At 39.3% G+C, this 72,089-nt stretch overlaps 1 protein-coding gene across 1 annotated transcript; it reads left to right on the top strand.

Annotated features, from left to right (window-relative positions):
- The first annotated feature begins 28,918 nt into the window (after positions 1-28,918).
- On the top strand, positions 28,919-43,119 carry BET1 (Bet1 golgi vesicular membrane trafficking protein). Its single transcript, XM_004007725.4, has 4 exons — positions 28,919-29,070; positions 33,807-33,931; positions 40,466-40,522; positions 41,935-43,119. Exons 1-4 carry the CDS (start codon positions 29,052-29,054, stop codon positions 42,088-42,090), a joined length of 357 nt encoding a protein of 118 aa, XP_004007774.1. The 5' UTR covers positions 28,919-29,051; the 3' UTR covers positions 42,091-43,119.
- The last annotated feature ends 28,970 nt before the right edge of the window (positions 43,120-72,089 follow it).

Genomic DNA, 72,089 nt, shown 5'->3' with positions numbered 1-72,089 from the left:
TAAAAAGTACAACAGGAAATCTATTTTCTGGTATATGGTTAACTTTGTAACCACAGTTCCAAAAAGTATGTTTTATTTTTCTTTTCTCTTTAGGGAGAACTGAAACAAACAAAAAAAACAAACAAGTCAGCCCATGTGGAAAAATCAAATCAGTCAACTCCACCTGTTCCCACGTAATTATACAAGTGATACCAAATCTGATCCTCAGATCAAACTTATGAGAAACTTTATACAGACACATTCAGGAGGGCCTGTTAATATGAGTCATGGAAGAGGGGTTGGCGATGTGGCGCTGCACCATTTTAGAAGTGTCATTTATTTCCTGTTTGGGCACAAAGTAAGAGTGTTTCCTCTATTTTTCCACTGATGCCCTTCTGAATTCATTTTTAACCATCTTTTAGAAATTGGAAAATGTATTTGCCAAGTTTACAATTTAATCATTTTCATGGGTTGTAAGTTTAAATCAGAACTGTCTTCTCTACATGATATTATTCTAATCCTAGCGCATAGTTGAAAGGAAATTGTTAGACTTACCTATCCCCAGTATTCATGGAATATTAATGCATTGGATTTGTCCTCTGTGGTTTTTCTTAAGTTTGTAGGAAAAGCAATGTGAATTTTAATTGGATCACATCATGTAGGAGATATGAAAAATTTTTAACATTTCATGCTATTCGGTAGAGTTTATTCTTGTTTTGCTGGTGATAATATCTAAAATTGCTTTTAGAAGCACAAATACAAAATAAAAATCTCTCACTTAATTTTTAAAAGTCACCCTACAAAAGACTACAGTTTATCTTCTGGAATCTGAAGATGAGAAAAAAATGTCCCCCCAAATTGAAGGTAAACCATAACACATAAAACTTGATTTTGTAGTCCAGATATACCTTCTCCCCCTTGCCACACACATATCCCTAATTGTATTAGCTGAGGATCTCCAAAAAACAAGTAATAATATATATATATATATATATATATCATACTCTAAGTCGTTTTAGTCGTGTCTGACTCTTTGTGACCGTCTGGACTGCAGCCCCTCAGGCTCTTCTGTCCATGGGATTCTCCAGGCAAGAATACTGGAATGGGTTGCCGTGCCCTCCTCCAGGGGATCTTCTGGACCCAGAGATTGAACCTGCATCTCTTATGTCTCTTGCATTGGCAGGCAGGTTCTTTACCACTAGTAGCCAGCTGGGAAGCCTTTATATACATTACACATATACATAGAGGGTAGGGCGGTGCTCATGGGATTATGGAGTCTAAGAAGTCCCAAGATCTGCAGTTGGCAGTCTGGAGACCTAGGAGATCCAATGGACCCAGCAGCACTGAAGGCTGAAGGAGATGTCCCAGCTGAAAGACAGTCAAGCAGAGAGAATGAAATTTTTCTTATTCTGCTTTTTGTTCTATTCCAGCCTTCAACAGATTGGATGAGGCCCACTGACATTGGGGAGGGCAATCTGCTTTCATTCAGTGAATACGTTTAGGCCAATATCTATGCACCCTATGGCCCAGTCAAGTTGACATTTAAAATTAACCATTCTACTGATCCAATCATGGCAGGATATTGTTGTCAGAGAGTTGTCAGAGAGCTTGCAAGCTACCTTGACAGCTAGTCTCAGAAGAGCTCTAATGAGAGACAACTCATGCAAAAAACTACAGCATCTATCAGTTCTATTGTTTAGCATACTTACCTCCTCCTGTCCTCTGATTCCTTGGAAAATACTTCCTGCACTCTATCTGCTTCTGATGGGTTATCAGTTATGCTTTAGTAATGGTCAGTCCCAGTACTCCATTCCCCTGGGCACACTGAGGATAAACATAAGCCTATTTTGCAAACAGGACCAAGGAGAGTCTTGCCTGGGATTGGCATACACCTATAGAGAAAAATGTTGCTTTCTTTCTACTGGCTCGAAAACCAGGATGGTGTGAAGCTACGGTTCCAAGTGGCCATCTTCTCTGGTCACGTGGAAGAAACTGTAACAAAAAGTAAAGAGACTCTCATGCAGAGATAAGAAGAGACAAACAGAAACACAACCTGGAGGCGAAGACAAACTATTCCGTCTGTCGTCCCCTCTTCTTCAAAGAGAAGATTTGAAACTCTGGGTACACTTGGGCCTGAAGGCAACATTCCTGGACTTTTTTGTTAAGTGAGCTAATAATTTTTTTGTTTAAGTTCATTTGAATTGTGATCAAGAGAACCCTGATGAATACAAACTCTGCTTCTAAGCTTCTATAAAAAATTCTTTATATTGATGCTGATACCCACATCCTGAGGATCGTCTGTCATTTGGTAGATTGCCCTTGTTGACCCAGCATACAGCTCTGGGTAGTGAGAACTGAGAGCCACAGGAGAGGATTATGAGACTTGATCTTCCAGCGGAACTGGTCTTGGAGAACAGCGGAATGGCAGTGCCACAGCCCAGTTACCCCTCCCAATAATAAGTCAATGAGCAACAAGGCCATAGGAAGTTTGCCTACAACTAACACAATTTGAACTGCAGACATTTAAAGGCTGTATGCCAATGGATACGCACCATTCATACTTCAGGAGGAATGATACTGAATCATTCCATACAAGGTAGCAGTTTTAGGACACAAATACTAACTAGATTTCCAGTAAGACTCCTCCCTACAAGAGGTCTAAAAGAGCATCACAGAGCCCCTGCAAAGTGTGATGAAAGATAAAATGCAAAAGGTGATTACAGGCAAACAAACTTGAAGACACTGTTGAGATCCTTTATGAACTCAGACCTCCACTAACATCTGAGAAATAAATCAACATCTGATTTCACAGCTATACACTATCTGAGGGCTGAGACTACATGTTTTGTAAGCAAAGCTGTTACAATAGTTCTTTTGCTAATTAAAAGTATTTTGCTAAAAAGAGGTTTCAAAAGGCACAGGATGTTATCTGGGTCCCACAGATGGGTCATCGCCTCCTGCCTTCTGTCCCCTACCCCACATATCCTGCAACACAGCATAGCCTTTCATTAGAGCACACATTTCTCACTGTCCCAGTTATAACATCAGCCACACAGTACAGTGTCCTGAAAATGGTGGGCTGGTTGGATTGTGTTGTCAGCAATTTAATATGATAAGAAAAGACATAGAAATGGCTGTATAATCTGGAGGAAGGAGTTATTCTCTTTTGTTATAGTATAAAAACTGAAAAAATATTCTCAAGATAGATATTAAAAATAAAGGAAAATGAGGAACCTCACTTCTTGGCATGACCACCTTCCCATTACAAATTTTGCTCTCTTATACTTTTTAAGCTTATTCCATATCTTTGCCCAAAAGGTCCCTGTGTAGCCAGACTAAGGAAGTCAAAGCTTTTCCATCTTCTAGAGAATCCCAGTCAGTATAAAATATTGACATTAAAAAAAAAGACATCGTTGAAAGTCAGATTTGGGTCAACATTTTTCTTTCCATGACTCACGTGTTTTCTCGGATGCTCCGGATCCACAGAATAACCCCAAATACTACACCTCTCAGTCATGTCGTTTGAATGGTACTAGCACAATGAGCAATCATCAACCCACGCTTGATTCATTCATTACAGCTGAACCCCCGTTTACAGACAGACGTCATGCTGAACAATGGCTTCGTGTATTCCATCAGCTCTTCCACAGCACAGAGCTCTGGCAATTCACTCCCTCCAATGAGGTCCTCAGTGCAACCCAGATAGTCTACCAGACTAGGACTCTGGAGCAATGCTTCCTCACGGATTCACTGCAAGTGATTTTAGAAGAGGTTCCTTCTGAAAATGGAAAAATACAGCTCCAAAAGCGTTCAATTCCGTTTCTATAAACCTCGGGATTTTCATGTGGAAATAATCCATACAGATTTAATGTCCTCAGCATTTATTCATGTCTGTGGATTTCCTTCCAACTCCCACACACATTTCCCACATCCTGCTTCTCTGGAAGAGCAGAATATTCCAGGTCTGCTCAGAGTGGAACATAATGGAATAATTGTTTCACGGTTGCCATCAGTTCAGTTCAGTTCAATAGTTCAGTCATGTCCGACTCTTTGCGATCCCATGAACTCCAGGCCTCCCTGTCCATCATCAACTCCCGGAGTTTACCCAAACTCATGTCCATCAAGTCAGTGATGCCATCCAACCATCTAATCCTCTGTTTTCCCCTTCTCCTCCTGCCCTTAATCTTTCCCAGCATCAGAGTCTTTTCAAATGAGTCAGTTCTTCGCATCAGGTGGCCAAAGTATTGGCGTTTCAGCTTCAACATCAGTCCTTCCAATGAACATGCAGGACTGATCTCCTTTAGGATGGACTGTTTGGATCTCCTTGCAGTCCAAGGGACTCTCAAGAGTCTTCTCCAACATTGCAGTTCAACAGCATTAATTCTTTGGTGTTCAGCTTTCTTTATAGTCCAACTCTCACATCCATACACAACTACTGGAAAAACCATAGCCTTGACTAGACGGACCTTTTTTGGCAAAGTAATATCTCTGCTTTTTAATATGCTATCTAGGTTGGTCATAACTTTCCTTCCAGGAAGGAAGCGTCTTTTAATTTCATGGCTGCAGTCACCATCTGCAGCCATCTGCACCATTTTGGAGCCTAGGAAAAATAAAGTCAGCCATTGTTTCCCCATCTATTTCCCATGAAGTGATGGGATTGGGTGCCATGATCTTCATTTTCTGAATGTTGAGCTTTAAGCCAACTTTTTCACTCTCCTCTTTCACTTTCATCAAGAGGCTCTTTAGTTCTTCTTCACTTTCTGCCAAAAGGGTGGGGTCATCTGCATATCTTAGGTTATTGATATTTCTACTGGCAATCTTGATTCCAGCTTGTGCTTCCTCCAGCCCAGCATTTCTCATGATGTACTCTGCATAGAAGTTAAATAAGCAGGGTGATAATATATAGCTTTGACGTACTCCTTTTCCTATTTGGAACCAGTCTGTTGTTCCATGTCCAGTTCTAACTGTTGCTTCCTGATCTGCATATAGGTTTCTCAAGAGGAAGGTTAGGTGGTCTGGTATTCCCATCTCTTGAAGAATTTTCCACAGTTTTTTTGTGATCCACACAGTCAAAGGTTTTGGCATAGTCAAGAAAGAAGAAATAGTGTTTTTCTGGAACTCTCTTGCTTTTTCGACAATTCAGCAGATGTTGACAATTTGATCCCTTGTTCCTCTGCCTTTTCTAAAACTACCTTGAACATCTGGAAGTTCATGGTTCACGTATTGCTGAAGCCTGGCTTGGAGAATTTTAAGCATTACTTTACTAGTGTGTGAGATGAGTGCAATTGTGTGGTAGTTTGAGCATTCTTTGGCATTGCTTTTCTTTGGGATTGGAATGAAAACTGACCTTTTCCAGTCCTGTGGACACTGCTGAGTTTTCCAAATTTGCTGGCATATTGAGAGCAGCACTTTCACAGCATCGTCTTTCAGGATTTGAAATAGCTCAACTGGAATTCCATCACCTCCACTAGCTTTGTTTGTGGTGATGCTTCCTAAGGCCCACTTGACTTCACATTCCAGGATGTCTGGCACTAGGTGAGTGATTACACCATTGTGATTATCCGGATCATGAAGATCTTTTTTGTACTGTTCTTATGTGTATTCTTGCCACGTCTTCTTAATATCTTCTGCTTCTGTTAGGTCCATACCATTTCTGTCCTTTATTGAGCCCATTTTTGCATGAAATGTTCCCTTCGTATCTCTAATTTTCTTGAGGAGATCTCTAGTCTTTTCCATTCTATTGTTTTCTCTACTTCTTTGCATTCATCACTGAGGAAGGCTTTCTTATATCTCCTTGCTATCCTTTGGAACTCTGCATTCAAATGGGTATATCTTTCCTTTTTTCCTTTGCTTTTTGGTTTTCTTCTTTTCACAGCTCCTCAGACAGCCATTTTGCTTTTTTGCATTTCTTTTTCTTGGGGATGGTCTTGCTCCCTGTACCCTTACAATGTCATGAACCTCTGTCTATAGTTCTTCAGGCACTCTGTCTATCAGATCTAGTCCCTTAAGTCTATTTCTCACTTCCACTGTATAGTCATAAAGGATTTGATTTATCTCATACCTGAATGGTCTAGTGGTTTTCTTCACTTTCTTCAATTTCAGTCTGAACTTGGCAATAAGGAGTTCTTGATCTGAGCCACAGTCAGCTCCCGGTCTTCTTTTTGCTGACTGTATAGAGCTTCTCCATCCTTGGCTGCAAAGAATATAATCAATCTGATTTTGGTGTCAACCATCTGGTGGTGATGTCCGGTTCCTATAGACTCTGCTTTCCAGTGGGCCCTCCAGCCCACTCTGCCCTTCCACCAAGCGGTGCCTCGCACTCTCCTGTAGTCCAGCTGGACTCAGGTTCCTCCTCCCTTCCTCTCATATGGCTGGGTGCCTAGACCCTGACCCCGGCCGCTTCCGGTTCCTCTTTCCCTTTTCTTATTTGAACACTCTCCCATTGCTGCTTATGCTGATGTCCTTTTAAATTTGTATTTACTGTGTTTTGGCTGTGCTGGGCATCGTTGCCGCATGGGCTCTTCTCCAGCTGCAGTGAGTGGGGACTGCTCCCTAGTTGCAGTGTGTGGGCTATGTTGCTGTAGCTTCTCTTGTCGTGGGACACGGACTCTAGGGCACACAGGCTTCAGCAGTTGTGGCTCCCAGGCCCTAGAGTACGGGGCTCAGCAGTTGTGGCACACAAGCTTAGTTGCTCCTCGGCATGTGGAATCTTCCAGAACCAGGAATCGAACCCATGACTCCTATATTGGCAGGCAGATTGTTTACCACTGAGCCACCAGGGAAGCCCCTGTTTTGATCACCTGCCAGTTCATCACACATGGTTGAATTCTAATCCTCTCCAGAGTTAAACTAAGGAATGTGTTCTTTTACCACAGAAGATTGCCTTGACATCAAATGCCTTCAATAGCTACTTCAGAAACCCAAAGGGATAAAAGTAAGAACGTAAGCCAAGAAAACCCACCAAAACCACTCCCCACCAAAACAACCCAGAAACACTGTTACAAATAGCAATGCAAGGGTCAAAATGTTGTCTCTCTCCTACTGAAACATATTTTTCTATTTTCTCATATATTTGAGTCTGATTTTTTTCCCCTCAAGAGGTGGACGAGCTTTCCACACTTGGAATTTACTTCTAAAGTATTAAAGTCAACATTACCAAACATTTAAAGCTTGCTTTATAGTTTATAAACATTACTGGATTTAGTATATACATATGATTCAAAAGTACTTAAGTAGACCCCAGATAAATATGCATTTATTCAACAAAATATGTCCTTATACCAGAGGAAGGGATAGCGACAGAAGGCCAAAAATTTTTGAATATCTATGGAAAATGGATGCTATGGTGCAAGAAGGGACATGCATAGAACAGAAACCTGGAATGGTATAAGTATGGAGTGGCATGGTCTAGATGGTAATGGTGGTAGAGGACAAGGGGAGAGGGATTTGAGAGTGGGTATAAAATCAACAGCCTATGTTGATGGACAGGATCTTGGGTTTGGGCAGGATATAATTTCCAAAGTGTGAGGTGTCAAGGAACTGGAAGTTTCTGGATGTGCTAACTGGATGGTGAAAGTACTGTTCCTGAAATTAGGAAAGGGTGGAAGAGGGCATTTAGGGGAAATAGGTTAGCAGTTTGGTTTCAGACAGGTTGAGTTTGAGATACGCCTGAATTCATCCCAAAGGAGATATCAGACAGGCAGTTGGATGGATGAACATGTCTGAAAGTCAGATGAGTGGTCTGTGCTGGAAATACAAACGTGGAAGTTGCCACTGTGTGATTGTTAACCCCATGAAAATAGATGTGGCCGTCTGGCGTGAAGCTGTAGAATGATAAGAGTCCCTGGGAAAGTGCTTCTGGAGGAGAAACTATCAAAAGGGATGAAGAAGCTAGGGCCATACAGCTAAAAGGCACCGGGGGGATTGCAGTCAAACAGATAATAAAACAGATGCTCTAAATATAAAAGCAATGAAAATATGGCTAATGAAACTACAAAGTCACATAAAAGCTCTTTGTACTTACGGACATGGACTTAAAAGCTGTTTCTGTGCCTAGGTGATTGAAGGTACAGGAAACTGGAAGGGCGGTATGGAGAGCAGAGTGGTTGACACCATCCCAGTACTTTACAGGCCTCACTGTATTTAACCCTCACAGTAACTCTAACGAATGAGGATGCTAACATTCAGGGAGGTAGACAAGAGGACTCGCCCAAGTTCACACAGTGCTGGGAGGCAGCAAGAGCTAGAACTCAACACCCAAGGTTAAAGAGAACTGACTGAATTTTGTTGTTGATAATCTTTTTCTTAAAAACGAATGACCAAAACACTCTTTCTAAAAGTGACCTCAGGATAAATTTGCAAGTCACCTCCGAAATAATCAAAATAAAGAAATAACACATGATAGTCTTCAATTAAAGACATATTTTATTGATGTATGAGCTATTTTTGAAGGGTTGTTACAACAACACCTATACCCTGCCATGATTTTATAGAAAATCATGCTATATATGAGCATAACTTAGTATTTACTGTTCATTAGAGACAGATGTAACATATTTATATTTTCTCTTCAGTTAATAACTGCCTCATTTAACTTGCCTGCTTTTTAAGAAACCAGTTCCTTTTTTAAGTCTTTATTGGATTTGTTACAGTATTGCTTCTGTCTTTACGTTTTGGTGTTTTGGCCCCAAGGCACGAGGGATCTTAGTTCCCAGACTAGGGATTAAACTTGCACCCCCTGAATTGGAAGGCAAGCTCTCAACCACTGGACCATCAGGGAAGTCCCTTAATACACCCATGCTTAATTTCCCAACCTAATTACCTCCCTAGTGTTGTTGTAAGCCAATGATTCGTTGTTTCAAAATACTGAAGCTTTTCAGCTAAGTCCTGTTCCCCAGCACTTTCATGCCTAGTTATGTTTTTATTCTCCTCTCTTCACTTTCTGCCTCTCAGGTTTTCCTGGAGGAGTGCTCTTCTCTTAGGCTCTCACTGCATCCTCTTTCAAATGAATCTATTATCAGAGGATGGAAAGCAATCTGATACCTGTCCAGAGTCATTGACACTTTGAGCACTGGTTCCCTCAGCTGTGAAATGTAAGCCTTGTTTCCTGCAGCAGGCAGGTGAATAAAGGACAGAGAGATCCTATTTGCACCTTGAAATCAGTCTAAGAGGCCATCGTGTGTCACCGTGGGTGTTGGAGTGTTGCCTTGTCACTTTCATAAGCACAGGCATGTTGATTTAAGACAATAATTTAACTTTCCATAAGGACCTTCCCTCCAAAAGATGGGCACCACAGTCATTACTAGTTACCAAAATATTCAACTGAAAACCGACTTCAAAACCATCTGTAAACTCTATATATTATTAATCTTTCATTAAACCAAATCATTCCTTAAAATGTAATTTGTGTTCAGTAAGTTGTTTTTCCTAGTTGTTTAAAGCACATTATTAAATATTTTATAAGTGATTGCTGTCACTATGTCAGAAATATAACATCAGGGGATTTTACATTCATCCTTAGGAAAATCATTACGCAGTAAGTTTTAGAGCCAAGCAAACTGGTTTACAGTCACTATTCATTCATCTTTGAAAGGACTATTGTGACTTTAGAAAAATCAAGCAATTTTAACTATGTACAACTGAAAAGATATGTTTAGACTGGATTTCAATTGGATTGTTCAATCTAATTGTCAATCACTCTAATAGAGATCAAGGCTGGACTTTATAAGGGATCACATTATCTTGATCTAAAGACAGTGAACAGTCTCTCGCTAAGGATGGCACACAGACCACAGAGCAGTAGGTGGATAAAGACTAAGTTGTCAGACCTCTTGTGATCAAATTCTACTGACAGAAGTTCCCTGGCCTACCCATAGGCTTGGTTAGTTATTCTCACACTGAGGTCCCAGCCCCGGCAGCATCAGAATCTCTTAAGAATTTGGCGGGAAAGTTCTGAGGCCCCACTGGAGACCTCCTAAATCAGAAATTCTGTGAGCAGGGCCCAGAGCCTTCATTCTCACATTTTGGACATGGCATCATCTGGACACCCATTGCAGGGACCGACCCTAATGCAGTAGTTCCAAGGCGACACTGGAGCTGCTGGGTCTGGGGACCACACTTTTTGAGCTGATGTCCTAGACAAAAGAAATACCATACGAATTAAATGGGTTACTAAATGCAAGGTGACTCTCCTTGTCCCATGAGTTTGTCAGGGGAACTTATCTGATTTCCTTTGGATGTGTACACACTTAGGGAAGAAAAGGGGAGTCAATCCTGGAACACACACTTATATGACCCCTACTTTGTGGCAAGCACGAGAAAGACAAGGACCACATCCTGGAGTTCACACACCAGCAGGGGACAATGACTATATATGTATATATACACACACACATACAAACAATACAACAATACATTTTTTTAACTTTTTATTTTATACTGGAGTATAGCTGATTAACGATATTGTGACAGTTTCAGGTGTACAGTGAAGGGACTCAGTCATACATATACTTGGATCCATTCTCCCCCAAACTCCCCTCTCATCCAGGCTGCCATTAACATTGAGCAGGGTTCCCTGTGCTATATAGCAGGTCCTTGTTGGTTATCCAGTGAAAATACAGCCATGTGTACATGGCCATCCCAAACTCCCTAACTATCCCTTCTCCCCATTCTTTCACCCATGGCAACCATAAGTTTGTAAAACAATACATTTTAGTTATGGCTATTTTACAAGCTTTAAGGTGTCAAAATGAATAGTGTCTAAGAGGGGAACCTGACTATCTGGAGTAACAGATTTATAAACATGACTGTGGTGGGGAGGAAGGAGAGGGTGGGAAGTATGGAGAGAGCAAAATGGAAACATACATTATCATATGTAAAACAGATAGCAAATGGGAATTTGCTGTATGACTCAGGAAACTCAAACAGGGGCTCAGTAGCAACATAGAGGGGTGAGATGGGGAGGAAGGTGGGAGAGTAAACTATGACTGATTCATGTTGATGTTTGGTAGAAACCATCACATAATGTTTATCGTACAGTTCCTTAGGATAGAATTCCCACATGAACCTCACGAGATAAAAATCAAAGCGTTAGCAGAACTCTACTCTTTCCTGGAGGCTCTAAGAGAATCTGCGCCCTCACCCTTCTCAGCTCCCAGAGCTGCGCTCATCCTTGACTCATGGCTCCCTCCCTCTGCAGTCAACACCAACAACACTGTATCTCTATGCATGCGCCTTTCTTTAGGGTCCCATTGTCCTCTGACTCTCCTCCTTCTCTTCCTTCATCCATTGTCAAGGATCCTTCCGATTATACCAGGCCCACATGGATAATCCAGGCTAATAAAGGTCAGTTGATTAGCAACTGTATTCTATCTGCACTTATACCCCTAAGTGCACACAAGTGCACACACACACACACACACGTGCGCGCACACACACACAGGTTCTGGAGGTTAAGAATGTTGTCCTTCAGTTGCTAAGTCATGTCGGACTCTTGCAGCTCCATGGACTGTAGCCTGCCAGGCTCCTCTGTCCCTGGGATTCTCCAGGCAAGAACACTGGAGTGGGTTGCCATTCCCTTCTCCAGGGGCTCTTCCTAACCCAGGGATCGAACCTGTGTCTCCTGCATCATCAGGTAGATTGTTTAACGGGGAAGCCTGGAAGTTAGGATACTGTCATTTTTAAAGAATGACATTTTGCTTACTACAGATGGCATAAACTTAGCAGAGGTAAAAGAACAGAAAGAACACTCTAAACACACGTTGTTCCATAAACAACATATGCAGGTGGAGACCCAGGGTGTGACAGGAGCATGACATTTAAAAAGGTGAGCAAACTACAGTGGGATCTGAGTAAGAAAGTGAAGGAGAATATAGTGAAAGAGGAGGATGGCATTCATGAGACAGGGTCTCCAGAAGACACACATTTGTAACCAAATGAATTAAAATGGTAATTTTGACAGACGAGATGAATGAAAACAAAAATAAGCCACCAACATATGCTGGGATCATATTAAAACGGACATCCTCCAAAACTTTTACATAGGTAATGGGCAGACATACCCAACTCTCAAAGTGCCCATTTCACTTCCTAATAATGATTTATCTATTGCTGGGAATACTTAAAGTTAGACTGAGGTTTCCAAGATTTCTGCCAGAAATATCAATAGAAGAAAGGTCACTATGCTTGAAAGCTACATGATACATGAAGAGCTTTTAATAGGAGAAAAGAAAGTTTACGTGTTATTTTTCTTACCCAGGAAAACTACTTTTTTATCTATTTGATATGATAATAATTTTTAAAGGATAATTTATCATTATGAGCAAACATTACACAGAAATTGCAATGCAGAAATATTTCCTCTCTGGCATCTAAAATGTTCTGAAAGACACCCAGGAAGATGACTGGTACATAAGATAACTTGCCTAGTTTGCCCTTGGGAAGACTCTAGAAGGGACTACTATTTGGGGTTTAAATGCATTTCTCGGAGCTAGAGCAGAGGTTCTTAGGCAGCCTGAAATTCTGACATTACCTGAAAAGTTAATGGCCACGTAAGTCCATTTTCCAGGTCCATTGTTTTGAAAGAAGGAGACTGTGGATTTAATCAAAGAATTCTCACTTTAAAAAGCATAAGCTTCTTCAGGCAGTAAAACTGTATGAGAGTGAGTTAATTCCTAGGCAGATTGATAAGAAGTCTGGGGTCCCTGAGGAGGAGAAAGGGGTCTGGGGTCCCTGAAGTGGAGATAGTGGTCTGGGGTTCTCAAGGAGAAGGAAAGGACAAAATCCTTTTTTTTTCCCCCTCTACATTCCTTAGTCTTAGTCACATAAAATGTTTTTTTCTTTAAACCCAGAACCGATGATTACACAACAAACAACTCAGTTTAAACTCTGTACTAGGTATTATATAAAAACAATGCATCCTGCTAGAGGACAGTTTCTCCTTCCTGAAAACCTTCTGACTAATCCTGACATTTTAAAATGTATATTACGGGAGTGGGTCTGATAAAATTTTCACAAACTTGAGACTTTCTTTTGATTTCTTGTAATAAATAATCACAAACTATATGACTCCTTGGCTAACACTAGCGAGGGGGGCACTCTCCATTCCCCTTCTGATATCTGTGTCAGAAGCTTTCTCTGTCCCCTTTTATACCTTAATAAAACTCTGCTACACAAAAGCTCTTAAGTGATCAAGCCTGGTCCTTGGTCCCGAGGCTAAATCTTCTTTGGAGATCAACAAACCAACATTGTACACCATAAGCATCAATGGTCTAGTAGCGGATCCATGTCATTATACATGTGTCCAAGCCTACAGACTGCACAGCGCCGACAGTGAACTCTAACGTGTGTCATAGGCTTTGGGTGATGATGATGCGTTGCTGGAAGTTCCAAGAGGTACAAGCATGAGAGCAGGAACACCATCACAACTGAGAATCACCATACACGTTTTGGTAAATATCTTTCATTCTTACATCTCTCTATCTCTATTCACACTCACGTGTACACACACACACACAGAGGTGGTTGTTGTTCAGTTGCTCTGTCATGTCTGACTCTTTCCGACCCCACGGACTGCAGCACACCAGGCTTCCCTGTCCTTTACCATTTCCTGGAGCTTGCTCAAACTCACGTCCATTGAGTTGGTGATGCCATCCACCCATCTCATCCTCTGTTGCCCCCTCTTCTCCTCCTGCCTTCAATCTTTTCCAGCATCGGGGTCTTTTCCAATGAGTTGGCTCTTCGCATCACATGGCCAGAGTATTGGAGCTTCAGCTTCAGCATCAGTCCTTCCAATGAATATTCAGGGTTGATTTCCTTTAGGATTGACTGGTTTGATCTCTTTGCAGTCCAAGGGACTCTCAAGAGTCTTCTCCAGCACTGATTCAAAAGCATAAATTCTTTGGTGCTCAGCCTTCTTTATGGTCCAACTTTCACATCCATACAGGTTAAATGTATATATTTACATAAGAATAACTTTTCATAGAAAGAATACTCAAAATATGTTATAAATAAAATTTTATCATACTGGCATGATTTATATATGGTTGGTCTCATTAATGTTATTTTCTGTTGACTTTTTTTTTTTTTTTAAATGATAAAGTGAACATTATAGTGGCTACATCATTTTACAGTCATTTTCTCCTTTGGAAAAAAATGTCAGGATGTTATTTCTGCTTCAATGTATAAAATCAAAGGGACTTTTTTGGTTGTCCAGCGGTTAAGACTCCTCTCTCCCAATGCAGGGGGACCAGGTTCGATCCTTAGTCAGGGAACTATATCCCCTATGTCATAACTAAGAGCCCAAATAATGCAACTAAGACCTGGTGCAGACAAATTTAAAAAAAATAGAAGTATAAAATCATTAATCAGCATCATATATCAATATCAATAGCATATTTCTGCTGGACATTTAACCACGGGACACTTACATTAAATTTTTTTTTGCTAATCTCATAGGTTATATACCAGACCCTGTTGTTAATACATGATATTAATCTCAGTAGTTAGTTGGAACATCACTATTAACTTAAAAATACCTTCTTTTGATAAGTGCCTCTGCTGCTGCTGCTGCTAAGTCACATCAGTCGTGTCCAACTCTGTGCGACCCCATAGACGGCAGCCCACCAGGGTGCCCCCCACCCCACGTCCCTGGGATTCTCCAGGCAAGAACACTGGAGTGGGTTGCCATTTCCTTCTCCAGTGCATGAAAGTGAAAAGTGAAAGTGAAGTCCCTCAGTCATGTCTGACTCAGCGACCCCATGGACTGCAGCCTACCAGGCTCCTCTGTCCCTGGGATTTCCAATCTTTATTGAAATATTTCTTTTATTAATTTAATTTCAAGGCTCATTTCAAATGATAGCAAGTTATATATTCTGACAACATATATTTTCTATTTATAACTTTAACCTTACATTTTAGCTAGTATAGACTAAATCATCATAGCAACTAGATCTCTAAATTTATAATGGCTCTTCAATGAAGTGATTTTGGGACCTAGAGGCTTGGATCCTGTGACTTTACTGTCAGAAAAAGACCCAAGCATCTGTGACATCCGCCTTACCATCATCTACCTCCAGCGGAGGTGGAAAGAGAGCATGGGGGAAGTCCACTGGCCTTTCATGGTTCTTGGCCCAGAAATCAGCATGCATTGCTTTCACTTATATTTCACTGACCACACTTAGTGGCAAATGTGATGGGGAAATTTAGTCCTTGATTGGGCTGTTACATTCCATGTACAACTGTATACTATAGAAAGGATGAATAAAATTTAGGAAAACAGATAAAATTTCTTTAAATTTTTATTTATTTACATTTCTAAATTTTTGGCCATACTGGGTCTTTGTTGCTTTGAGTGGACTTTCTCTAGTTGCAGCAAGTAGGGGTTGCTCTCTAGTTGCAGGGAGCAAGCTTCTTATTGAGCCTCCTATGGGATTCTCTTATTGTGGAACATGCGCTCTAGGCACACATGCTTCAGTAGTTGCAGCGCACAAACTCAGCAGTTCCAGTGTGCACACTCTAGGGCTCAAGGGCTCAGTAGCTGTGGAACACAGGCATGTGGAATCTTCCCAGACCAGGAATCAAACTCGTATGCCCTGCACTGGCAGGCAGACTCTTATCCACTGCACCACCAGGGAAGTTCCATAGATAGAATTTCTGATATAACTCATTTGAACTATTTTGGAAGAAGTTTCAAAGTTTTATGAAGTGAAATCGATTGTTCTTTTTCTTTGCAAATTATTTTCAGATTCACTGCATGGGAGCATGGAGACTGAGCAGAAAGTGGTAACCTAGAACTTGCAACAGTCTTCTCTCTCATTGCGCTGTGGAGAAAGTAATTGGAGTTCAGAGCCTTTCAGGGCAATCAGGACTTGAAAGCTCAAGATCCCAGGAAAAAAGGGAACCTACAGAAAAGAAAGTCCACCCTTCTTTAGATATCCTGCCCTCAGTGCATTTACTGACCCCTTAACCAGCGAAAGCATGGTGAGAGGCTCTGAGAAACCATGCAGAAAACAGCTTTTTAAAGGCTAATTCTTTAAGCAAAGAACACAGTGATTTGATGGTTCCAGGAAGATGGAATTTTGAGCTCACCAGGGAGCGATGGCCCAGGTCCAAAAGGAATGAGAGCCTGAAGGGGCTATCTCTAGTAGTAACCGCAGATCAAAAACAGAGGAGCTTAACCAGCTATAACTGCCTACCAGAATAAAATTAAATTTCTTGAAATTAATATCTGGTAATTCCATGGAAAGCTCTCCATATCTATTTATGACTAGAGTGATAAACTGGTTACAGGGAACCAGGAATGATTCAATACTTTCCTTTCTCCTTCCTTCATTTTTTTGGTTTTATTTGGAGCACTGAAAGAATGCTGGCTAACTGCCTTGGAGATGTAAGCTTATTTGTTTTAGCTTATTTATTTTATTTTCCAGAGAACATGATTTGCTTGTCCTGCCGTGAGTTAAGCAGCCTGTGTGTATTGCACACACTCCCCACTCCCACCCCCCAAAAAAGTGTTCTTTCTTCCTTTTTACCTTTTGTGGGCCACAGAGACCCTACAATTCTGGGACAGTTGGTGGTTCACATTTGATTTGGTTCTGGCTATAAGTTGGAATCTTTACAAATAAAGAATTTATTACTGCCATTTAAAAACAAATTGTAAAACAATTGTTTAGGGATTTGCAACTGGTTTAGGTATTTGACATGAAAATGTAGTCCCATTCCTTCATTTTAATGCTGCTATATAACTGGGGGCAAAAATGCATTCTCCTCAGCTCTACCTGTTCCATACTTGCTTTTTGTCATTAACACTAAATGTGCTAACTTTTTTGTTTTTAAATCACAGTTTTAGTTTAAAAAACTTATTTTTGTTACATTCTACAAATACCTTCTATTTACATTTTTTAGAAAAAAATCTGAAGAGGGAAAAAGCCATGGAAGCTGAAACCTTTTCTACTTCTAACAAATAGGCAGGGAATAAGTCTGCTTGTAGAAGGTGTTTTTGGGAAAAAAAAATTAATTTCTAATTACACCTTGGTAAATCAACTTTATTTCTTCAGCAAAATAGTTTTTTAAGAAATATAATAATGTGAGATTCTGGAAATGGAAGGCATGACAAAAAGTGCACAGGCCCTTTCTACATTGTATTGCCACCCTATTGTATTTCAGTTTGTGTACAGCGTATTATAATTACATTGTAAGAATGCTGTACAAAAAGTAAGAGTCAATTTAAAATTTAAGGTCATTAGTGGTATCAGAACAAATTGTCTGGTCTGAAACAGAGTTCTCCATCTTCTCCAACACATGCAGAAATTAAATGCATGTCAAATACAACTGAAAACAGCTGGATATTTTGATAAACATAAAAACTGTGTCCTATAAAAGTGAACTAAACCCTGTGGGGCCAGTGGGGGACAAAATAACTACTTTTGAACTTTACTTGTGTCTTAAGGATTTTCATGAAAGAGGTTTTTTTAAATTTTGTATTTATTTGAAACAGTTCATAGTTAGTTCCTAACAGAACTGTTTGACTCACCATAAAGTAGAGAAAATAAATATATTTTTAAGGTGTGGATTTCTGTTCTATTTAGATTTTAAAAGTTTAAGGACAGTTTGCTAATTTCACCCCCATTCTTTTTGTAACAGAACCAATTCAGAAATTTGTTGTGGATCAGTTTGAGAATCATTTTATTTTACTAGTACAGATTTCAATTTTATGGGTATTTTACTTTTCAAATGTATAATAGATATGCTCTGTCTTTATACTAACTCATTCCATTTTAATTTTTACTGAGATTCTCATCTGTTTATCTAAATCTTTGATGCTTCAGGCCCATGCATATTTCCAAAGCAGAATTCATTTTGTGCTTTGAAAGCATTGAACAAACCAGAAAATGCATCACACCATATACTGAGATGAAAAAGGCTGAATTTGTGTGATTTTTTTCCCAGTAAAAATATTTAAAATTTTATGAAGTGACATTACATATATTCTACAATCCAATTAAGAATTAATAGATATGCTAACAAGACCTGTGACTAAAAACAAAGAGAAAAAAGGGAATATAAACAGACCCACAGGTGATTCAGATACTGAACCCATGCATTGAGTGAGTGAAGTTGCTCAGTCGTGTCCGACTCTTTTCGACCCCGTGGACCGTAGCCCACCAGGCTCCTCCATCCATGAGATTCTCCAGGCAAGAATACTGGAGTGGGTTGTCATTTCCTTCTCCAGGGGATCTTCCCGACCCAAGGATCGAACCCAGGTCTCCCACATTGCAGGCAGACAATTTAACCTCTGAGCCACCAGGGAAGCCCATGCATTAGTAACCCATAATAAATATTTTCAAGAAAACAGGTGAAAAATCAGATGTCAATGATTTCACAATGACTTCTTCCAAATATGTGAGGAATTAGGCTAGCTTTAACAATAAAACCTGACAAGTCATAACTAGAAAGAAAAATTCCAGGCAAATTTTTCTCATAAAGATATATAAATTTTTAACAAATACTGTCAAAGTAAATAGTATATGAAAAAATAATACTATAATCATGATCAAATTGGTTTCATTCTGGGAATGCAGAGTTGGTTTAACATTTAAAAATTAATTTAATTCACCACATTAAAAGAAGAACTCAAAAAGCTGATCATCTCAAAAAACTCAGAAAAAGAATATAGTAAAATCCTACAGCCATTAATGATTAAAAAAAATTGGGGTAATAGGAATATAAAATTCTTGAATCTGACAAAGCATTTATAAAAGGTATCTAAGAAAATATTTATACGCAAAGTTATAATATTGAAAGTCATTACCATGACTTTGGACGTAAGTTCAACACTGTACTGGAGATCCTAACCAACAGAAAAAAGAAAAAATAGGGAAAGAGAAAGGATTAGGGATTATAAATAAACAGATAAAATATCTACTTTTTATAGATGATGTAATTGTCTGAAGCAGTGGGTAATCTATCAGAATACTTTTATTGCATTTCTATACTCTAGCAACAATTAGAAATGAAATTCTTAAGAAAGATGGCATTCGTAATAACATCAAAAATATCAATACATAGGTAAGGATGTATCTAGCAAAAATTTTTCAAAATGTCTACACAGAAAGCTATAGAATATCCTTGTTTGAAATTAAGGAAACTCTCAATATTATTAAAAAAGCACATCGCGTTTAAGAACTGGAAAACTCAGTGTTGACAATATCATTGTTCCCCCACTGCAATGCATGCTCAGTCAAAATGCCAATAGGATTTTTTAAAATGAACCTTGACAAGTTGTTTCTAAAACTTAGATGGAAATGCAAAGGGGTCTTAGTTAAAACATCCTCGATGAAGAAGAACATTGCAGGAGGACTTATTTTTACTGACTACTGAGTCTTATTATAAGGCTGTTTAAGAGAGTGTGTTCTCACTCCCAGTGCAGAGGGCCTGGGTTCTATCCTGATCAGGGAATTAGGTCCCAAATACCATAACTAAAGATCCTTCAGTCCCCAGCTAAAACCCAGCTCAGCCAAATAAACAAATAAATACATATTTCTAAAAAAAGAGAGTGTTGCTGAAGCAAGGATAAAAGAATAGATCAAAGGAATAAATAGATAGCTGTATAAAAAGGCTACAGGTATAGGGGTGTTTTCCAATGAGTCAGCTCTTTGCATGAGGTGGCCAAAGTACTGGAGTTTCAGCTTTAGCATCATTCCTTCCAAAGAATACCCAGGGCTGATCTCATTTGGAAAAGACTCTGATGCTGGGAAGGATTGGGGGCAGGAGGAGAAGGGGACGACAGAGGATGAGATGGCTGGATGGCATCACCAACGCGATGGACGTGAGTTTGGGTGAACTCTGGGAGATGGTGAAGTACAGGGAGGCCTGGCGTGCTGCAATTCATGGGGTCGCAAACACTGGGACACGACTGAGCGACTGAACTGAACTAAACTGTTTGGTTTATGAGAAGGAACTGGGGGAGATGGGAAAAGAACAGTGTTTGTAACAATAATGATAATGGAAAAATTAGGTATCCATATAGGGAAAAAAATGAACTTGATTACTATCTCATACCATACACAAAACTAATTACAGTTAAAGTAGAGATATGTGAATGACAAAACACTAATAATTTACAATGCGAGAAAGATTCAGATGGCTATTACATTGTTCCTCAAAACTGTGACTACTAAAGACCATACACAGCCACGACTTTCTGGGCATCTTCAGATGACTTCAGGGAAACTCAAACTCTCCACCTCTCCTGCTAATAAATCCTGCCGATTTCATCAACTGCCATTACACAGTGGTAAGCCAGGAATTCCATGGCAGTCCAGTGGTTAGGACTCTGAGCTTTCACTGCAGGGGACCCAGGTTCCATCCCTGGTCTGGGAACTAAGAATCCACAAACCACCAAGTTCAGACAAAAGAAAAAAAAAAAAAGCCAGGGGGGAAGCAGTTGTAAGACAAAATTAGAGTTCTGGACATTTTAGTCTGATGTGTTTGAAAAGAGTGGACGTGAAAGCAAGGAAATGAAGAAGCCCTAGCTAGAGGTGTTTGAAACTTTAAATAATGTTAGTTTTGAAATGGAAAGAAAGGTGCACATCAGAAAGACATTTCATGAGGACTTGGCCATTGGGTTGATAGTGTTGGCAAAGTGGGGAAAAGTCATAGTGACTCAGAGGTTCTGAGGCTTAATGATATCATTAACAAGGGCAGAAAATCAGAAAGGCAAGCTGCTTTGGGGTAGATAGTGATTGAGTTTGAGTTGATGGTGGGATACCCAAAGAGAAATGCTCAAAGGGATGGTAGAAATAAGTTACTGGAAGTGAAAAAAGGGGCCAGGTCTAGAGTGATAGAGTAGAATGTCAGTAATGTCTGCGGATAAATGACACATGGCTGACTACTCACGGTCTATCCCAGGTCTCTCCCATCCATTCACAGAGTGATGATTGTGGTGTCATCTGCGTAAGACTAGCTGGTTTTGGAGAGGAAGGGAAAACTAGTGCCAGTAAAAACGGAAACAGACAATTCTTCAGAAGGCTGCCTGTGAGTAACTCTTAAGTCCCACAGATACTGAGCAAAATTTTGAATTGACCTTGTCTTAAGGCCTTCCAGATAAAGAGATGTATCAATAGACTCTGGGAAACTACTCCATTATTCCACTAGCATTAGAGTCTGTTACGTGCTTTCTTTCAACAGTTAAGCTAACCCTCACCCAGAAGAATATTAATGGATGAAGCTTCACCTATGATTCCCAGGTGGTACAGGGGTAAAGAACCCGCCTGCCAGTGAAGGAAATGCAAGAGACCTGGGTTTGATTCCTGTGTCAGAAAGAGCCCCTGTAGGAGGAAATAGCAACCTACTCCAGTATTCTTCTCTGAGAAATCCCATGGACACTGGAGCCTTGCGGGTTTCAGTCCATGGGATCTCAAAGATATGGACATAACTGAACAGGCATCCTTTGCCTTTATGAAGGCGTACCTGAAGATGGATCCAGTTATTTCTTCAGTTGAACTGGTCATCTGGTGTGGAAGAAAAGCTTCCTTGTAACTCCTCTTTCCCTATCCTCTCTGGTACAGGCATAAGGCACTAGATAAATATTCATGGCCACGCATAATGGATGTCATTGGTCACTAGCTAATGGATGGCACCTGTAGCAAAAAAAAAAAAAAAAGTCATTATTTAATGGAATAAAGTTCTAAATGGTCCAGATATCAGAGGACTGCATAATCATGAATATTTATATAACATTATCATTTAGAAACACTTTAACATCTCTCAAACCTTTCTAATTGAGCCAGAAAAATTCACACTAGCCTAGAACTAGACATCCAGGCTAAAGGCCCAGAAGTGCCATATTCACACTTTAACAAAGTTTGAAGTGTTGGGGCTATGACGGCAAATTCTCTCTCCTTTATTTCTACAAAATCAATTGTTTTAATTTTCTCTGTAGGAATTGTTATTTCCACATAATTCCTTGCTAATAGTTATTGCTCAGATTATGTTTTTGACCTTGAGCCCCTATTTATAGAGAATTTTAAAGGAGGCGGTGGAGGGAGGCCTTTGGCAACAGAAAAAATCAAATTCTTAGCATCTCCCATAAAGATCTGCTTCAAACAAGATCAGGTCTTTATCCTTGCCTCCCAAGAGAAGACGGTCTTCTAATTGCAGTAAAGAAAATTCAACAACATAAGATAAACAGGAGTGAAAGCATATGGCCAAACATGTCTGGGTTCAGAACACAAATCATCACCTAACTAACGAACCATTACTTTCATGGTTAGTTCATGATAGTGATAAAGGCCTCAGTGATGTGAGTGAGCACCTCGCCCGAAGCTATTCTATGAAACCTGTTTATTACTCAGAACAGAGATCAACAGCTTTTACGCAAGTGCTCAAACCACACACATGCTTTAATGTATTAAGAAATAACCCTTCCCCTACCCTGGCTTGCACTTGGAGAATCTGCTCTGCCCTAAATACTGGAATCCCTAACACTCAGCATCAACTGCTTGGACCAACCAGGGAGAGACCCCTTATCCATGGCTGACCAATCAGATTTCCTCTTCCAGAAAACTGGGATTGAGAATACTGTGGTACAGGGATCAAACTGGACCATCAAAGAGACATGATGCAGAGGCTTTTGTTCTATAACAGTTAAAGGAATCCAATGTTCACAGAGAAGAGTAAACTAGGTAAGAGATACAGAGAGGAGGCACTACATAGCCCCAGAGAGACAAAATCAGCTGCATCTGGTCTTTCCACAAAGAAATTAGGTTGTACTTTGTGCAGTTGGATTCCAAAATGTCCACCTTGAAATTCTGTCTTCCTACCTGTCCCCAAATGCAAAAAGCAAAAAGCCCTGCAAAAATATAACATCATGCCAACTTTACTCACTGTTAACTTTAGTGTCCATTAAAAAATACTACCTTGTAAAGCAAATTGTAAGTTAGATATTCTGGTTTCTAACTTTGAGACATAATGTAGAGTCTTTTGAAACATACATTGATATTTTCTAAGCAATAGAAATTAAATCTATCATCTTTAACCTAAAACACTGTTTTATAAACGTTAAGAATGTCTCTAAAATTGGACTATCATAAGGGCAGCCTATGCAAAGTGCCATCTGAAATTTAGCTCTGCTGTGGGTCCAGATATTCAGGGAAAAAAATCAAAGCTACTGATTCACTGACATTAAGGAAGGAGTCATTTCCCAGAATGAGGTCTTAGTAATACATTAGAATTGCTGGACAATTGAAATATCTCAGAGTGAAACATGAGAAAATGTTATCTCTGCAATCACACTCGATCTATCTTTCATGTTCTCTGCTATCATCCCCACCATGATAAAAAATTTTTTCTACTGCCTATACCCACCAAGTCACATGAAATTCACTCACCTACGGTTCATTAACCACTTACTAAGACATCGTCTTACTAAGATGATGCTGTGAAAGTACTCCACTCAATATGCCAGCAAATTTGGAAAACTTAGCAGTGGCCACAGGACTGGAAAAGGTCAGCGTTCATTCCAATCCCAAAGAAAGGCAATGCCAAAGAATGCTAAAACTACCGCACGATTGCACTCATCTCACATGCTAGTAAAGTAATACTCAAAATTCTCCAAGCCAGGCTTCAGCAATACGTGAACTGTGAACTTCCTGATGTTCAAGCTGGTTTTAGAAAAGGTAGAGGAACCAGAGATCAAATTGCCAACATCCGCTGGATCATGGAAAAGGCAAGAGAGTTCCAGAAAAACACTATTTCTGCTTTATTGACTACGCCAAAGCCTTTGACTGTGTGCATCACAATAAACTGTGGAAAATTCTGAAAGAGATAGGAATACAGACCACCTGACCTGCCTCTTGAGAAATCTGTATGCAGGTCAGGAAGCAGCAGTTAGAACTGGACATGGAACAACAGATTGGTTCCAAATAGGAAAAGGAGTACGTCAAGGCTGTATATTGTCACCCTGCTTATTTAACTTATATGCAGAGTACATCATGAGAAACGCTGGACTAGAAGAAGCATAAGCTGGAATCAAGATTGCTGGGAGAAATATCAATAACCTCAGATATGCAGATGACACCACCCTTATGGCAGAAAGTGAAGAGGAACTCAAAAGCCTCTTGATGAAAGTGAAAGTGGAGAGTGAAGAAGTTGGCTTAAAGCTCAACATTCAGAAAACTAGGATCATGGCATCTGGTCCCATCACTTCATGGGAAATAGATGGGGAAACAGGGGAAACAGCAGTTGACTTTATTTTGGGGGGCTCCAAAATCACTGCAGATGGTGACTGCAGCCATGAAATTAAAAGATGCTTACTCTTTGGAAGAAAAATTATGACCAACCTAGATAGTATACTCAAAAGCAGAGACATTACTTTGCCAACTAAGGTCCGTCTAGTCAAGGCTATGGTTTTTCCAGTGGTCATGTATGGATGTGAGAGTTGGACTGTGAAGAAGGCTGAGCACCGAAGAATTGATGCTTTTGAACTGTGGTGTTGGAGAAGACTCTTGAGAGTCCCTTGGACTACAAGGAGATCCAACCAGTCCACTCTGAAGGAGATCAGCCCTGGGATTTCTTTGGAAGGAATGATGCTAAAGGTGAAACTCCAGTTTTGGCCACCTCATGCGAAGAGTTGACTCATTGGAAAAGACTCTGATGCTGGGAGGGATTCGGGGCAGGAGGAGAGGGGATCGACAAAGGATGAGATGGCTGGATGGCATCAGTGACTCAATGGACGTGAGTCTGAGTGAACTCCGGGAGTTGGCGATGGACAGGGAGGCCTGGCGTGCTGTGATTCATGGGGTCGCAAAGAGTGGGACAAGACTGAGCGACTGAAATGAACTGAAGACAGAAGCCAACCTGGTGGGTGGTTTCGGAAAATGGTGGAACTTACAACCCCTTCCATTCCTTTGTTCCTTTTGCTTGTGGCATCACATATTCTATTTTCCTGTTTCCCTGAAATTTTCACTTCTCAGTTATGTCACCTTGATCAGTATTTTTAATGGAAACACAAAAGACACTGAATAGCCAAAGCAATCTTGAGAAAGAAAAATGGAACTGGATGAATCAACCTTCCTGATTTCAGACTATACCACAAAGCTATAGTCATCAAGACGGTATGGTACTGGAACAAAAACAGAAATACAGACGGAACAAGGTAGGAAGCCCACATATAAACCTATGCATCTTTGGGAACCCTATCTTTGACAAAAGACACAAGAATATACAATGGAGAAGACAGCTTCTTCAATAAGTGATGGGAAAATTGGTGATGGGAAAACTGGACAGCTACACGTAAAAGAATGAAATTAGAACACCTCCTAACATCTACAAAAATAGTCCCTAAATGGATATGCCTGTTCTCTATATTCCCTCACTCTCTACCTTTTCATCTACCAATTATGTCTCCATTACCTTGGAAGACTCATCTCTGCAGACAAGGGCAGGTGCAATATACATGTTTATCACTCCTTGCCATCTCATTCACATGTAACATACGTGGCACCCCATGAGCACAGAATGCCAATGGACCCACAACGTGTGAAAGTTCAGCAAAACTCACTTTAAAGTGAGTACAAGTGTGTTAGGTCCATGACTGAATAAGTGTGGGCCCTGACCACCCTAAAGAGCACATGAACCAGATCTTCTTTTGCAGAAAGGAGAAAGTAACCATTGGGATTTTTCAGTCATCAGCTCAATAAAAACCAGCTTTGCCTGTCTGACATTATATTCTTAGTACCTTACATTATTTTATTTTTTCTCCCTTTTACATTTTATTATTATATCTCCCTATCAAGTAGGGGCAGGGGGCCTTCCCTGGTAGCTCAGTTGGTAAAGAATCTGCCTGCAATGCAAGAAAACCCTGGTTCAATTCCTGAGTCAAAAAGTTATCCTGGCGAATGGATAGGTTACCCACTCCAGTGTTCTTGGGCTTCCCTGGTGGCGCAGATGGTAAAAAATTTGCCTGCAATGAGGGAGATGGGTTGGATTCCTGTGTTGGGAAGATCCCCTGGAGGAGGGCATGGCAACCCACTCCAGTATTCTTGCCTGGAGAATCCCATGGACAGAGGAGTCTGACAGGCTTTGGTCCATGGGGTTGCAAAGAGCTGGACACAACTGAGAGACTAAACATAGCACAGTACCCTGTAGGGGAGCAGTTTTTAAGAGGATAAGTACTTTTGTAATTTAAACAGTCTGCTTTGGTAAACTTAACGCTCAGTTTAAAAAATTACATTAGTATGAGAAAGCTTTCTAAGTAAGATGATTTTTCTGACGTTTTGATTATAGAACACATGTACTTCTTACAAAAGAAGGAACTGTCACAGATTGTAAGATAAAATGCCATCATTTCTCCTATTGAAAATTCAGTTTTATTTGGAATAACTATTTCTGATAAAATCTTCATTTAATTCTTGTGTTTTTAGAGGATGGTTATATAATTTTATGAAGACTGTTTTCCTCTCAAAACATTATTGGATTAAGCTTACTTCCCAGGTTAATAAATTTATTAAAAATTGGCTTTTTTTGACAGGTAGACAGTTTAAATCCATATATTTAAAATGGATAACCAACAAGGACCTACTGTATATCACTGGGAATTCTGCTCAACATGTGGCAGGCTGAATGCGAGGGGAGCTTGGGGGAGAACAGACACAAGTATATGTATGGCTGAGTCACTTTGCTGTGGGCCTCAACTATCACAACACTGTTAATTAGCTGTATTTCAATATAAAATCAAGTTTCAAAAAATGGTTTTGTGTGTGTATTTAAAAAACAACCTTAGGGCAGAGACTCACTCTGCCACTACTATAGTCAATGTTCCTATTGAGAAACTATAAGGGAACACATGGAACAACAGACTGGTTCCAAATAGGAAAAGGAGTACGTCAAGGCTGTATATTGTCACCCTGCTTATTTAATTTATACGCAGAGTACATCATGAGAAACGCTGGGCTGGAAGAAGCACGAGCTGGAATCAAGATTGCCAGTAGAAATATCAATAACCCCAGATATGCAGATGATACCACCCTTATGGCAGAAAGTGAAGAAGAACTAAAGAGCCTCTTGATGAAAGTGAAAGAGGAGAGTGAAAAAGTCGGCTTAAAGCTCAACATTCAGAAACTAAGATCATGGCATCCAGTCCCATCACTTCATGGCAAATAGATGGGACACAGTGGAAACAGTGGCTGACTTTAATTTTTGGGTTCCAAAATCACTGCAGATGGTGACTGCAGCCATGAAATTAAAAGACGCTTGAGTCTTCCCTGGTGGCTCAGATGGTAAAGCATCTGCCTGCAATGCGGGAGACCTGGGTTCGATCCCTGGGTTGAGAAGATCTCCTGGAGAAGAAAACAGCAACCCACTCCAGTACTCTTGCCTGGAAAATCCCTCAGACAGAGGAGCCTGGTAGGCCACAGTCCATGGGGTCGGAAAGAGCCAGACACGACTGAGTGACTTCACTTTCACTACTCCTTGGAAGGAAAGTTATGACCCACCTAGACAGCATATTTACAAGCAGAGACATTACTTTGTCAGCAAAGGTCTGTCTAGTCAAGGCTATGGTTTTTCCTGTGGTCATGTATGGACGTGAGAGTTGGACTGTGAAGAAAGCTGAGCGCCAAAGAATTGATGCTTTTGAACTGTGGTGTTGGAGAAGACTCTTGAGAGTCCCTTGGACTGCAAGGAGATCCAACCAGTCCATCCTAAAGGAGATCAGTCCTGGGTGTTCACTGGAAGGACTGATGTTGAAGCTGAAACTCCAATACTTTGGCCACCTGATGGGAAGAGCTGACTCATTTACAAAGACCCTGATGCTGGGAAAGATTGAGGGCAGGTGGAGAAGGGAACAACAGAGGATGAGATGGTTGGATGGCATCACCGACTCAATGGACATGGGTTTGGGTGGACTCCGGGAGCTGGTGATGGACAGGGAGGCCTGGCGGCCTGCGGTTCATGAGGTCACAAAGAGTCCGGCATGACTGAGCAACTGAACTGAACTGACTGAAGTGATCAGAGATTTCCTTCTCAGAACTCCCTAGTACAGAGATTATCTCACTGTCATACAGCAGCAACGATAAAACTGCAAGGATCCAATGGCCTTTGTTCATCTACTGTGTATCAGATTCTTTTTTTTAAATTTCTCATTCAATCCTCACCATAATCCTGTGAGGTTCCAGTACTACTCCACCTCCACCAACAAGCTTATAAACTCTTTAAATTGGCGCCTTACCATGTGTAAATAGTATTTTGGTATCCTTTGTGTAAGTTTAAAAGATCTAAGTAGGGGGAAGTTTAGGGGTCCTTCAGTCCCTTAACTAATGGCTGTGATTCTTTCCAGAAATGCAACCAGCTCAGTAAAGGAAATGAAGCCTCCACTGCCCCTGAGGAGACCCAGTTACTTTGATCGACTAATTCAGTGGAGCAGGATCCTAGTAGTAGGGGCTTGGTTTTACTCTACACCACTGGGTGACCCGGGCACCAACTGGCTACCCCTCTTCCGTCCCTTCAGTGGGTCTCAGATTACTTATGTGTGAGACCAGAAACTTGGATAAAGTTTTCTTTGACTTTACCTGAACTAACTCGTGGTGACAGGCAGTGAGAGGCGGAATCAGGAAAGAGAAGTTAACCATCCTCTCATGGTCTGGGAAGGACAGATGTACTGATTTAAATTCGGAGTCCGCAGCTGAGAGGAAGAGCCAGTCCAGGAGCGGAGATCCAGCGTCCCAGGTCCAGAGTCTGGGTCCCAGGTCCTGAGAGGCAGCTGAAGCAGCAAGCGCCCCTTTGCCGGAAGCCCCGCCTACTTCTTCACCCGGGTTCACCCCAAGTCTCGGCCTCACGCTCGGCCTCGGCGGCGAACTATATTTCCCAGAATGCCATTCAAGCCGCTTCGCAGGGCGCCAGTAAGCGCCTTGGGTGACGCCATCAGCCGGCGCGGTGTTTAGACTTTACTGATGTCGTGGCGCATTGGAGGAAGAAGTTGCTGTTTCGCCGGGCCCTGGTCCTGAGGACGCGATCCAGGTGGTCCCTGGCCTCTTCCTACCCACCCCTCTGCCCGCCTTTCCCCCCGCTCCTCTGGCAGGATGAGGCGTGCAGGCCTGGGTAAGAAGAGGCTGAGATTCGAAGTTCTGGGACCCTGGAACTGGCGGTGCTGGGCGCAGGGGCGCGGGGGTGGAAATCGGACTGGCCTCTTGTCTCTGGAATCTGAAGCAGAGAGCAGGGTGTATGGAGGAGTCTTTGGAAATGGTGTCAAGTGGAAACACCACCGTTTGTTCCAGATCCTAGTGGGTTCCTTAAGTTTGGTTCTGTCTCAAGTTATGGATGGTAGGTTTAGATGGAATAGTGGAGAATTAGGGGTGAGGTATGTACAGGTACCAACGCAGTGAGGAGTTTTTTTGTAGTGTTACTGTCTGAGCGCGGTTGTGGAAATTGCCGAGTTTCCATAGTTGCTGAAGTCTGTCTTCGCTTCTCTCTGCTGGACCTAATGTTAGTTTCTTCAGAAGTGAAGTTTGAAGAGTGTTGCATGCAAAGCACACTGATAATAATCGTATTCGCCTGGTAACAGTGAGTTTCACAGGTAAACACAGGTGTCATTTTTGTTAAAGGCCGTGATGTGGATCTTCGGAGTCAAAGGCCATTTTACCCAGAACATTTCTTATCTGACCCTTGTTCCCCTGGTAAGACGGTAGAATGCAGTAATACCTGGTGACTTAGCATTTGTTCTTGACTTTTGGCCTAGGAAGTAGTTCACCAAGCAGCAGAACAAATTAGGCACAAGAATTTACAGTGGGCTGTTACAGCACAAAGCCATTAAAACAGCATTTTCTGGTTCTGGAACTATTAAGAGATGACACCTGCCATATTAATATACAGTATATCTAAATATATGACATACTTGAAAAAGGATAATGTTTGTTACCTTTTTCAATTCTTATAATTCGATGGAAAAAGAGTGTTTCCAAAGTGTCAGGTATTTAAAGTTAGTGAAAGTTGCCAGTAACTCTAGGCATGTACATTGATTAGTAAATTGTAGTATGAGAAAAAGCTCTTGAAAAATGTAGTTTTTGTGAATACTTGGCTCATAAAAGGACAATTGGCTGGGTAAATTGTAGAGAAAAAAAATAACTCAGTTTGAACAAGGTTAGTTTTATATGCCTAAATGAGTTTCCTTTTTATCATTAATGACAGCAAACATTTATTGTGTAGTTGAGTAAGCTCTAGGTATACAGTCCTTTGTGGCTTCCCTGTGGCTTAGTGGTAGAGAATCCACCTGCCAATCCTGGAGGTGCGCACGAGATGCAGGTTCAATCCCTGGGTCAGGAAGATGCCCTGAAGAAAGAACCCACTCCAGTACTCTTGCCTGGAGAATCCCATGGACAGAGGAGCCTGGCAGGCTACAGTCCATGGGGTTACAAGTAGTCAGTCAGGACTGAGCACCCACAGGCAGTCCTGTGTAGCTCTGTTCATGCTCCCCAAGCTTCTAATCTAGTTGAGGAGTAGAAATATGTACAAAAATAAATTATGGTACAAGGTGGTAGCTATACAACCAAATACCAAATAAGTTCTGTAGGCCGTGAATGTCCCAGGGATTTCACAGAGAGCGCTTGGTAATTTGTGTGGACATAGAAGCCTCAGCTGCAGCTTAATAGCAAAGTGTAGGAGAGTTTGTTTCCAGTTGGAAGTGTGACCCTCTCCTCGTTCCAAACAGTTGTAGGACAGAATCTAGAATTATGAATGATGTGTTTAAGGGATTATGGTTAAACCAGTTTGGTTGAAGTAGGAGGCATAGGACCAGAACCAACCACGTTGTGGAGACCTTTGAGTACCAGGTCAAAGAATTTGGATCTCATCAGTAGGTCTTTGGGCCTTTTTGAAAGTTTTGTGCAGCAATATGCTGTGAAATTGCAGAGAGAGGAACTTGAGAGATGGTGGTTCTGAGCCCTGACTGTACACTAGAATCACCTAGAGAGCTTTTAAGGCTTGAATACCTGGACCCCAGCCCAGACCAACTAAGTCAGAATCTCTAGGATAGAGTGTTTTTGTTTTTTTCTTTTTAAAGTTTGTTTCTAAACTCCTCTGTAGTTGAGAGGAGGAAAAGTGATTCCTTAGGTGTCTGTTGTTGTAAATTACATTGGTGTGATGTGACATGATGTGACAAGAGCTTTTTTTCTTTTTTAAGTATCAGTGTGTATTGGGGTCCTGAATCCGATAAACATTCATGTAGAGAAGCCCCCGCACTTCCTCGGCATGCTTGGTGCCTCAGCTGGGCCTAACTCTTTGTGACCCCAAGACCTATAGCCCGCCAGGCTCCTCTGTCCAGGGAGTTTTCCAGGCAAGGATACTGGACTGGGTTGCCATTCCCCTCTCCGGGCCCACAGTTCACATGACTGTCTAAGTGACTTGGTTCATTTATGATAGACACTGTGCAGAAGTAGCGTTTGTTTATGGACACAGTCTGAGGATTATCTTTGACACCCATTAGCTTTCCTACAAATTTTCATGCCAGTAAGTCACACAAAAGAAGTGGCTAAACTTGGAATAACAACTCCTAACTTTTGATCTTTTTTTTTTTAAATACTGGGGATGGATGATGGTGTGAGGGAAGATTAACTCTTGAATAGGAGAAGGTGCTTTGAAAGCTTTCTGGACAATAAATAAAACGGGAATTTCACTTTTAATAAATGGAACAGTACAGAACTCTAAAAATAAAAATAAGATATACAAAAATAATAATGAAGGGAATAGAAACAAATAGCCACTAATTTAGAACTGAATTCCTTGGGGAAGTTGTCAAGTGGTTAATTCAACCAGTCAGTAATGACTTACTGGGTGAACATTATTTATGTAGCATATTAATCGTGTAAAATATGAAGATATTTTTATTTCCTTTAAGGATTTTGGTCTTTATTAAAGTAGAATTTGTATAGCATATCATTGATGAATAGGGTGAGAATGCATTTTTTAAATGATTCTTTTAATTGTGGAGTAGAGGCGAATAATATGTCTAGTCACTTGTCCTTACATTGTACAATGGCACACTTACAGAACTTTGTAGATGATGGATCAGCAATTGAGGGAAATTTGAGGAAGGCAACTCTTTCTCCTCAGTAATATACTTGTTTAACATCTTGTTGTGGTTTTTGTGGTGGTGGAGATTGTGTGTCTCCTGCTTGAAGTACTTGTTAGATACAGGGATACAGAAAAAGGCTGAGACGCTGTTTTTGTCCTCAAAGAAGCTTATGACCACGTTGACAAAGGCAGACACGTTCAAAGCTGAATAACTGAATTCAGATTCTGTTAGTTACTTAGTTCATTTACAAGTATTTACTGGCTGTGCCTTACTATGTATATGTTTTGGGGGGATCTATAGCCATGAGCAGAACAAACTTAGTTTCTGCCCTTGGAGTGCAGTCCAGAGGATGATATTAGTGTTATGTATAGTCAGAGCTATAGGAATTCAAAAGAGGGTTTTGCTTTTTAGAGAAAGTGAGAGTTTTACTATGCCTGGAAAGAGCTTCCTGTTCACTTTCCAACACTTGCTTCAGTCACCAGTGTTGCCTGCTACTTTCTGCCCTTCCATCTTACTGTCAGCACCACTTCATTCACTCTGAGCAGACAGAGGCCTCTAGTCTCTGTATTATAGTGCCAGGCTTCCATTGCCAGTCTAGTCCCCAGAATCCATATATATCACCTACTCTTTTGACAAGGAATCTCAACATCTTGGGGCTCTGTTCTTCAGCAGCCCCAACACTGCACTCCAACTCTTGTTTCAGTCCAACCCTCCAGGTTCTCATGGGCTGATATAGGCTGATCAGTGTTTCTGCAGAAAAATCACACATCCAGGTGAAAAATCACACTACAGTATAATTGCCTCAGCCACAATTGCTTTATCCCTGTAGTAATCCTGTACAACCCCGGTTATTTTCTTCCATTATTCTCTACAGTTTTTTTCCCCCAAAGATCACCATTCTTCAGAGACAGGCTTTTCTTTTATTTCACTGAGAAAATTGTCAACAGTTTTTTGTTTTTTGTTTTTTGTTTTTTCTTTTAAATGCAGTTAGGTAATACCCTCAACAATGCTTTCCTTTCTCAGTCCTCCAACGTGTTAGTATATGCATTCACTGTTCAAGGCTCACTCCACCTGTTGGAGTGCCTGATGAATATCAAGTTATATTGGGCAGTGCCTGGGACTGTTGTCCTGTATCCCAATGCTCTTCCCTAGAAGAAGAGCTCTGAAAAGTATTGATAGTTCCCTAGAAAGAACAAGGGATCTGATGCATGATAGTTTCTCAAGTATTGTTGAAGAATGAATGAGTCTCCCTCTTAAATCTCAGTTAATATTCTCCATAAGTTATTCTCGCTCTCTTCTGTTTAAAAGAGATGCCCATAAAGGACCTTCCCTCTGCCATACTCCATCCTGTTGTATTATCCCATCTCTGCCTTTCCCTTCACAGCCAAGCTTCTTCCATAGGTAGTTGATGTTCCTATTTTTAGGTGTGTGTGTGTGTGTGCGCGTTTAATGGTATAGTTCTAGAGAGCAGGAAGTACGTTCAGAATACCCTTATATATCATTGTCTATTTCAGATTCTTGTGGGCAATCAGTAAGCAGTCAACAAATGCATATTGAGCTGAATTCAGTATCCTTTGCTTAAGAGAGGTTATTAGAGTTGTTCTGAACCCTATTTGGTTATTAATTTTTAAAGTTCGGAGTGTGAGTATTACAGACATACCTGGTCTGTCTGTCAGCGCCCTCCAGGGGTCTTTTTCAGTTCTTTCTAGTCAGGGTTTCAGAAGGGACTTGTTTTTGCTACAACTCTGCTCGGGACTGATCCTTGCAGGTGAAGGAGTACCCCCTGGCAACTATGGGAACTATGGCTATCCTAACAGTGGGTATAGTGCCTGTGAAGAGGAGAACGAGAGACTCACGGAAAGTCTGAGAAACAAAGTAACTGCTATAAAATCTGTAAGTATATAACATACACTTTTTAGTTTGTACATTTATATACATATATGTTTTTTTTTCATGGGAGGAAGGGATAGGGCGTTTGGGACAGACATGTACACACTGCTGTATTTAAAATGGATAACCAACACGTACCTACTGCATAGCACAGGGAACTCTGCTCAATGTTATGTGGCAGCCTGGATGAGAGGGTTGTTTGGAGGAGAATGGATACATGTGTATCCTTTGAGTCCCTTTGCAGTTCACCTGCAACTATCACAACATTGTTAATTGGCTGTACTCCAGTACAAAATTAAAAAGTTTAAAAATGTATGCTTTTATTGGCATAGGGGATTTAGTCCCACAAAACTATATAGTTCAGAGGTATGAGCTTTCCCCCTAGATTTAACAATTCAGGGATAATAAAGCAACTAGATAGCCCAAATCACCTAAGTTCAGTTCAGTTCAGTCACTCAGTCTTGTCCGACTCTTTGTGATGCCATGGACTGTAGCACGGAGGCCTCCCTGTCCGTCACCAACTTGTGGAGTTCACCTAAACTCATGTCCATTGAGTCGGTGATGCCATCCAACCATCTCATCCTCTGTTGTCCCCTTCTCCTCCCACCCTTAATCTTTCCCAGCATCAGGGTCTTTGCAAATGAGTCAGCTCTTCACGTCAGGTGGTGAAAGTATTGAATTTTCAGCTTCAACATCAGTCCTCCAATGAACACGCAGGACTGATCTCCTTTAGGATGGACTGGTTGGATCTCCTTGCATTCCAAGGGACTCTCAAGAGTCTTCTCCAACACCACAGTTCAAAAGCATAAATTCTTCGGCCCTCAGCTTTCTTTACAGTCCAACTCTCATATCCATACCTGACTACTGGAAAAACCATAGCCTTGACTAGTCAGACCTTTGTTGACAAAGTGAAGTCTCTGCTTTTTAATATGCTGTCTAGGTTGGTCATAACTTTCCTTCCAGGGAGTAAGTGTCTTTTAATTTCATGGCTGCAATCACCATCTGCAGTGATTTTAGAGCCCAAAAATTAAAATCAGCCACTGTTTCCCCATCTATTTGCCGTGGGGTGATGGGACCGGATGCCATGATCTTCGTTTTCTGAATGTTGAGCTTTAAGCCAACTTCTTCACTCTCCTCTTTCACTTTCAAGAGGCTTTTTAGTTCTTGCTCATTTTCTGCCATAAGGGTGGTGTCATCCGAATATCTGAGGTTACTGATATTTCTCCCAGCAATCTTGATTCCAGCTTGTGCTTCTTCCAACTCAGTGTTTCTCATGATGTACTCTGCATATAAGTTAAATAAGCAGGGTGACAGTATACAGCCTTGAGGTACTCCTTTTCCTATTTGGAACCAGTCTGTTGTTCCATGTCCACTTCTAACTGTTGCTTCTTGATCTGGATACAGATTTCACAGGAGAAAGGCTAGGTGGTCTGGTATTCCCATCTCTTTCAAAATTTTCCAGAGTTTATTGTGATGCACACAGTCAAAGGCTTTGGCATAGTCAATAAAGCAGAAATAGATGTTTTCTGGAACTCTCTTGCTTTTTCGATTATCTAGCAGATGTTGGCATTTTGATCCCTGGTTCCTCTGCCTTTTCTAAATCCTGCTTGAACATCTGGAAGTTCACGGTTCACGTATTGCTGAAGCCTGGCTTGGAGAATTTTGAGGATTACTTTGCTAGTGTGTGAAATGAGTGCAATTGTGTGGTAGTTTGAGCATTCTTTGGCATTGCCTTTCTTTGGGATTGGAATGAAAACTGACCTTTTCCAGTCCTGTGGCCACTGCTGAGTTTTCCAAATTTGCTGGCATATTGAGTGCAGCACTTTCACAGCATCATCTTTTAGGATTTGAAATAGCTTAACTTGAGTTCCATCACCTCCACTAACTTTGTTTGTAGTGATGCTTCCTAAGGCCCACTTGACTTCACATTCCAGGATGTCTGGCTCTAGGTGAGTGATCACAGCATCATGATTATCTGGGTCATGAAGATCTTTTCTGAACAGTTCTTCTGTGTATTCTTACCACCTCTTCTTAACATCTTCTGCTTCTGTTAGGTCCAAACCATTTCTGTCCTTTATAGAGCCCATCTTTACATGCAAAGTTCCCTTGGTATCTCTAACTTTTTAAAAGAGATCTCTAGTCTTTCCCGGTCTAATGTTTTCCTCTATTTCTTTGCATTGATCACTGAAGAAGGCTTTGTTATCTCTCCTTGCTATTCTCTGGAACTCTGCATTCAGATGCTTATATCTTTCCTTTTCTCCTTTGCTTTTCACTTCTCTTCTTTTCACAGCTATTTATAAGAACTCCTCAGATAGCCATTTTGCTTTTTTGCATTTCTTTTTCTTGGAGATGGTCTTAATTCCTGTCTCCTGAACAGTGTCATGAACCTCCGTCCATAGTTCTTCAGGCACTCTATCAGATGTAGTCCCTTAAATCTATTTCTCACTTCCACTGTATATTCGTAAGGGATTTGATTTAGGTCATACCTGAATGGTCTAGTGGTTTTCCCTACTTTCTTAAATTTAAGTCTGAATTTGACAATAAGCAGTTCATGATCTGAGCCACAGTCAGCTCCTGGTCTTGTTTTTGTTGACTGTATAGAGCTTCTCCATCTTTGGCTGCAAAGAACATAATCAATCTGATTTCACTGTTGACCATCTGGTGATGTCCATGTGTAGAGCCTTCTCTTGTGTTGTTGGAAGAGGGTGTTTGCTATGACCAGTGCGTTCTCTTGGCAAAACTCCATTAGCCTTTGCCCTGCTTCATTCTGTACTCCAAGGCCAAATTTGCCGGTTACTCCAGGTATTTCTTGACCTCCTACTTTTGCATTCCAGTCCCCTATAATGAAAAGGACATCTTTTTTGGTTGTGAGTTCTAAAATGCCTTGTAGGTCTTCATAGAACTGTTCTGCTTCAGCTTCTTCAGCATTACTGGTCGGGGCATAGACTTGGATTACTGTGATATTGAATGGTTTGCCTTCGAAACAAACAGATCATTGTGTTGTTTTTGTGATTGCATCCAAGTACTGTACTTTCTTTAATACAACGGTCATTTATTCCAGGGAAAGAAATTTCCATGAGAAAAGCTTTGTTTAATAAGGAGCCTAAATTATCAATATTGGTATTAAAACTCAAATAAGTCTTAATTTCATCCAAATGTTGTATTTTTAAATTATTAACATTATATGATATTGCTTAGTTCAATAATCAATTCCTATTGATTTATTAAGACCTTGAAAATAATACTCATTTCAGAATGTAACAGTCTCCAGGCTGAATACAATTCTACTTTCCAAAAACTAATGAACTATCAGTTAAGTTTTAGTAATGTGACTCAAAATTTACACAGGTTAGAAAATGTCAAAATTTATGGTATATATTTTTTTTGGGGGGGAGGGGGGCTCATAGTTTATGTATTTATTTGTTTTACTTTACAATATTGTATTGGTTTTGATATATATATTTTAAACTTCAGCTTTTTTTGGTGGTTAAATCTTAAATACTGCTTGTAGTGTTTTACAATGCCACAGTACAGTTACAGTGTAGTAATCTCAGAGCCTTCCACCTTCCACCGCCAAGCAGCTCATCTTCTGACTTTCCGTCTTCTAGTCTCCAAAGCTACGAATCTCAGTCTTCTGTGTGTCTGCCTTTGAACCTCCTGTCAGTCACCAAGTCCTATGTTCCTTCTCTCTGCTGTTCCTATTTTGACCTTCCTGGTTCTAGTACTATGCCCCGGTTTTCTTCAGTGGACTATTGGGAAAGCCTTTTAACCTATCTGTTTCCCATTTTTCGTATGTTTCGGTCTGAGCTACACCCAGTAGTCATCACAGTCACCTTTTTGGTTTTTAGAGTATTTTGAAAAGTGCATTCTACACTCCCAGAAGTCTTCAGTGGCCTCCCATGATGTGAGAAATGAAGTTCGCACTCTGTAGCTTGATGAGACAGGTTCTGCAGAGATTGCCCCAGCCTTTTAGACCTCACCTCCTGTGCTTCAGAACATGTGCGTGCGGCCGCCAGCCAGATTTGCACGTCCCTCGTGCCCTGTGCGCACGGTCGCCCTCCCACTCCTGCGTCTTTGCTCATGCAGTCCCCGTGCCTGGGGCATCCTCTCCCTCCCGACCCTGGCTGAAGTCTTGCCCATCTGAAAGGCTCCATCTCTTCTTTTCACCTTCTCTCCTCCAGGCTTCACCTGATCACCACATAAACCTAACGTTTTCCTTGTGAACATAAGATCATTTGTACCACTTCTGTAGCACTTATTGTGTAACGATCTGCATTGGAATTGTTTGTATGTAAAAGAAATTTATCAGAATACAGCGTTTTCTGTTGTAGTTTTACATTCTACATAGCACCTAACGTATTTCCTTATAGTGTATTGAGTTAATATGTATTAAATAAAGGAATTACCAAAAGATAGTTTTGATTATGCATTAAAATAAACATGTGTGGTACACTTACAGAGCATTCATTGGAAGCTTATGTTGCCAAAACTTAATTGATAGCTCATTAGTCTTTGGAAAACAGAATTGTATTTCAGCCTAGAGACTGTTTTCAAGGTCTTATTAAATCAAAAGGAGTCAATCTATGAACTAAGCAATATTGCATAATGTTAATAACTTAGAAAATACAACATTTTGGAGGAAATTAAGAATTAAATGATTTTTTTAAAATTCCAATATTGATCACTTAGGCTCCTTGTTAGAAGAAAGCCTTTTTCTCATGCATATTTCTTTCCCTGGCATGAAGGACAGTTGTAAAAGTAGTTAGGAGATTTGGGCTGGCTAGTTTCATAGTTGCTCTATTATTTCTGAATTATTAAATTTTGGGGAAAAGCTTATATTCTGATCTATAGAATCCTAGAATGGTTTTGTGTTAATATTACCCCAGATACTTACAAAATAAGCTGAGGACAATATTTGCAGTGGTTTACCATGATTTTTTAGTAGTTTCCAATGTTTAGTAGTAGTGTATTTATTCAGCTATTTTAGAAGTGAAGTCTTTGATGAATTTGTCATATGAAGTATTAGATAGTTTTTGATTTGAATAGCAGCTGTAGTCACATATGCTAACTTCATTCAGACTCAGCTTCTTCTCTGCGTAGCTTCATAATGTGGGTAACACTAACTTGTAAATTTTTTCCAATTTGTTATCAAATTTTAAAGAAACAACACCTTTAGAATCTAAAGAAATAATTAATTTAGGCGTATAGTCAAAGTAACGTCACATTCATTAGGAAAATATTACTTATATCTGAACTTGATAATATGGGAACTTAGATAACATTTTTAAAATGTAAATGAAGAAATATACAAACAAATGCTATTGTGTGAATGATGAGAACAAAGAATTCAAGGATAAGAGGACAGGAAAGAAACACGTACCTAAATTAAAAGATGGAGTTGAATATTAAGTTTAAATCAAAATGAAGAGCAGGGAGACCATGTCTATAGGTGAGAAGGAATAGAGATTCTAAATTAGTTTTCTTTTTAATTATGAAACTAAGGTAACTTTATAGGAGACTTGGAAAACACAGAATGAAATAATATTTCCACTATATATTACAATTAATTTTTTAAGTAGATTAAGATTTTTAGTTGAATTTTCAATATCAAACTCTCAAAAATGAATGGACAGAAAAGTAGAATGATATAGTAGACTTGAAAACACTGTGAGCCTATTCAATATAATTAAGATTTATACAGTTTCACACAACATCAGGATATAAATTCTATCAAGTTCCCATAGACTGTACACTAGGAGACACTGAAGCATATCCAGAGACATAAGACCAAGTGCAAAAATTTGATGGCCTCAAGGTATTGAAATCATACAGTGTCTGTTCTCTTACCACTGTGGAATTATGTTAGAGATCAGTATCAAAAGATACTTGAAAATAACACACATATTTTCAAGTGCAATGTGACATTTCCCAAGAGAGATCTTTGACTTGGCCAATTGAAAGCCTCAACAAAATTAAAAGATTGAAAAAACAGGGTGATTGCAGAGAAGAAAGCATTTAAATGTGAAGTTAATATCAAACTGAGAACTTAATATCAAAGATACTTTAAAAACCCCATATATACTATGTTGTTAAAAAAAAGGAAATTAACATATGATACAGTATTATTAACTAAAGTACAGCTTTTATCCAAATTTCACAAAATTTTATGCTAGTGTTCATTATTTGTTTTCATCCCTTATTCAAGATTCCATATTGAATTTAGTTGTATTGATCAGCTTCAGCTGCATGCAACAAATTTTGATAAATTCTCTTTTATTCTGCTACAAATATTTTCTAATTTTCTTTGTCATGGCTTCTTAGATATACCCATCATTTAAAAGTGGACATTTAATCTCTAAATTAGTTTTTATTAATTTCAGTGGGAAAAATAACCAAAGAATAAAGTATGTTTTATATTTTTAAGAATGCAGTTTTATTTGAGAAAACATGTATGCTTAGAATGGCATTGTTGTTTTTACTTTATAACCCTTAAAAACATTTAGGCAAGTAATGATGTTTATGCTTTTTTCTTTGTAGCTTTCCATTGAAATAGGGCATGAAGTTAAACATCAAAATAAATTATTAGCTGAAATGGTAAGTGGTTATGATTTTAACTTTAAGGAACTTGATTGGATATTCTCAGATTTGGCTTAGACTAACTCTGAGAGTTGTTTTTGCCCTATTTTTACATTTTTCGTCTTGCCTAACCCATATGAGTAGGAGGAGGAGGTAGGAGTGAGTGTATATTTTATCTTGTATTTAGAACACTGTTAAAGACTCAGGACAGATGAGTCAGTTTCAAGCTGTCTTTAAGATCTCAGCAGATATAGACTGCCAAGTAAATGCTTTATAACCAGTCAACCAAATGTCTTTCACCTAATGTAAACCTGTCTTCTGCTTGATCTCCTAAGATCACTGTGAACAAGTCAATAAGACTGAATATAGTAACATCCCCAGGCTTTTTCTCTCTAAACAAGCTCAGTGAGGTATACCTTTTCTTGCTAGAGACTCTTCATTCCTCACTGTTTATTTTGGACGTCAAACTCCTCTAGACCTCCCCTAGTTTCTTCAAATGCTTTTAAAATTGTGCTATTTAAGAATGAATTTTGCACTTAAAGTTTTCTAGTGAAGGTTGTACATTAGAATCACTTGAGGAACTTTGAAAATATCCATGCCTGGTTCTCACTTGAAATGTGCTGATTCAGAATTTTAGGGAGCGGGGTGTCGCTCGGTATATGTATTTTGAAAAAATTTTACATCCCAGGTGATTTTGTTGCATAGCCCTAGGGAAGAGCTACAAATGTAAAGTGCTTAAGCTGCCTGGAACCTGAACTGTACAAGGCTGTCATTATGTCAGGACCTTACCTCTCCGGTTATTGAGATTTCTAAAAAAGTGCAGTCTTCCCAAAGCATACGCAGCTCTCTCACCGGCAGGACTTCTCTAGCTGTGTTTTAGTGTGGCCGTTTTCCCCGTCCATATTTGAAGTCTTTACCACAGTTTACTACTGCTGCATGAGAGACTCTTAACTTTTAATAGATTCCGCTGACCTTCAAAGTCAGCTTCCTAAACAAAAGGATCTTCAAAGTAAAGGTACATTTAACTGCTAACTATATTCAGTGGATCAACTGCTGTGCTGGGAAGCAACTAACCATTTAACCTTGGAGAGTGATACCTCCAACAAAATGAGGGGGAAACCTGTGTGATGGTCAATGGACCTCTTACTTTTATTGTTAATGTTTTTTAATCCACATAATTGGAATAAGACCTAAATACTTCGGGATTTTGAATTACTCTGGAGCTGAAAGAATGTTTATTGGGTAATGAAAGAGCTTATTTATTGAGAAAATTATTTTGCATGGAGTAATCAGGTTGATTATCCAAGTTATACGCAGGCTCCAGAAAATGTCATTAAAAGTGTATTCTAATGACTATATATTAAATTAGTCAAATATGCATATGTAGAATGTTAGAATCCAACTATTATGTTTCCCTTTTTTCCTCACAGGATTCCCAGTTTGATTCTACAACTGGATTTCTAGGTAAAACTATGGGAAAACTGAAGATTTTATCCAGAGGAAGCCAAACGAAGTTGCTGTGCTATATGATGCTATTCTCATTCTTTGTCTTTTTTGTCATTTACTGGATTATTAAACTGAGGTGATGCAAGTCAGTGTGAGTTTGGAATTTGTTCCAACTTAACAGCTTGGAGTACCACATCAGTAAAAAAAAAAATCAGCATCAAAACATTCCTAAATTTCAGCTACTGTGGCTCTTCCCATCAGAGAGTACTGAATCCTGTTTTATAAATCACACCAGATAATACAGTGCTCTTTGGATACTGTTTCTTAATGATTCACTTTTTGCCCCAATTTTCAGGGGCATTGAGATGTTCTGAGGGTCGCTCTGGCCCTAACAATTTTTTCCTGTTTTTGCTGTGAGATTAAAGAGCAGTTATAAAATTCTGTTGTGACCATAAATGTAGGTTTCCGTTCCACATAAATAACTTTGTGGGAGAGTAGCAATGCCTAAAGAGCCTGGTGCTGTGCTCTTGAGGTGGTGAGCAAGTCTCTGATGGATGGGAAATGTGTCTTCCTGAATTGTCATCGCCCCAATGTTGTACTCTTCTTTCCTCCTCTATTTCGTTTAAATTGTAGGCTGATTTTTTTTTAACCTACAGTTTTCCTAATAATTTTTGATGATATGACTCTTCTTCCCCTCCTCTACCCAAGGACCTCAGTCTTTACTAAAACTTGTTATTTTGGCATATTTCTAGTAGGATCCAAAACAAATGTGTACCAGTATAGTTGTCATTTTATATTAACTTTATATATATATAACATTGACTTGGCTTATAATAGTTTTATGATTTTAGCCACTTAGATAGGCCATTTGGTTATCATTTATGACAGAATAATGTGAAGCTAAAGTAATTGCTAAGCTCTGAATGGAAATAAAATGTTCAGGAAAAGTAATTGCCTCTGCTTTATTATGTGCTCAAAATAAATACTCAGGCATTGAACTTGGGGTTAAGGGTGCTGTTGTTTTATTCCAGTGTATTTGTTTATAGGAAACAAAATGCAAAAATGGACTGCTAAGTAGATGTCAAAATGTTGTGAAATTGTCTGTATTGCTACTGTTTTGGAATTTGCTCATTTATGGGCTTCAAAAATAAAATTTTTAATAAAACCTATTAATTGACTTTGTTGCTTCTTTGTTCAAGTCTTTTTTTTTTTTTTTTTTCCATAAACCAAGAAGTGGTTCTGAAAACTCACGACAAATTCAGGAAAGCTTAAGGTATTGTTTCACTACTTGGTTCAAAAAAATGAGATAAATCATGACAAAAATTTCAAAAATCTGTTTAATTCTTTCTTCCTTTTGCTTGGGGACCCCTAGGAAAAAGTACTGCCAGAAATAAAATTTTGGGAAAACATCAAATATGGGAAAGTTCTAATATTTTTATAATCTTTTACAAACTCATTGCTAAATCTGAAAAGGAGTTTATTGCTGTTGGTGTCTGGGAGGTTGAGTGTAATAACTGAATAAGCAAAATATTCATGTTATTAGTTTCATTCAGGCATGAGACTTGTAGGTGTTTGTCTGGTGGGTGGCACACTGTAAACCCTGTGTTTAAATAATAAGCTTCAGAAAAAATCTCAAGTCTCTAGATTTTTTCTGAAAAATACCTAGTTATTTCACTAGCAGTTGGTCCAAATGGTAGAAATTTTAATTTACCTGCCCCATCCCCTATGGATACCAGGCATGAAAGTGAAGTCACTCAGTCATGTCTGACTCTTTGCAACCCCACGGACTGTAGCCTGGCAGGCTCCTCCATCCATGGGATTTTCCAGGCAGGAGTACTGGAGTGGCTTGCCATTTTCTTCTCTAGGGGCTCTTCCCTGACTCAGGGATCAAACCCATGTCTCCTGCATTGCAGGCAGACTCTACTGTCGGAGCCACCAGCGAATCCCCTATACCAGGCATAGGTTTCCACAATGAGGAAAGAGAGAATTATACATAATACTGATAGACTTTAAATTAACATGCAAATTAATTCTTGGATACTACTTAAGCAGAGAAGAGTTGTTAAATCTCAAATAGGCAACATTTTAAGCATCAGAATTCTGGAGCAGAAAACTATAGCACCTGCACCCATAAAAACCATCTATTTCCACCAACCTTGTTTCCCTTATTTTTCAGTGCTCTTAAATTTCTCATTTTATGTCTTGAGTTTGCATCTTTGTAGAAAACGTGGGGAAAGTGCTTGATAATTTGGGTTCATCCAATCAGTAAATAACTTTTTCAGGCTATATTGATGAACAAACTTTGACTCAGTATTTACTGGAAACACAAAAGCATAGTAAGACTGAAAGCTATGCAGTCACATTGCCTGAGTGTAAATCCTGGCTCCCCTATTCATGTCATAACTTTGATCTGATGACCTCTCCACCTCAGTTACTTTATTTGTAATACAGAAATAATCATGTACAGGTAGCATTAATACATTCATAGAGTTATTGCAATAAATAAGTGATATTCCTTGTAAAGAACTTCGAATGGGTTCCTGGCACTCAATGATGGCTGTTGCCTTTGTGCATCTATGGACAGGTGCTTGGGAATTTTAATGTCACACTAGCCCACATGTTGCTGATAAATTCTGGCTGCTTTCTCTCTCCCATAATCCCACCAGGGATATAAGCAGCTGTTTGTCTTTTCTGGGAAGGGTCATCATTTTCTGGAATTTAGGTTTTTTTAATGTTTCTTTGTATCTTCAGCAATCTGATGGGATTTCTTTTTTAAAAAACCTTGAGTTATTGGATTGAGAACAGCAAACTTTTCAACTTTCTGGAAACAGAAGTTTGAAGGGAGAGAACTTAGAAAGTTTTCTACTGGTAAAAAGTTATAAACATTTCATTTATTTTTACGTTTTCTGTAGTTATATATTTAACTTCTGAAGTGCTGATGAGGTAAGAGGCACAAATAATTTTAATTTATGAAACACCAATTTGTTATTACCACAGTAAATATTAACACTTTTCTCTCCTTATATGTTATTGTGGTTAGATGACAGTCATTTTCTTGTGTATGTATAATATTTTGCTCTACTCAATTTTTTATCCTTGTACCAATACACTATTTTTGTCATTGTAGTTTCATAGTATTTTAATAGTCGACACATGCCAATTTATTCTTTTTTCTTATTTATTTATTCACATTTATTCCTTTTTCATATTTATTCTATTCAATTTATTATTTCCGATGAACTTCTGTGTAGTTTGATAGTATTTCAATAAAGCACAGTGGATTTTGATAAACATTCAAATTTTATAATCTTCCCTGGAAAAAAAAAAAGAAAACAAATGTTTCCCTATTGAAATGTTATATTTTGACTCCAAGCAAATTTAACATTTTTTTCACTCTATGTTTGTATTTAATGATATATAGTGGTAAACCAGCTCCTTGCAGTTAGGGGACTGAGCTTTAGTAACTTTGAATTTCTGCAGTATAAATATTTCCACTTCCCTTGATTTGAAGCTACGAAATGGAACAGCACTGAACACAGAATTATGAAAACATACGGATAGTTGGCTCGAATAAGCTGGTGCAAACTGGCTCTAGTACACCACTAGTTACATTGATGATAAATATTCTTTTAAAAAATGTAGAAGTCAGGGCTTCCCTCGTGGCTCAGTGGTAACCAATCTGCCTGCCAAAGGAGCAGATGCGAGTTCAGCCCCTGGTCTGGGAAGATCCCACATGCCATGGGGCACCTAAGCCCGTGTGCTCAGCTCCTGAGCCCACATGCCCGAGAGCTTGTGCTCCCCAGCAATGAGAAGCTGCGTGCCCAACCAGAGAATGGCCCCCGCTCGCTGCAACTAGAGAAAAGCTCACAGAGCAATGAGGACCCAGCACAAGTAAAAATAAAATTGGTTTTAAAAGCCATTTTTGAAATGTAGAAGTTATTTGTTCCTTAAATAAGCATCTCTTGCTTAAATTTTAATAGACAAAAGCTCAGGCAACATAAACTGATAGATTAACCAGAATAATGTTTTTTAAATGGCAGATGCCACCTTCTTTTCTCGATATTTATGGATAAATGCATGCTACATGTATTGATCTCCCATCTTCCAGTAGTTCAAATACTGTATACAAATTATGTATTTTAAAGGAGGATGATTGCTGTTATTCTCTATGGTTTTCCCTCCAATTAATTGCCCAGAGAGTAGCAATTGTTCTGGATATTTTATAAAGATTTCTTTTTATAGACGAAGGTTATCTTAGCTAAGGAGTTCAAGTCCTACCTGGTTGCCTTTTGAGAAGAGTTTTTCACAAGAAAAACTCTTGTGAAAACTCTTTCAACTCACCATATGAATTGAAGAGAGCTGCAAAGAGGTCTTAGAATAATCTTTCCTAATCTTAAATGTGAACAGAAAGATCAAAATGCACACAAAATATTTTGGACCAAAAAAAAAAAACCCACATATTTGGTATTAAACTTGAAAATTCAGGAAGCTTAATTAATCATCCATAGCTTTGGTAGTAAAGGGTAATGCAAAATATAACCACATTATCCATTGTAAGTATTCTCAGTTCAGTTCAATCGCTCAGTCGTGTCTGACTCTTTGCAACCCCATGAATCGCAGCACGCCAGGCCTCCCTGTCCATCACCAACTCCTGGAGTTCGCTCAGACTCACATCCATCGAGTCAGTGATGCCATCCAGCCATCTCATCCTCTGTTGTCATCTTCTCCTCCTGCCCCCAATCCCTCCCAGCATCAGAGTCTTTTCCAAGGGGTCAATCTTCACATGAGGTGGCCAAAGTCCTGGAGTTTCAGCCTTAGCATCATTCCTTCCAAAGAAATCCCAGGGCTGATCTCTTTCAGAATGGACTGGTTGGATCTCCTTGCAGTCCAAGGGACTCTCAAGAGTCTTCTCCAACACCACAGTTCAAAAGCATCAATTCTTCGGCCTCAGCCTTCTTCACAGTCCAACTCTCACATCCATACATGACCACAGGAAAAACCATAGCCTTGACTAGACGGACCTTAGTCGGCAAAGTAGTGTCTCTATTTTTTAATATGCTATCTAGGTTGGTCATAACGTTTCTTCCAAGGAGTAATCGTCTTTTAATTTCATGGCTGCAGTCACCATCTGCAGTGATTATGGAGCCCCCCAAAATAAAGTCTGACACTGTTTCCACTGTTTCCCCATCTATTTCCCATGAAGTGATGGGACCAGATGCCATGATCTTTGTTTGCTGAATGTTGAGCTTTAGGCCAACTTTTTTGCTCTCCTCTTTCACTTTCATCAAGAGGCTTTTTAGTTCCTCTTCATTTCTGTCATAAGGGTGGTATCATCTGCATATCTGAGGTTATTGATATTTCTGCCGGCAATCTTGATTCCAGCTTATGTTTCTTCCAGTCCAGCGTTTCTCATGATGTACTCTGCATAGAAGTTAAATAAGCAGGGTGACAGTATACAGCCTTGACGCACTCCTTTTCCTATTTGGAATCAGTCTGTTGTCATGTCCAGTTCTAACTGCTGCTTCCTGACCTGCATACAGACTTCTCAAGAGGCAGGTCAGGTGGTCTGGTATTCCCATCTCTTTCAGAATTTTCCACAGTTTATTGTGATCCACATAGTCAAAGGTTTTGGCATAGTCAATAAAGCAGAAATAGATGTTTTTCTGGAACTCTCTTGCTTTTTCCATGATCCAGCAGATGTTGGCAATTTGATCTCTGGTTCCTCTGCCTTTTCTAAAACCAGCTTGAACATCAGGAAGTTCACGGTTCATGTACTGTTGAAGCCTGGCTTGGAGAATTTTGAGCATTACTTTACTAGCGTGTGAGATGAGTGCAATTGTGTGGTAGTTTGAGCATTCCTTGGCATTGCCTTTCTTTGGGATTGGAATGAACACTGACCTTTTCCAGTCCTGTGGCCACTGCTGAATTGTCCAAATTTGCTGGCATATTGAGAGCAGCACTTTCACAGCATCATCTTTCAGGATTTGAAATAGCTCAACTGGAATTCCATCACCTCCACTAGCTTTGTTCGTAGCAATGCTTTCTAAGGCCCATTTAACTTCACATTCCAGGATGTTTGGCTCTAGATTAGTGATTACATCATCATGATTCTCTGGGTTGTGAAGATCTTTTCTGTACAGTTCTTCTGTGTATTCTTGCCACCTCTTCTTAATATCTTCTGCTTCTGTTAGGTCCAGACTATTTCTGTCCTTTATCGAGCCCATCTTTGCACGAAATGTTCCCTTGGTATCTCTAATTTTCTTGAAGAGATCTCTAGTCTTTCCCATTCTGTTGTTTTCCTCTATTTCTTTGCATTGATCGCTGAAGAAGGCTTTCTTATCTCTTCTTGCTATTCTCTGGAACTCTGCATTCAGATGCTTATATCTCTCCTTTTCTCCTTTGCTTTTCACCTCTCTTCTTTTCACAGCTATTTGTAAGGCCTCCCCAGACAGCCATTTTGCTTTTTTGCATTTCTTTTCCATGGGGATGGTCTTGATCCCTGTCTCCTGTACAATGTCATGAACCTCATTCCATAGTTCATCAGGCACTCTATCTATCAGATCTAGGCCCTTAAATCTATTTCTCATATCCACTGTATAATCATAAGGGATTTGATTTAGGTCATACCTGAATGGTCTAGCGATTTTCCCTGCTTTCTTCAATTTAAGTCTGAATTTGGTAATAAGAAGTTCATAATCTGAGCCACAGTCAGCTCCTGGTCTTGTTTTTGTCGACTGTATAGAGCTTCTCCATCTTTGGCTGCAAAGAATATAATCAATGTGATTTCATTGTCGACCATCTGGTGATGTCCATGTGCAGAGTCTTCTCGTGTGTTGTTGGAAGAGGGTGTTTGCTATGACCAGCCCATTCCCTTGGCAAAACTCTATTCGTCTTTGCCCTACTTCATTCCGCATTCCAAGGCCAAATTTGCCTGTTACTTCAGGTGTTTCTTGACTTCCTACTTTTGCATTCCAGTCCCCTATAATGAAAAGGACATCTTTTTTGGGTGTTAGTTCTAAAAGGTCTTGTAGGTCTGCATAGAACCATTGAACTTCAGCTTCTTCAGCATTACTGGTTGAGGCATATACTTGGATAACTGTGATATTGAATGGTTTGCCTTGGAGACGAACAGAGATCATTGTGTCATTTTTGAGATTGCATCCAAGTACTGCATTTCGGACTCTTTCGTTGACCATGATGGCTACTCCATTTCTTCTGAGGGATTCCTCCCTGCAGTAGTAGATACAATTGTCATCTGAGTTAAATTCACCCATTCCAGTCCACTTTAGTTTGCTGATTCCTAGAATGTCGACGTTCACTCTTGCCATCTCTTGTTTGACCACTTCCAATTTGCCTTGATTCATGGACCTGACATTCCAGGTTCCTGTGCAATATTGCTCTTTACAGCATCAGACCTTGTTTCTATCACCAGTCACATCCACAGCTGGGTATTGTTTTTACTTTGGCTTCATTTCTTCATTCTTTCTGGAGTTATTTCTCCACTGATCTCCAGTAGCATATTGGGCACAAACTGACCTGGGGCGTTCCTCTTTCACTATCCTATCATTTTGCCTTTTCATACTGTTCATGGGGTATGGTAAGTATTCTACCCAGGTGTTTATGATGCTTAAAAAGAAAAACTAGCAGTGACAACTGCAACGTTGTAAAGCAATTATCCTCCAATTAAAAAAATTGGTGAGAACTGAATGCCAAGGACATGGCATCCACCGTATGATACACACTGGAATTTTCCCTCAAGCACTTGGCAGAGCAGTAGATCTCAAGAAGTGTTTGGTACATAAGTTAATGTTTCCTATTAGAAGACATATCTTTTTTATTATCTCTCACTCAAATTTCAGTGCTGAGATCATAGAAAGCCTTCAACAAAACTGTGCAGTGTAATTAATAACATTATAAGCCCAGTTACGAGCTGAGCTTCTCTGAATATTGGAGACACAACACTGTAGCCATTCAATTAATCAGGGGCCAAAAATTATCACTACTTTAAAATTCTTCTTTTGTTTTTCACTTTATAAAGCTGAAGCCCATTCTATTTCATGGGCTAGTGCTCTGCCTAAAATGTCAAGAACAGATGACACCCAATCAGACACAGTGGCAGAGGAGCTGAGGAAAGTCACTTAATGTTCTTTTTCTTCCATCACCAATCACATTTTGAAACAGAAGAGGTTTCCGTTCTCCCCAAACTCCCCTCCCATCCAGGCTGCCACATAACATTGAGCAGAGTTCCCTGTGCTATACAGTAGGTCCTTGTTGGTTATCCACTTTAAATATAGCAGTGTGTACATGTCCATCCCAATTCCCTAACTATTCCTTTCTTTGCTATTCACCTGTAAGTATCAGAACATAGTTTGTTAATTGGATATACCCCAATACAAAAATACCGAGTTTAAAAAATAAATTGAAAAAACACAAGAGGTTTATCAACATCTCTGACCCAAGTTGATCAGGTGGGTAAGGCATTCTATTCCACAAAACCTAGTGTTTTATATATATATAAAACTATATATATATATATATAGGTTTTGTATATATATATATATTTTTTTTTTTTTCTGTCTCGGAGTAATTTAGACTTGACTTCTATCCTTAGCCAAGATGTATGCATATCACTCAAAGCCCTACAACAAGATATGTAACCCAGTTAGTCATTGTAAGTGGTGGAAATTTCATTGGCACACAGATCAAGGTCAGAGAATGGGACATTATATACTAGTGGAGGCAGTTGTCCAATTAAGACAGCATTCTTGGGTTGTCTACACTTTGTTACCATTCACAATGGAGTCATCACATCCACTATCTTAATATCTGCTGAAAAAGGAAATCAGAGGAAATAGAAGCTTTATTTTATATCTTTCAGGACAGGCAGTCCATTCTTATTCAGGAAAGGCAAGTGATAAATATTAGCAACTTAGTAACTCTGCTCTTTTAGTCGGTCATGAATTTTCAGACCTAAAAATTTCTGGTCTGGTCACAGGATTATAGAAAATATCGTGATTTGTAAAATGAGAATTCCAACATATATCTAAAAGTCCCAAAGGGAAAATGGCCGAAATGGAAATGAGGCAACTTTTGAAGAGACAATGAATGAAAATTCTCCAGAATTGAAAAAAATTGCATGAGTTCTTTGATCAATATGCCACACTACAGTGCAAAGAGATTATAAAGAAACAAGAAGAAAATAAAAGAAGAAAAACCTCACAGGCACAACATATTAAAAATGCAAAACATTAAAGATGAAGAAAATAAGTTTTAAATGCATTTCTTTAATAAGAGGACAACTGAATATAGAATGAAGATGAACTTAAGAGGAATATTTTAAAGACAAAAAGGTGCCTGATTTTTCAGGCCATCTTCTTGCCAGTGTGAACTGAACTGTCCCTTCTCTTCCTTGCCCTATTCTCAGATCTTACAGAGTAAAAAATAAAATGGGGGGGAATGGCTTGTGAATAAAATCACTTCAGTCTATAGAATTTCCATAATGGAGACTGAAATAGTATCACTCCTGACACACAGGTGAGGACTAATGGGAACAGGGGCAGGGAAGAAGAACTAAGCTTAACTGCATGCCCCAAATTCATGCAGTTACATCATACCTGTTCTTGTATGGGAAGATAATATGGCCTCAAGAGCACTGCTTCTTTTTAGAGCCTTATACCTACTAATGCAAAGAATAAGATCCTTAAAAACAGTAATAAACACAGTTGGAAAGGCAAATCTAGGAAAAACACATAGGATTATGGTAATTTAAGAAGACTTGTTTCACTCAGTTTTAACATCAGAAGCTGTACCAGCTTCATAGCTGCCCAGATAAGAAGTAAACTCCCCAGCAACGGATGGAAATGACTCTGCAGTGTTGCACTGCCCCGCCTGAGGCTGAAGGGTCTAAGGAACACAGGATCAAAACTGGACACGGTAGTAGCAGTAGTAGTGTTAGTCACTCAGTCTTGTCTGACTCTTTGCAATCCCACGGACTGTAGCCTACCAGGCTCCTCTGATGGGATTCTCCAGGCCAGAATACTGGAGTGGGTAGCCATTCCCTTCTCCAGAGGATCTTCCCAACCCAGGAATCGAACCCAGGTCTCCTGCATTGCAGGCAGATTCTTTACTGTTTGAGCTACAGGGAAGACCAAAACTGGACATAATTAAAAGCAAAGGAAACAATCAGTTCCATGAGAATCAGGGTTGATTGCTGTGTGCCCTGGTCTATTCCCAGTGCCCAGGTGCTCCAGAAATATTTGCTGAGTGAGAGGATGGATGCAATCTGAAACCAAAGTGAGATATAACTTTAACATGCAATTTAGATCACTCCAAAATGCATCATACTTCCTCAAGTACTCAAAATGAGCAGAATCTAACTACTGAATTTTTGCATAATCATAACTAGAAAAAGACACGTTTATGAAAATTAAGAGATCATGTTAAGCTGAAGTTCATTAATTTATGACATGCCACTTAAGGGAAAAGACTACTACTTTCAGATGAATAATAAAAACATGTTTTTAAGTAGAAGTATTTATAATGCACCTTGCAGTTGGTTGTATGTCCTTCCTATTGCATTGAAAATTGACACAGGTAGGCTTTCTTGGTGGACATTGGTTGTTTTATGTAACCAGCACCCAGGGACTGCCTATTGTGCGGCATTCTCAGTTTATATAAGTGTTGCTTCCTGGTTCAGAAGCCAAAGTGACTGAAGACACTGTCTTCCTGCCCTCCTGGTAACTTGGTCGTAGGCTCAGAATCCAAGCTTGACCAACCAAGATTTCAAAAGATGCAAGCAGCTGAGAAATGATTAATGGCAGAAGCCTCTGCCTCAACTGTCTGACAGAGATCAATGTGCAGTCCAAAGGCAGCAACCTGAATGTCCCATGTTGAATGGTCTGGCAGAGACAGTAAAAAAACAGCCTTGGTATCTACAAGTGGCAATGCCAGTGGCCACCAACCGGAGGGTTCACGAGTCGTGATTAGATATGCTTCCAGCTCTCTAGCCAGTCTTCATTTATTTGTCCATATCCACTTTCTGTTCTCGATCCCCTGGCTTTCAGCATGATTATACGGGCAAGCTGCAACCAGGTTCATTTTCTCATCAAGTTAGCCCAAGCTATTTTCTTAGCATAAAACTTACTGATATACCTCACCATTGGTGACACTGCTGCTAAGTCACTTCAGTCGTGTCCGACTCTGTGTGACCCCATAGACGTCAGCCCACCAGACTCCCCCGCCCCTGGGATTCTCCAGGCAAGAACACTGGAGTGGGTTGCCATTTCCCTCTCCAATGCATGAAAGTGGAAAGTGAAAGTGAAGTCGCCCAATCATGTCCGACTCTTCATGACCCCATAGACCGCAGCCTACCAGGCTCCTCCATCCATGGGACTTTCCAGGCAAGAGTACTGGAGTGGGGTGTCATTGCCTTCTCAGATCCATGTATTACAGTAATTTTAATATTACTGAGAGAAAACACACAAAATGGACACATGGTCTCTTACACATTTGCCACCTTAACTTACAGAGAAGAAAATGTTCTGATAATTGTGCAGCGAGTTAATTAATTTGTTAGGCAGTATTTCTAATATGTCTTGGTGCTACATAAACTATTATCTATATAGACAGCAATGCAGACCATACCAGCTGCAGATGACTCTTCATATTTGACTCAAAGTCTGACTATGCCATATCATACACTGTATTTCAGATAATGCTTTCCTATTACAAAGGCATGTTTCATTTTTAACTAGGTAACTTACTTCTTGGGAGTATGATATTGATAATATTTCTGATATATACATTGATGCTATTTGCCTTAAGTTATAAGTAATTAAGCAGCTGATTAGTAACATGCTGATCTGATTCATCATTTGAATATCCTTCTGAATTATATATAAACATAAAAAAAAACTAGCTTGTACATGCTAAAGTAATTTAAAAGTCTCATATCATCATAGAGGTCTAGAAAAGAAAACTGAATACTTTTCCAAAAGATCTGACTTTCTGACTTTGCTGAAGGAGAGAGAAAAAAAAGAATTATATACATAAATGTATATGTTCTATTACATAAACATATTCTAATTCTACAAATACTCTCAATGGTGAGCTTTTGAAAAGAAAGAAATTTCTTTCACTCATTCATGAAGATATCATCATATCAAGAGGAATTTAAACTCTAACAATGAAAACATTTAAAAAACTCAGTCTTAAATGGAAGATGTAATCAAATAAATGTTTGTTTTCCAAAGGACCCAAATTAAAAATATTGACCCTGATTCCTGTTGGCAACACCACAGGATTTTTGTCATACAGAAGACTTCTTGTTCCACAAACTATGAAGTCTAATAGTTCCTTTCTGAGAGGAGGTAACATGGGAAGGTGCTATCTGTCAAGTCTTCTATAAGCCTGGATAATGTAAGATGATGACTTCACTTCTGCTGTTTCTTTGAAAAAAAAAAAATCCTTATTATAACAAGATTCTCAGTGTATCTTTATGAATTAGCAATTTCAGGTGCTAACAGAGAAGAGAATGTCTTTTCCTTAATCAAGGAAGAATTCATTGTTTGCTGGCTTCAGTACTCTATCTAAAGTATGTAGGCTCTGTCTCTCCTTTGACTTCTCCCTAATTGCCCTTCATCAGTTATTAAACTTCTGCACAATTCCTACCATGCCAAAGCCCTTATCCGCTTACTTGGAGCTGTATTACTTATGCGTAATGATTTGACAGTACAATTAAAAAAATAATTGGCACACAGGAACAACTGGTTAAGATCTGTTTGGGAAGTGGGGTACTATCACACACCAAGATGTCATAAATGGCTATATGAATGTTCTCAAGATTGATAATATCCAATAAATCTTACTATCTGGATAAAGAGAAAGTGTTAGTTGTTCAGTCGTATCTGTTTGCAGCCCATGGAGTGTAGCCTGACAGCCTCCTATGGTCATGGAAATCTCCAGATAAGAATATTGGAGTAGAAATGCCCTTCTCCAGGGGATTTTCCCGACCCAGGGGTCGAACCCAGGTCCCCTGCACTGCAGACAGATTCTTTACCATCTGAGCCACCAGAGAAGCCAAATTGCTTCTTAAAAGTTAAGAACTGTAAAATATGTGGGAAATTGAGAAAACTTTTTAATTCATAGGATAAATATATTTAATAAGTAGAATATCAACATTTAAAATTTTGAAGTCTATAACCATATAAACTATTTCATGAAAAGATGTCATTAAGAATAATTAAAGCCACGGTAAATATTTATTCTACAAGAATTAAATTTTAAATTATTATTTCTGACATCTCCCTCCTCCTATTACAATAAACAGTAAAAAGTACACTTAAAAAAAAGCTAATTTTTGTGAAAGAAATTTCGGGGTCAATGGGATCCAAAGCACCAGAATCTAATTTAAGTTAGATCATCACACGATTTGAATTGCCAGAATCCAGAGGTAGGTAGGTGATGGCAAAATTGAAACTAGATCTGGTTACCTTTTAATCAAGTACTTGAACCCATATCACCACCTAGACTCCCACTCAACCATGTGGTTTTTCAGCCACTATTGTCTTATGGATGTTACTCAAAAGAAGTACAGTGAACAGAAGGTTTATCTGTTGATTTAAAAACAAAAATATACACACTAGGCTAGACAGGCTTGATGATGCTTGATGAACCACAGGAAATTCCCAGGGGCTCAGAAGGCCAAGATCCATCTCTCGCCCTTGCCACATGCCCATTACAGGTTGTCTAGGGAGCTCTGCTCTGTTATCCTCTGCGCTTAAGCTGAGGGAGGCCCCGTCTCTGAGCTTCATAATCACTGAGGGAAGAAAACCGGGATGTGCAAACAGTTCTTTATTCTGGGCCCAGCAGTGACATGTGACATTCTGTTCACATGTCCCTGCCAAAGCCCGTCTCGTGGCCGCCCAAATATCAGAAGGCAGAAAGGGAAATCTTACCATGTGCCTAGAAAAAAGAGCAATATTTGGTGAGCAGCAGTGATGATTACATTACACACACACACACACACACACACACACACACATATATGTGCCGTGCATAGCCACTCAGTCGCATCCAGCTCTTTCCAACCCCATGGGCCATATGCCAGGCTCCTCTGTCCATGGCGATATCCCAGGCAAGAATACTGGAGTGGGTTGCCAAGCCCTCCTGCAGGGGATCTTCCCAACCAGGGATCAAACCCAGGTCTCCCACATTGTAGGCGGATTCTTCACCATCTGAGCCACCAGGGACCCTATATACATATGTGTGTGTGTATGTATATATATACATACATATAGTGGTGGTTTAGTTGCTAAGTCATGTTCTGACTCTTGCGACCCCATGGACTGCTGCCCACCAGACTCCCCTGTCCATGGGATTTCCCAGGCAAGAATACTGGAGTGGGTTGCCATTTCCTTGTCATATATATATATATATATATATATACATACACATACATATTCCTCTGAGCTTTTCAGGGAAAATATTCACTTTATTATACATTATGCATACTGAATAATTCCTATATCTGTAAAAATGCTACTAGAAGACAGACAGCTAATGAAATTTGATAGCTGATTATACCTACTTGCTTCATGAAATATTATTAAATAGATTTTTTTTAGTGGATAACATATAAGACGTAACCACTAGAATTTAAAACCAGTTTTAAAAACCCATGATTTGAAGATTCAATTTCTTTAGAAACACACTTATTTATTTACTAGACAAACACTTTGCACATAAATGCTACGTTTCCCCTCAATTCAGTTTTACCCAATTTAATAATGAAGTAGGGCAGACAATTATGCCATAGGTATTTTTTTCTGTTTTAATGGACGTGAGTTTGAGCAAGCTCCAGGAGATGGTGAAGGAAGGGAACCCGGTGTGTTGCAGTCCACGGGGTCACAAAGACTCTAACTTAACTGAGTGAGTGGAAAACAATTGGAAACTCACCATGCTTTCAGGGAAGTACCTAGAGGAAAAATGAAATAGCGCTGGTGTAGAGAAAATCTGGAGAAGGCAATGGCACCCCACTCCAGTACTTTTGCCTGGAAAAATCCCATGGACGGAGGAGCCTGGAAGGCTGCAGTCCGTGGGGTCGCTGAGGGTCGGACACGACTGAGCGACTTCACTTTCACTTTTCACTTTCATGCATTGGAGAAGGAAATGGCAACCCACTCCAGTGTTCTTGCCTGGAGAATCCCAGGGACGGGGGAGCCTGGTGGGCTGCCATCTATGGGGTCTCACAGAGTCGGATACGACTGAAGCAACTTAGCAGCAGCAGAGAAGATCTAAACATCTGAATGGGATTATCAAGATTGTCACTAAAAGCACTAGATGTTTTTAGGGGAAAGAAAGCCAAGTAAATTGTTCCTTTGTTGCTTAAACTGCATGTGCTCTTAGCTTATTTAAACATTAACTTTTTTTCAGGTGCTGTGCAGCTAATATGAGGTTAACATAGGAGCACAATTGCCTGCACAAAGAGTAATAATATTATGACAATTAAAAGAATGTCATTTACCCAAAGGTCTTAAAAGCCAAATAATTGAAGCTTTAATGGGGCAGGAAAAAGTTCTGAGTCAGAAACACTTAGGTTTAAATTTTAGCTTTTCCATTTTTAGCTGTGTGGCAAGTCACATAATCTCTCTGACACTGTTTCCTCTTCTGTGAACTGAGGATACCTTTATCTCCGTCTCAGGACTGTTGAAGGGATCTGTCATTCATTTGTTTAACAAAATATTGAATAAGCCGCTTTTGCATGCCATGCACTTTGCTGGACATTAGGGATGCAATATAGCACAGAACAGGCAAGAGAGAAGCTAAATCCATGGATTAAAAAAATAAGCATATTTTGATAAAGAAGCAAATAAGTTAGGTAATTAGAGTGAGAATTACCGGGGATGCCACTTTAGAGGGCATGGTCAGAGACCTTCTCACTGAAAAGGTGAGGTTGGGAGAACAGAGATGAGTCCAGTGGAGCAAAGAGCTTGGGGTTAAGGCCTCTGGAGCTGCAGACATAGAATTGCGGTAGTGGGAGTCTGACTCATAGAGATGCTGCGTAAAAAGCATCCACAGAAGATCCAGCACATCTGCCTCACCTCTGCCTTACCCACACCCTCTTGTATTAACAGTCATTCTGCTTTGCATACCAACACTTGATTGGACACTAACACTTGTATGGTAACAGGTATAGTGAGTTCCAGCGGCATAAAATCTAGTGAGTAAAATAGCAACCCATGAAAACTTGTGGAAAAAATCCGTAATTAGTCTGACTATAACACCTTAAGCATAGTTGCCTGCTGCTGCTGCTAAGTCACTTCAGTCGGGTCCCACTCTGCATGACCCCATAGATGGCAGCCCACCAGGCTCCTCCGTCCCTGGGATTCTCCAGGCAGGAACACTGGAGTGGGTTGCCATTTCCTTCTCCAATGAATGAAAGTGAAAAGTGAAAGTGAAGTCACTCAGTCATGTCTGACCCTTTGTGACCCCATGGACTGTAGCTTACCATCAAAGAGGAGAAAAAATAATTTTGAATACAGTTGTTTAGGAATGTGTAATTTTAGAATGGGTCATCAATTCTAAAACACTCAAAGATAAACAGGTGGGATTTTTTTTTTCTACAATTTAAGTAAATGGTTAGTCATTCTGTATGAAATCATTAGCAAAATAAATATTCTGACAGTGTATTCCTTGTAGTCTCAATAACATTCAGATTCAGTTACATGATCTCAGAGGGTGGTAGACAAAGTTGCTAAATCATCTAGGATGAGCTGAACAATATATCTTGCTTATGAAAGTTTTCACCTCGATGCCCCTTGAGGTGTTCCTGTATTTTTCATGTCTTGTTACCTTTACTGAAAAATTGCTCTGAGCAAAAGAGGCCAGCCAAATAAAACAGACCATTCAAATAAAATTGACTTTAAAAGAGTCAGTAACAAAGCTCTACCACTAAACTCCTTCTATAAGTTTGATCATGTATCCCTATCCATTTCAGGCAATAGTGTCCTGACTCAACCTACATAAAATTCAAACTTTTGAGAAAAATCACATATTAAAGACAAGACACACCCCAACTGCCATCCTACTGTCTAGATTAAAGCAGATTTTAAGTCACTATCAAGTGGAATTACTCCATCACCTTTGAGCTGAAAATCCTATGAAAACTGGACATTTTTTTTTTGGCTTGGGCTTTTTAATTTATGAAACTATTATAACACATTTTGAGGAGACTTGGAAAAGACAGAATGAAGTTACATACAGTTCCACTGTATATTACAATTAGTTCTTAAGTAGATATAGTAAAATTTTCAGTTGGAATTTCAATATCAAACTTTCAGGTTAATAGAATGAGTAGACAGAAAAGCAGAGGGACCTAGCAGACTTGAAAACATCATGAACCAATTCAACATAATTAAGATTTATAGACTTTTCACACAACAGCAGGATATAACCTCTATTCAAGTTCCCATAGACTATAAACTAGGAGACCCTGAAACATATGCAGGTGCAAAAATTTGATGGTCTAAAGGTATTGAAATCACACAGAGTCTGTTCTCTTATCATTGTGAAATAATGTTGGAGATAAATATCAAAAGATATTTGAAAAAAACCCACATAGTTTCAAATGCAATGTGACATTTCCCAAGAGAGATCTTTAACTTAGCCATTGAAAGCTTCAATAAAGATAGAAGACTGGAAAACCAGAGGTTTATTGCAGAGAAGAAAGCATTTAATTGAGATACTAAAATCAAAATGAAAAATTAATATCAGAGATACTATAAAAATCCCATGTATTTGGAAATTAAGTGTCCGCTTTAAATGATGGGTGTATCCAAGAAGCCATAACAAGGAAATAGCAAATATTTTTAATGGAATAAAAATGAAAAGAAATTTCCCAGAATTTGTTGCATGCAGCTGAAGTTACTCAATGCAATAAATACAATGTGGAGTCTCAAATAAGGTATGAAAAGAAATAACGGACACTAGCATAAAATTCTGTGAGAGTTGAACAAAATCTTTAGTGCTTTAGTTAATAATACTCTTGCTGTTGTTGTTCAGTTGCTCAGTCATGTCTGACTCTTTGCGACCCCATGGACTACAGCATGCCAGGCTTCCCTGTCCATCACCATCTCCCAGAGCTTGTTCAAATTCACGTCCATCAAGTCAGTGATGCCATCCAACCATCTTGTCCTTTGTTGTCCCCTTCTCCTCCTGCCCTCAGTCTTTCCCAGCATCAGAGTCTTTTCTAATGAGTCATCTCGCATCAGGTGGCCAAAGTATTGGAGATTCAACTTCAGCATTAGTCCTTGCAATGAATATTCAGGATTGATTTCCTTCAGAATGGACTGGTTGGATCTCCTTGCAGTCCAAGGGACTCTCAAGACTCTTCTCCAACACAACAGTTCAAAAGCATCAATTCTTTGGCGCTCAGCCTTCTTTATAGTCCAAGTCTCACATCCATATATAACTACTGGAAAAACCATAGCTTTGACTAGATGGACTTTTGTTGGCAAAGTAATGTCTCTGCTTTTTAATATGCTATTTAGGTTTGTCATAGCTTTTCTTCCAAGGAGCAAGCATCTTTTATTTTCATGGCTGCAGACACCATCTGAAGTGATTTTGGAGCCAAATAAAATAAAGTCTGTCACTATTTACATTGTTTCCTCATCTATTTGCCATGATATGATGGGACCAGATGCCATGATCTTCGTTTTTTGAATGTTGAGTTTTAAGCCAGATTTTTCACTCTCCTCTTTCACTTTCATCAAGAGGTTCTTAAGTTCCTCTTCACTTTCTGCCATAATAGTGGTATCAGCTGCATATCTGAGATTATTAATGTTTCTCCTGGCAATCTTGATTCCAGCTTGTGTTTCATCCAGCCAGGTATTTCACATGATGTGCTCTGCATAGAAGTTAAATAAGCAGGATAACAATACACAGCCTTCATGTACTCCTTTCCAAATTTTGAACCAATCTGTTGTTCCATGTCCGGTTCTAACTGTTGCTTCTTGACCTGCATACAGATTTCTCAGGAGGCAGGTGAGGTGGTATGGTATTCCCATCTCTCAAAGAATTTTCCACAGCTTGTTGTGATCCACACAGTCAAAGCCTTTAGCATAACCAACAGAGCAGAAGCAGATGTTCTTCTGGAATTCTCTTGCTTTTTCTATGTACCAGCGGATGTTGGCAATTTGGTCTCTGGTTCCTCTGCCTTTTCTAAAACCAGCTTGAACATCTGGAAAGTCTTGGTTCACGTTCTGTTGAAGCCTAGCTTGGAGAATTTTGAGCATTACTTTGCTAGTGTGTGAAATGAGTGCTATTGTTCAGTAGTTGGAACATTTTTGGGCATTGCCCTTCTTTGGGATTAAAATGAAAACTGACCTTTTCCAGTCCTGTGGCCACTGCTAAGTGTTCCAAATTTGCTGGCATATTGAGTGCAGCACTTTCACAGCATCATCTTTCAGGATTTGAAATAGCTCAATTGGAATTCCATCACCTCCACTAGCTTGGTTCATAATGATGCTTCCTAAGGCCCACTTGACTTTGCATTCCAGGATGTCTGGCTCTAAGTGAGTGGTCACACCATAGAAGTTATCTGGGTCATTAAGTTTTTTTTTTTTTTGCATAATTCTTATGTGTATTCTTGCTACGTCTTATTAATATCTTCTGATTCTGTTAGGTCCATACTATTTCTGTCCTTTATTAAGCCTATATTTGCATGAAATGTTCCCTTGGTATCACTAATTTTATTGAAGAGATCTCTAGTCTTTCCCATTCTATTGTTTTTCTTTGTTTCTCACATTATTCACTTAGGAAGGCTTTCTTATCTCTCCTTGTTATTCTTTGAACTCTGCATTCTGATGGGTATATCTTTCTTTTTTAAATTATTTATTTTAATTGAAGGCTAATTACATTACAATATCTTTCCTTTTCTCCTTTGCCTTTTGCTCCTCTTCTTTTCTCAGCCATCTGTAAGGCCTCCTCAGACAACCATTTTGCCTTTTTGCATTTCTTTTTCTTGGGGATGGTTTTGGTCACCACCTCCTGTACATTGTTACAAACCTTTGTCCATAGTTCTTCAGGCACTCTGTCTGTCAGATCTAATCCCTTGAATCTATTTGTCACTTCTACTGTATAATTGTAAGGGATTTGATTTAGGTCATATCTGAATAGTCTAGTGGTTTTCCTACTTTCTTCAATTTAAGTCTGAATTTTGCAATATCCTTATCATGATCTGAGCCACAGTCAGCTCCCGATCTTGTTTTTGCTGACTGTATGGAGCTTCTCCATCTTTGGCTGCAAAGAATGTAAACAATCTGATTTCTGTATTTCCACCTGGTAATGTCCATGTGTAGAATCATCTCTTGTATTGTTGGAAGAGGGTGTTTGTTATGACCAGTGCGTTCTCTTGGCAAAACTCTGCTAGCCTTTGCCCTGCTTCATTTTGTACTCCAAGAGCAAACTTGCCTGTTACTACAGGTATCTCTTGACTATAATAATACTATATCACTTGCTAAGTTTTTTTTTTAACAACATAGCATTTCTTTATATTCTCAGAATTGGATTAGAAGTTTCAAGCCTCATTCAAAAAAGGTTTTTTTAAAGATCATTAAGATAATAAACTTTCTAGATTTTTAGTAGTAAAACTAGATGCCAAAATACATGGAACTCTATCATTTTTGAGTGAATATAAATTAGAAACCTAGCTTTCAAACTAAGTCAAATAAGTGAAATCAAAATGTTAAATTTTTTTAGCTAAGCAAAAATTCATGTTTTCTATCTTATACATAATATTCATATATATATGCATACAAAAGTTTTTCTATTAAACTTGAGAAAGAACATCAGGGCGAAAAAGAGAAGTTGGAAAACAAACTAAATGAAATGGAAGCCAGTGGACAAGTCTTAATTCCATGTTATGAATTAAAAGAAGATCTGCAGGAGACCAGCCAAATGATCACGCCAGGATAAGATGTGAAATGCACTAAAGCACCATCAGTTCAGTTCAGTTCAGTCCAGTCATTCATTCATGTCCGACACTTTGCGACCCCATGAATCACAGCACGCCAGGCCTCCCTCTCCATCACCAACTCCCGGAGTTCACTCAGACTCACGTCCATCGAGTCCGTGATGCCATCCAGCCATCTCATCCTCTGTAGTCCCCTTCTCCTCCTGCCCTCAATCCCTCCCAGCATCAGAGTCTTTTCCAATGAGTCAACTCTTCGCATGCGGTGGCCAGAGTACTAGAGTTTCAGTTTTAGCATCAGTTCTTCCAATAAACACCCAGGACTGATCTCCTTCTGAGTGGACTGGTTGGATCTCCTTGCAGTCCAAGGGACTCTCAAGAGTCTTCTCCAACACCACAGTTCAAAAGCATCAATTCTTCGGCGCTCAGCTTTCTTCATAGTCCAACTCTCACATCCATACATGGCTACTGGAAAAACCACAGCCTTAACTAGACAGACTTTTGTTGGCAAAGTAATGTCTCTGCTTTTGAATATACTATCTAGGTTGGTCATAACTTTCCTTCCAAGGAGTAAGCGTCTTTTAATTTCATGGCTGCAATCATCATCTGCAGTGATTTTGGAGCCCCCCAAAATAAAGTCTATAATAATAAGCTAATTCCTATTTTAAAAGTATAATAAAAATGTTTTCTTTTATAGTTATCTGGAAAGAGATCCTGCCTGCATTCATCTCCCCTGCTAGATAGAGCTGATAGTCTCAGAGTATTTTTAAGTTGTCATTACACAGACTTCTCTGGTTGCCTAGTGGTTAAGAATCTTCCTGCTAATGCAGGGGACTCAGGTTTGATCCCTGATCCAGGAAATCCCGTCTGTCACAGGGCAATAAGGGCCCATATGCTGTAACTGCTGAGCCCACACCCTAGAACTTGTGCTCAGAACTAGTGCTTCTCTCAACAAGAAAGAAGCCACCACCGTGAGATGCCTGCACACCAAGCTGGAGAGTAGCCCCTGCTTGCCACAACTAGAGAAAGCCCATGCATACACGGCAGCGAAGACCCAGAACAGCCAGAAGTGAATAAATAAATAACTAAAATGGTCATTGCACCACTTACTGTGAATATATCATATATGTCTCGTGTATATATATATGCATATATATACTATATACAGATACCTTTCACATGTACCATTTAGTCAAGCCCTCAGAATAATCTTGTCATATCTTCTTTGCTCCACTTTTGAAAGTAAAAACTTAACATCCGTCCTTCACAATGTGAACAATGATTCTGGATATGAGAGGAATGGGAAAGATCAAGGGTTAAAGAAAGAAAGAAAGGTTTCCCATTCCATCAGCCTTCCACTAATTCACTGATTATCTGCTCAGTTTTTCTGCAGCTCTCCTTTAATTCCATTTACTTCAACTTTAAACAAAATTTTCAAATTACTTAGAAACGAATGTATAGGTGTTTTCACACTGGACCCTTCAGGCTCCAACTAATGATCACAACAGAAGGCTGGCTCTGCAAATTTCATCAGTTCCTTGTCACTTGTCCAGAAGCCTAAAAGGAAATAGGCTTCCTTTCAGGCTCATCTACCACAGCCGCAGAGCTATGTAATAACATGTCAAAATAATGGCTCAGAGGCACTGTGAAATTCTACAGTGCCTTCCAAAACTTCCAAGGAAGATGTAAGTTTAAAACAACAACAACAACAACAACAAAGTGTACTTTGTGGACACTCAATACTTTGAAAATTGAAAACACTATATGGAGTTATAGTTGAGCATGATATTGAAAGATGGTATCATGATATTCTTCAGCTGTTCAACAGACTGAAGCATTTTCCACATATGCTCATTATATCAGGGATCATTTCAGCTTTCAAAAATGGTGTCTACTTGTAATTAGAGCATAAAGGACAACTCAATGACAATCTCAGTTTCTATATAAAAACAATGTTAATGGGCAGGAAATGTTTCCCATCCAAGGTCAAAGCTTTGCTGTTAAAGTGTTCAGATATTATCTAACACGTAGTATAAAGGTTTTTGCATTCTCTTTTTAAAATAAAAAATATGTCATTTTTTTTTTTTAACCAAAGCCTGTGCGAAACTGTAGCCCATCAGGCTCCTCTGCCTATGGAATTCTCTGGACAAGAATATTAGAGTGGGTTGTCATTCCCTTCTCCAAAGGATCTTCCCAACCCAGGGATCAAACCCGCATCTCTTGCATTGCAGACAGATTCTTTACAGTCTGAGTCACCAGGGAAGCCCATAACCAAAGCCACAGACACAAGGAATTTCCTGACCAAAAATAAAAACATGTCTTTTTCTGAACATACATACTCATTGTAGAAATTGGAAAAGTACAAATGAGAAAATAATCTTGATTTTTCACCATCCAAAGATTACTGCTTTTAATACTCTGATAAATTTCGTTTCAGGTTTTAAAACTTTCTAATCAGAAAACATTTTAGAAGAAAAGGCAAGTGTTGAAAAATTTTCAAGTTAAATAGGAACATTCAGTTTTACCTCCACGCAGGGATTATATTTTAGTCTAGCAGGAAGTGGTGTTCCACCCATCTGAAAACTCTTCTCAGCCAGACCATCAAAGATTGGAGCCAAAGGTATAAGCAGAGGTGAGGCAGAAAGAGCACACAGGCTAAATCAATCTGCCTGGATCTGAATCAACTTTCCATCAATTACCAGCTAAGTGACTTTAAGGAAGTCACTTAATCTTTCTGGCTCTCTCTTTCCCCATCTGTAATGTAACACATACCTCACACGTTGTTATTAGGATTAAATAAAAAAGTTTGTGTCGAAAGGCCTGGCACATAATAGGCTTTCTATAAAAGTTAATTGAATCAGAAAACAACCTTGGGTCAGCATGTTCCGCCTTTAAGCCAACATAAGTGATAGCATTTTGCGTGTATTGGTTTTGTTGCCTGGCTACTTAGGCACTGTCATGGACATCGTAACACAGGAGAAGCAAAATTTGTCTCTGACAGCTCATGTTCTAGAGTTAATACTTCACACTCAATCACATCCGGACAGGATGATACACTACTGTCTACAGTAGAATTGTGGCCAAAGAGTTGATATATAGAGTGTTGTTCTCTGGACAGAAAGAAATATAACCATTGCCTATACCTCAAATAGAGCTCTATTTTAAGAAAAGCAAAGCCTCTTAGGAATTTTCTCAAGACTGCTTTTTTATTTTTTAATTCCAATTGGACTTAAAAAAAAAAAATCTGCAGCTGCTGCTGCTGCTAAGTCACGTCAGTCGTGTCCAACTCTTTGCAACCCCATAGACGGCAGCCCACCAGGCTCCCCCATCCCCAGGATTCTCCAGGCAAGAACACTGGAGTGGGTTGCCATTTCCTTCTCCAATGCATGAAAGTGAAAAGTGAAAGTGAAGTTGCTCAGTCATATCCGACTCTTTGCGACCCCATGGGCTGTAGCCTACTAGGCTCCTCCGTCCATGGGATTTCCCAGGCAGCTGCTAAAAAGAGCTAAAAAAAATTTTTTTTTAAGTTTTATTTAATAAAGCTTTTATCTGCCCCTTTAAAAGTCAACTTACTTCATAAAAAGTTAGTATATAATTAAAAAGCTTTCTTACTTAAATATCATTTGCAACCAGCCCATATCTTTAATAAAATTTCCTATTTTTTGCTTTAACCTAAAATAGGGTAACTCTATAATTTGTTATCCAGAATGAGATACTTGGGAGTGAAAGTACGCTTCATTAATAATTCTGCTGGGACCATGAAGCATAGTTAGGGATGGCTTTGAGAAAACCTGGACAGAAGGTCACTCTGACTTTCCAGAAAGATTGACTAGCCTGATCACTGGTATCTGAGAATCCCACAGAAGTGAGGCAGCTGTTCACATTTAGCAGAAGCATTTTGTAATTCCCCCCTCCCCATGAAATAGAATGTTTGCATGTAATTTAAGCTTGAGAACTATCTGTTATTTTAAGAAAAACTCTGTATACTTAAATTGCCCCCAAATTTCAAAGAAGGAATAGATTTCTTGCATTGATGTCCTGGACTTTGATCTAGTGTTTGCTAATGTATTAGAGATAGTACATTAATTTTGTGATTATTAGATTTAAACCTAATTGTATGGCACCTCCCTCCCCCTCCCCTATGAAGGGACACATTTTCTACAGGTCTGAGGATACATGGTTAAAAGACAAATCTGGGCTTTTAGATAAACCTTGAAGGGAAACAGAACTACCTCTGTATATATTACATTTTATGGATATTTCTGTTTAAATATTGCTCACAGAATATACAGTATGTATGTGAGTCTGTATAAATATAATAAATATAAATAAAATTAGATTATTTAGGTACACTGGGAATTTTGCTAATATTGTGAATTTTCTTTCTGCCAAGTAATTTTCTAAATAACATAATAACACAAATATCTATAGCAATTATTATAACTAATGCACAGTTATTCAAAATGTTTTAATAATGGCATCTTGCCCTTTTTAGGGCTTAGACCAGGTATATTTATTTTATGTTTGTCCTTTTCAAGCTTTCTATGTTCACTTTGAAAATTCATCATAAAATACATTATTGGAGACACTAAAAGGTTTAGAGAAAAGAATGAATGATTGGATTTTGACAGCGATGAGCATCGTTTTTGTTGAAAATCAGATGCTACATAATATTTAACACATTTATCCCCAACTGCATTTGTAAATTTATTTTTCTCTTATTTTTTGTGTGACATTCATTTTATAACCCAAGTAGTATTTTTGAACTATTTTCTCCATGCTGAGCATCATTATCACTGTGACAATGAATAAGACATGTGTCCTGTCAAGCACTAGCCCCTTCTCATTTTTGTTACTTAGAGAAAGGTGACAGGGTAAAGATTATATCTTGGATGGTAGGTGTCCAGGGTTCAGGAAAAAAATGTGCAAAATATGCAAATTCTAAAATGATTTTGAAGTCTAGCTATTTCAAAGGTCAAGAAAAGTGTTTTCTTCTCAAGAGCTGATAGAGATGGAGGAAGAACTACTGCCAATGCCAAATGGAGATCTCAATTTGGCATTTATGAACCACTGACTCATTAGTAATTCACTCCACAGCAGACAAGAGGTATTAAGGTATTATCTATTTACTGTTCTGGGCAGAGGAGGATCAATGCAATGATTCCCAAATGGGAAACCTAATACTCAATTATTTCTCTTTATCCCTCTATTAAAAGAAGGTTTTGATAAACAGTCTTTGAAAAATCCACTTATTTACCTTTTTCACGAATGTTAGATTGTACAAAATTTCATTTTGGAGTGAAAGATCTTTACTACAAAGGTGCTTGTAAAATGCCAATTTCATGTAACAGATCGATTATGAATTTAGATATTTCATTTATAAAGAACCACTGACTGAGAATGGTTAGTAATTCACTCTTCCCATGAAGACAAAAAAATCTTGCAGAAATTCGTCAAATTAGTAAATATTTGGCTAACTATTATTATCTAAAGTTGATTTAAATAATATCTATTAAATATCTGCAGCTCAATCTTTAAATCCATAGATAAACTCACTGAAACTGACTGCTGCTGCTGCTGCTAAGTTGCTTCCGTCGTGTCCGACTCTGTGCGACCCTATAGACGGCAGCCCACCAGGCTCCCCCGTCCCTGGGATTCTCCAGGCAAGAACACTGGAGTGGGTTGCCGTTTCCTTCTCCAATGCATGAAAGTGAGAAGTGAAAGTGAAGTTGCTCAGCAGTGTCCGACTCTTAGCGACACCATGGACTGCAGCCCACCAGGCTCCTCCATCTATGGGATTTTCCAGGCAAGAGTACTGGAGTGGGGTGCCATTGCCTTCTCCGGAAACTGACTAGGGCATTGAAAATCATCATAAGCCAAGTAGGAATAGAACAATCGGTCATTTCCACTATTTTAGAAATTCAAGGATAGAAACAATATGAAAAATAAGCATATAAATAATTTAAATGACCACAAAAATAAAATAGGAAGATACATTGTGTGAAATTTCAGTAAGTGTATGAACTGGAGAAAGTAGGAAAATATCCGTATGAAGTTAGCATATCCTCAGGTAACTACCTTAAGTGTTATAACTTGGGTTGCTTCAGCTTTTCAGATAAAAGCAGATCATAAATGAGTCTTTGCATCCAAGCAAAAATGTCTAGCATCTGTAACTCCTTGTCACTCATATCCACCAACACTATAATAGACACATTGATAAGCTTACTTGTTATATTGATGGTTAGAGAGTGACTATCAACTTATAACAATTTACCTGGGAAGGACTATTCATTAGGGAAGAGAGGACTTTCTCCAGAGAAGTCAGATCCTTCCTTCCTAACGCTGTTCAGTGTGGGAGTTTCTTGTGCGTTAATGACTAATGGCATACTTCTTTCTCAAGGAGTTGAAAAATGGATTCGAAAGTGAGATAGTGATTAAACTGTCTACTGAAATGTCAGTAAATTTATGCTGTGCTCAGTTGTGTCTGACTCTTTGTGACCCTTTGGACTTAGCCTCCAGGTTCCTCTGTCTATAGCATTTTTCAGGCAAGGATATTGGAGTAGGTAGCCATTCCCTTCCCCAGGGAATCTTCGTGACCTAGAGTTTGAACCTGTGTCTCCTGTAGCTCTTGCATTGCAGGCAGATTCTTTACCTGCTCAGCCACTGGGAAGCCCTTCATTAAAACTAGATAAGAGCATTCTCTTGGGCCCAAGAATAAAAATATGCCTCTAATTCTTCCTTCTTGGCAGTCGCAGCTATTCACTCAGTCATGGGGCCAAGTACCTGCAGGCTTCTTCTCATCAGGACAAACCTTCCCTGCTGGGCATTTCATTCGGAGGAAAGTGAGATATGTGAACTCCTAATGGGAGCCAAGAGAAGATCAGAAGGAAAGATGACAGAAAGACAAGTGAAACTTGAGCCCCATATTTTACACCTTAATTTTGCTTGACATAAACCAGTATAGTTCTTGGGCTTTTGCTGACACACCAGCTAGATAAATAAATTATCCTCTGTAAGAAAAGGAGCTGGTCCTGTCTCACCCTTCACAGAGAGCTGAAGTCACTGGAGAGCAGGTGGGGAAGAATGAGAAGGAATTATGGTCAACCTTACAGAAGTTGAGAAAAAATAATGATTTTGGGGTTTGCCAGGTAGCACCAGTGGTAAAAAAAAAAAAAAAAAAAACAACCCACCTGCCTGTGCAGGAGACATGAGAGACACGGGTTTGATCCCTGGGTCAGGAAGATCCTCTGGAGAAGGAAATGGCAACCCGCTCCAGTATTCTTGCCTGGAGAATCCCATGGACAGAGGAGCCTGGCAGGCTACAGTCCATGGAGTTTCAGAGAGTTGGATACAACTAAAGCAACGTACCAGTATGCAAACAGAGACAAAAACTTCTTCAACTACCTTTGTCTAGGTTATATTACTTTCTCTAGCTACACACACACACACACACAGGCCCACTCATCCTGTTACAAAGTCATATTTTACTTTCCTGTTACTTAAATGCTTCACATGTCTGTCATCTTTCTCCAGTTACAGATCATAAATTCCAAAAAGAACACAGTATAATGCAGCAAAAGCATACAGGCTTTAGGTTCCCAGATATTTGAGTATAAATTCAGTGGTAAAGAATCAGCCTGCAATGCAGGAGACGCAAAAGATGGGGGTTCGATCCCTGGGTCAGGAAGATCCCTTAGAGAAGGAAATGGCAACTCACTCCCATATTCCTGCCTGGAAAATTCCACAGATAGAGAAGCCTGGCGGGCTGTAGTCCATAGGGTCACAAATAGTCCGACACAACTGAGCGAGTGACTGAGCGCTGAGCTGAGCACATGACTTTGGCTAAGTTATTAACTCTTTTGAGGCTCATCTCTTTATCTATAAAATCTATCTATCTATATAAAGATATAACTCCTAGGATGGGGCATACAAATAATAATTCACATAAAATATCTGTTAAGTGTGCATTAGACACATTGACATTTGTATTTTTGCCCCATGAAAGGCATTTGTTATCTCAAAATTCTGTACGTAGCACAGAATTTCTGCACTTTGTCAGGGATGTAAAATGACAATGAATATTAAGTTCCAGCTGACCTGTCTTGAGAGCCACTACTGAACAGATACTACTTTTATATGGATGATTTTGGCATAGCTGTATATTTTTAGTGTTTGAATACTCCAGTCTTGGGAATTAGGAATAATCTGCTTTACAGCTTAGATGTATTTCATAAAATTATGCAAGCACATTTGCAGTTAATTGTTCTTAAGAATAATGAAAGGCTTATGACAAAGAGTACAATGTTTCAGTGATGAAAGATGACTAACATCAAGAGATCTATCATGGTGATGATAGCAATATTGTAATGAATACTTGAAATTTGCTAAGAGGGTGGATCTGAAATGTTCTCACTACCACAAAAAAAGAAAAAAGGAGGTTTATCAAAACATCAAGCTGTACACTTTCAAGATGTACCATTTTTATTTGTCAATTATATTTCAGCAAAGTAAAAAAATTATATTTGGTCAATCATGTTTACCAGTATTTGTAGATTTGATATGTAATTCACAAGAGTTATGGTACATTTGAAGTGGAGGTGGCCAGAGTAATATGTAGGAAATGGTTCAACGCTAAATTGAAATATACAAGAATTAAATGTGTTCATTATTATGTTAGGGCTTCCTTATAGCTCATTTGGTTAAGAATCCACCTGCAATGCAGGAGACCCCAGTTTGATTCCTGGGTCAGGAAGATCCGCTGCAGAAGGGATGGGCTACCCACTCCTGTACTCTTGGGCTTCCCTTATGGTTCAGCTGGTAAAGAATCCACCTGCAATGCAGGAGACTTGGGTTCGATTCCTGGGTTGGGAAGATCACCTAGAGAAGGGAAAGGCTACCCATTCCAGTATTCTTGCCTGGAGAATTCCACGGACTGTAAAACCCGTGGGGTCACAAAGAGTCAGACACAACTGAATGACTTTCACTTACTTATCATTATGTTAAAGAAATAGATCAAATAGGATACTATTTTAATGTTCCACACAATGCAAACAATTCTCTGTTAATATATTCTGGTCAGTATTTTTCAAATGAGTTTCTGCCATAAACAAATTTTGCTGTGTCCTTCATAGGCAAAGAAACTCTTAATGGAAATGCATACTATTACTTTGG

Source organism: Ovis aries, chromosome 4 (genome assembly GCF_016772045.2).
Source record: "Ovis aries strain OAR_USU_Benz2616 breed Rambouillet chromosome 4, ARS-UI_Ramb_v3.0, whole genome shotgun sequence".
NCBI classification, from domain to species: domain Eukaryota; kingdom Metazoa; phylum Chordata; class Mammalia; order Artiodactyla; family Bovidae; genus Ovis; species Ovis aries.
The sequence above is the reverse complement of the archived record's forward strand: the minus strand, read 5'-3'. Positions and strand labels throughout refer to the sequence as shown.

Bases quoted from the DNA above. Each gene is read 5' to 3' on its own strand.
- BET1 (XM_004007725.4), top strand. The intron at 33,932-40,465 runs GTAAGTATATAA...TTTTCTTTGTAG, and splicing joins AAGTAACTGCTATAAAATCT to CTTTCCATTGAAATAGGGCA. The intron at 40,523-41,934 runs GTAAGTGGTTAT...TTTTCCTCACAG, and splicing joins ATAAATTATTAGCTGAAATG to GATTCCCAGTTTGATTCTAC.